Genomic DNA, 72089 nt, shown 5'->3' on the forward strand with positions numbered 1-72089 from the left:
GATCACTCATGACAACATGATTACCTGGAAGGGTGAAGAGGATCTTCTTAATGATGCCAAATCAATCGTTTTCATGGATTGATATAACTGCACCTCAAAGATTTCAAGTGGATTATATAATGATTAATAACATGACTTGGAGGGCTAATATTAATTATTATTGTGTCAGTACCAATAATGATAAGATGAATGCCACCATCTCTCACGCTTTCTGGGTTTTTGGGGCCACATCTAGAGATTTATTTCCATTAGCTATCTACAACTCTTGAGTTTCTAGTTTGAGCTGTGAAATCATGGGAGGTAACAGGCGTCGCTACGAGCCCAATAATTGTAAAGAATGGAAACAAAAGGAGGAAATTTGGAGTATCTTGCAGAAGGGTGGGCTAACGAAGTACATGGAAAGACTCCATGGGAGGGATGCTAAAATCACTAAGTTTTTCACCAAAAATTGGAGGAAGGGCATCTTGAAAATGGGAGATCAAACTATCACCATTGACAAATACCTCATTGCTCAAGTGATGGGTCTCCAGAGGGAGGGAAGTAATTTCTACAGGGACAAAAAGCTTAGAAAGGAGGCCATCAAGCGATACCCTGAAACTACTAAGGAGAAGAAGCACCTAGTTAATCTTAGCAAGACCTACTACCCTCCTAGGGCCTTTGCTAAGCCTTGGAGGGAGGTTTTGTTTGCAATCATGCGCTACATCACTCTAGATGGCAGATTTACCAAAGTCTACAGCTACCATTTCGTGTTGCTCAACCACTTCAGGTATGAAGACAAAGTTAACATGCCCTATTTCCTGATTTGCTCGATGAATGCCACTATCAAAACCCATAGAGAGAACCCTAAGGTAGACATTGCTATGCACCAAGGTCTAATGGTTCTAATCTATGATCATATTAAAGCAAATCAAATCGCCCGCCCACAACTTTCTATCTTTGAATTTGAGGAGGAAGGGTCAGACTCTGAATTTTCTATGGGTGAGGATTTTGCCGGTGATTCGAAAAGTGAGACTGAGGAGAGCCTGGAGGACTTTGAGGTAGAATTGGGTAATAAAATAAAACAAGAGAGTAGTAAGCCGTCCTCTTCCAAGGGCAAGAAAAAAAACAAAGAGAAGGTCTTCCAGATTCACTCTTCCTCGGAGGAGGAGGTCTCTGAGGACTTTGAAAATGATGACTCTCCATCCCCTCGGAAGAAGAAACCTAAATCTTCTTTTCAGAAAAGGCAGGGCAATTCTGAGCTAGAGACGGAGGACAAAGAGCAGAGCAAGGATTCAGATGCAGACCAAAAAGTTGAGGAGGAGATTACAGGGGATGGTTTCAACTAAAGTGTTGGTGGTGATGCTGAACAGAATACAGGTGGTGAAGACCCCAAAATTGATCAGGCCAAGGTTGGTGAAAAAATCTCCCCTTCTAACCCTTCTGTTGAGAGTTTGAAGGGGTTTGTGGACACCCTCAACTGGCTCATAAACAATCACAAGAAAGCTATGGAGGAAAACAAGAACCTGAGTCATAGGATTCAAATTTTGGAGACTATTAACATCGGTGAAGGTAAATCCATGGTTGAGCATGTTGATGATTTGGGAAAGACTATTGCCAGACTTGAAGAGATTAGGGATGCCTTCAATCCAAGGTTTGAGCAAGTGGAGAAGGCCCTGGAGGAAATAAAAAACAATGACATTGTTAGGGACCAAAGAATGGTGGATGCTAAAAATAGACTCAACAAAATCGATACCTGTCTTAGAAGCATTGATAAACAAAGTTATAATATTCTGAAGGCCTCAGCTGACAACATCAAAATCCTGGTTAGTAAGCTCGAGAATGAGAAGGGATCCCTAGAGCAGGAACCTAACATGGAGGGCATGGAAGGTGTGCAAGGCCCAAGAACGAGGACCAGAGGCAAGAAGAGGGAGAAAAAGCCAAACAAGGAAATCAAAGAGCTCAAAGTTGCTTCGGTGAATTATGACCTGTTGGTCATCAAGGTTGCTGAACTTCTTAAGTCTCTATAGGTGTTGCTAGCTGTCTAGGTCTTTATTTCTAGTTTTTTTCTGCTTTGTTGTTCCTAGTTTTTTGGGTTCCATTCGGGTTGCTAGCTATCTTGCCAGTCTTTTGTATGTTTTCTTTATGCTGGTCTAGTTGTGTAATACCTTAAAAATGGTCATCTAAACCATGGGCCCCTAATCTCGACAACATCACCAAGGTCCTAACCAAAGGCAATTAAATCAACCTTGAGCACATTATTAATTCTTTAATCATCAAATATCACATGGCAAATCAATTACTCAATATTAATTAAATATTCATTTAATTAATCGAATCATTTCCAACAATATCATTTTGATCAATTATCCTATTTTAATTTATTAAATATCCTTGCATATTTAATTAATTAATAAAATTGTCATTTAATCATGCAAAAGGAATTAATTTATTACAAAAGAGGAATTAATTACAAAACAAGAGTTGAATTGAAATTAAACAAAAAGAATTGAATTGAGAGAGAAATCAAACTTGAGATATTATTTCTTTTTCTAAATTTTGAACTTGAAATTAGAAAAGCAATTTAATTGAATTATTGAATTATTCTCTAAAATTGGAACTCAAAGCTTTTCAGAAAAAGAAGTTCAGTTGCATTGAAAAGACTCTTTTCTTGAATAAATAAAAGAATTATCTATTTTTATCACAAATGCATGGAATTAATTTATTATTATTTCCAATGCAACTTGGACTTCTAATTTGAATGTATTTCAATTAAACTATAATTGGAATCTATCTCAAGGTTAACTAAACCTGATTTCTCAATTATTTTCAATTAATTCTAAATTGAGATTTTCTCTTGGCAATTCTCTATAAATTCATTCTTCAACTCTCATTCCAATTTACCCCAGAGATTTTTGAGAACACGCTTGGAGATTATTATCATGCTAATTTCGCTCTCAAGTCATTGAAGATTATTGTGCTTTTTAGATTATTTGCATCCATTTTACATCCATTATTGCTTGAATTGATTGTTTGTTTGAATTATTCATCCATCTTGCATCCATATAGTTAATATCGTATAGATTAAATCCTTCGTCTTGGTGTAGCCTAGTCACTGGTATTGCTTATCACAATCTGAGAGCAATCTTATACTCGCATCTTTTAGAAGGAAATTAGTCGCTTTGTTATGGTTTTTTTACTTATTGATTATTGATTATTAACCATGCATATAATGACTTAATTGAAGTGTTGTGCTTGCAGCTTACAAACCACTTTTTCACACACACATCTCTGGCACCCACTGTCGGGCAAAAGACTACATTTTTTGGCCTCTAAGACTGACTGCTTGTTTTTTTTGTTATTTTGTAGATTTCGGATTTATCGCACGACAATTCCCACAGGCTAAAACGACAAACTGCAGGTGTCATATGAATTGGAATCCCGTCTCGTACGAGTTGGGATCCTGTATTGTATGAGTTTTTATACTGTTGTATGACTCTGTATTTTCTGGTAAAAAATTAAAAAAAAAGAGGCAAATTTTCATGATTTTTTGATTATTCTGACGATTGAACCTGACTGTTTATCTATCTATCTTAGAATTTTTCACAACCTAATCAGTTTTTGCAGAACGCTTGTCAAAGAATATGCTTGTCACACAAAGACAATATGACTACTGATTCACTGTCTTTGCAGGTTGCCTAAGGAGAATCGAGTAAACATCGTGTATTCTTTAAATTCATTTTTTAGGAACCTAACTTGCTATCTGGTTAAAGAACAAATCTGTCTTTTGTCTTTTTAGAAGATTCTGAGAGGTAGGAGAGTATGCTCTTGTCTTTTTCTAGACAATTAGAAATCTAGACCCTTGAGGCTTTTTCTTTGTTTGAGATTTGTACATCTTTAGCAGGCCTTCCCTCCCGAGGGGTTGAAAAACTCTTAAAGCCATTACGATTGGTGTGAGGGGAATGACCTAAGTGGGAATGGCTAGACGCCAAGTACTCCAACCCACTATGAAATAAATGTGATTTGATGAAAATCAAGTCAACGACAGTGCTCAGGAATAGCTCTCCTTCGTACCTTCAGGTATATTAAACCTTGGTTTTCAAGGCTGGGAGACCTCTTAATTGAATTTATACCTCAACGCGCTAAATGAATCCCTGACTAAATCCAATTCAAAATTAGAAGCTACCCGGTTCATCTCCGAAAGGGGGATAATCTTTGTGCAAGAGAGATAGTAACTCTCCCAAGATACTTGTCATTTCGTGCCCCCATTAGCATTTGGAGTCGGATAATACGATGTTGAGAATCCATTGTGTGAGACTCAATGGCCATATTTTGATTAGCTATTGGGTGTGTACCTGAGTCTACAAGCAAAGGTTTTCTATCCTCACCAAATTCCTTAGGGTTTGCATGTTGTGATTGGAGTCACTAAACATACTACTTGTTTTCTGTGTTTTCATCCCTGAAACAAAAACTAAAATACCAAAAATTGGAGAAGACAAGAAACAACTCAGTGATTCGAAACTCTGTCCATGTCAGAAACTAGTCCATCCTAAGTTGAAACTCTGTCTGTGTTAGAAACTTGTCCATCTTAAGTCAAAACTTTGTCTATGTTAGAAACTAGTCCGTCCTAAGTTGTAACTCTGTCTGTGTCAGAAACTAGTCCATCCTAAGTCAAAACTCTGTCCATGTCAGAAACTTGTCCATCTTAAGTCGAAACTCTGTCTGTGTTAGAAACTTGTCCATCTTAAGTCGAAACTCTATCTGTGTTAGAAACTTGTCCATTTTAAGTCAAAATTCTATATCCTGGTCCAAAATCAGCCCATCTCAGAATTGGTCATACTCAGTTATCATACTCAGCAATTGAAAAAACTCAGAATTTCTGTCCTGTGAACAGTCGTACAAGTCTGATAATTTATCGTGCTACATTTGATCCTGTGTCATATGAGTCTTCTGATTTGTCATCCTATATCTGATCCTGTGTCGTATGAGTCATTTTAAACTATTGTTTGGTTTTGTATCCTGTGTCATACGAAACATAACTACTCTAAGTCTTTTGTCATCCTACACATACCCATCTGTTGTATGGTATGAGACAACAATTCGTATGAAACAAAACTTTTGTTGTCTTGTAACTGCTAAATTATCATCTGGGACGTACGAGTATCTGGTTTTATCGGAACTGAACAATCAAACTTGCCTAAAAATAGCTTACAATGAACATAATATTGGTTATCAATTTTCCTGAGCATAAATAGATCAAGACAGTGTACCTCTGCCATTTGTGTTGCACGATTTGGTTGATCATCTTTCAGCTAGTTCAATCAACTACCTATCAAATTTTAGTCACTTAGATAACGTCTTATACAGGATAGATCATTCTTGAAACCATACCGAATCTTACACTATGCTTAGAATCAACTTAGATAAACGTCTTATACATGATAGATCATTCCTGAAATCAGACTGAATCTTTATTGTTTCTCCCAAACAATACATTAACCGAACAACTAGCTCTGAAATTGATCTTGACCTCTGCATCACAAACAACTTTAGGTCGCACTAATCCATAAAAAAGCCTACACAAACCAAGAGTTCTAGTAATAAAGAAGCCAAAGGAAAAGGAATACCCTTTTCATACACCGACAATCCATTTTACAAAAAGGATCCACTCACTGACATACTGTCGTCATCAGGTGAACCAATTTTTGATGAGCCTAAATCTCCCACTATATATGAGATGAAACACAATGATGGAAACAAGGACGATATTAACATTCCCAAAAATGATAATGATTCCTCATCATCAAGTGAGGCTGATGAAGACACTAAACCTCTAGAAAAAGAAATCCTTGACTGTCAAAAGGACAAAGACTTTAGAAAAATGATGAAAGCTATCATGACTCGAGAGAACGAAGACTATTTCTTAGAACTACCAAAACAAGGTGCTAAACTTCCTACTGGATATGATGTTCAGACACTCATTACTAAAAAGAAAGAATCACCTATACTCATGGTACACAAACAATTACTAGCCTTACAGATGGAAGTCACATAACTGAAGAATAAGGACACATCCCCAAAACAATATTCTCTGGAAACAATATGTCCCTTTCCATTTGACAAGAATATATACATGCCTCCATTTCCCTCACAAGTGGAGATCCCAAAATTTGATAAGTATGATGGTACCTCAGATCCCCAAGATCATGCTAGAGAGTTTTGTGCTGCCTGTATGGAGTTCATGCACGATCAAACTTACCTCATGCGCCTCTTCCCAAGGAGTTTAGGGGGTCAAGCAATGGAATGGTTCTCAAGTCTACCCAAAGGAATAAAAATGTTTGAAGAAATAATCCAACTATTTTTACAACAGTACTCATACAACATTCAACATCATGTGACTATGATCGATCTTTATAATACTCAACAAAAAATAGGGGAACTTCTTCTTACTTTCCTCCAACACAGGAGAAAGATGTTCTCTAGGTATCCATGACCTATCCCAGACTCTGAGAAAATGGATATATTGGTCAATAACTTGGTCCCCGAACTGAAATATAGTATACAAATGCAAGTACACCCATCATTTAACAAAATGGTAGATAATTTCATTTGAATGGAAGATGTGCTCATAAAGAAGGTGGATATCACACCTTGGAAAGAAACACAACCAGGATCTAGCTCTAAAGAGAAGAACAAGTATTGGAAGTTTGACAAAGACAATAACAAGAATGTTGTTGATGATGGAGTAGTAGAAACTATCAAAACCAACTCAAAATCCACAATATTCAACTTGGCTAGTGGTACCAAGCACTTAAAGCCGCTGAGGCTGCAATAGAAAATGCGCCAAAGAAAGCAAAGGAATGGTTCAAAGAAAAGCCTTGGCTTTCCAAACCTAAGCGTGATTTTACTCCTCTTGAAGAATCATATGAATCCACTTTCAAAACTCTATTGGCAAACAACTTGATAACACTACCAAATAAATCCAGACCATATGATCCATATGTTAAACCAAGATGGTGGAGAGAAAATGAATATTGTGACTTCCATAAGAATAAAGGTCATAACATAAACAATTGCATGAAGCTAAAACATGAGATTCAAGATCTCATAGATGCTGGTAAAGTTGTTGTTGGGAATCACTTGACTAATGCAGATCATAAAGCATTTAAAGACCCTTTGCCTGTTTACAAAAAAGGTGATTCTTCAAAGACCAAAGGAGGTGGCAAGGTAAATTATACTTATGTCAGTCAGGACAACATTATCAACATGATTGAGCCTTCCCACTCAAAATATTGCAATGTGATTATAGTCCAAGATAAACCAAATGAATCACGCTATGCAAGAGCTCTGACACATTCTCAGAAGAAAGTCACTCTCCAAGGAGCTAGTTCTTCCAATCTAGCTCAAGCAACATTGAACTCACCAGCCCAATCAAACAAACAAAAAGAATCAACCTTGGACAAATTTAAAAGGCTAACTTCATCATCATCTTCTAGATATAGTGTCGTTGAATAGTTGAAAAGGACAAATGCTCAAATCTCAATCTTTGAATTGCTAAAACTCTCATCTACTCACAAAGAAATCCTAGACAAAGCATTGCTCACTACCAATGTTCCAAAAGATTTAGACCTTGATCGGTTTCAGTCTATGGTGGGTCATCTGACTTCACCTCACTATCTGACCGTCTCTGAAGAAGATGACAACTCACTAAATCATCCACATAACCAGCCATTGCATATTGAAGCCATGATCCACAAACACAGAGTCAAATGTGTTTTGATAGATGGAGGCGCGAGGTTGAATATCTGTACTTACAGTCTGCTTACACAACTAGGATTCTCTGAAAATGTCATTGATCCTGGCAAGAAAATAACAATAAAAGCCTATGATGAAGAAGAAAGGACTTCTAAAGGTCTGGTGTCATTACCAATCAGAGTGGCACCAGTAGAGAGAGATGTCCTTTTCCAGGTTCTTGATATTCCATTGTCATATAATATATTACTGGGCAGGTCGTAGATTCATGAAATGAAGGCAATATCATCAATGCTTAAAGTTTCCTTATGATAGAGCTGAAGTCAGTATTCTTGCTGATACAAATGTTGTCTATAATGCATTGACAAAAGGTGCAGATAATTTTGTACCTCATAATAGGGAAACCTCTCCAAATGCAAATCCAAAAGCACTAATGAAAGACTTAGAAAAGAGATTGAAGATTAGAAATACCAGCATGGATGGCTACAAGATAGAACTGGTACATTCATTAGTTTCTCTCCCTCCATCACCAAAATAGTTGGGAAAACCATCAGAGGCTATGAGAACACAAACTTCAGCTCTGAATACCATATATGATGGTCTCTTTGTACAGTCTTCTACCTCCTTGGTGAATGAAATAGAAGAAGATGATGTTCTTAACTAGCTCTTTAAGGAAGATAGTCAAAATGAGGAGGTACGACATTGTGAGATTTCCTCAAACCAATATGGTCCTGGATACAAAATGATTCAACGCATGGGGTACTCAGGTACTAGTCCTCTGGGTAAACAAAAGGAAGGTATTACTGAACCAATTCAACTACAAACCAAATCGACAAATGATAAGGATGGACTGGGTTACGATCCGAAAAAGACATCAGACCAAAAACATGTTTCTAAGTCTAAGTGAGAAAAAAGAATATCACCTTTAACATTACAGGAAGTAGACACTCAACAAACAAAAGCAGAGTGTAGAAAAGAGAAAGAGGAATCAACAGTCAAGAAAGAAGAAATAGTCAGTGCTCAAGCTTCGATGGTATCAGCTATAATAATACAGGAAGTTGAGGTCCTTGAGGATATAAGAGATGAAGTAATAAGAATCAAAGAATTGTTTGCACCACTAAAAGTTCCAGTCACATATACTGGCAGACAACAAGTAGACGATTTAGAGACTGATTCAAATGAGTATGAATGGGGTCCTGACCACCTCTCAGACACATCCACTATAGAAACTCCAGAAGAGTCTAGTGATGTCATAGATAATACTCAAGAGTTGATGCACATAAAACTAGAGAAAGAAATACAAGAAATTAGATAAAAGAGACAAGCAAATTATGAATAAGGACTGAAAGAAGGAAGAATACCAAAAAGCTTCTCATCTATGTACCCCTATCCTAAAACATAACAAATCAAGTATAGCACTACACAAGAAGAGTTGGAAGCTACAAAACAAGAACTATTTATCAGTCTAGAAGAAGCTGAATGGAGTAGAAGACAACAAAGCACATAAACATCAAGATCATGTCAACAGGTGTGTCAGATACAAGTGAAAAATGAACCACAACATGAAGGAACTTGCAACATTAAAGATGTTGGTATTGATACCATACATATGCTTACTAAATCACCTGAAGAAGACTCAGAAACTTCATCCTATGACTTTGACGACTCTGATGATAGTCTTATTCAAGATGATATCTATTCAACCTCAAATTCTAAATCATTTGATACAAACAATGAAAATCTGTCTAGTGGTCTTATTGCTTTTAAACCACGATATGACGTCCAGTCTAGCATAGTGAACGATGTTACAAGTATGTCTATCGGATTAGATCAACTGAATATTAACATGAACTTTAATAATCATGATCTGACTCTTCTTGGTCTGGAGACACTTACGCAAGGTATCATTCTGGAACTTGACTTTTCGATCCGCGACTGTGATAACAATACCGTGAACTCTCTTGAACCTATCCAAGATTTATCCTTAGTACATCTCGAATTGATTGACTGTACTTTACAAAACCAGCCCATGAATATACCTACTTTTGCCAATGACTATACGTTAGCCTATTATCTCAATGCGGTTGAACCTATAAACTCTTCCACTAGTGAACAGAGTGAAAATATGATTGAAGCGGCTATCAAGTATCTTAGTTGCAAAAACAAGAAAAATAAAAATAAAAGATCTGATGGCGAAAACCACATTGTGGCAGTGTCAGAATCTAAAAAAGAGAAAATAAAGGACGTACCTAAAGGTGAAAACCTCTCTGAGGCGCCTGACGGTGAGATACTTGATATACTGCCAAGTCATTTCCAAGAAAGGTCCTCCATATTGGTTGAGCCAACTCAACCAGTGAACATTGGGAGTCAAGAGACACCACACATCATTCATGTAGCTCAATCACTATCGGCAGAAGAATTGAAGGAGTTCACTTAGCTATTCTTAGAAAAGAAAATAAACTTTGCATGGACGTACTCTGATATGCCAGGCTTGGATCCTGATCTCATTATGCACCATCTTTCAATTACACCAGGAGTAAAACCAGTTAAGCAAAAACTCCGTAAGATGCACCCGCATGTAGCACTATTAGTCAAGGCTGAACTAGAAAAACTGGTCAAAGCTGGATTCATTAGAGCTATAGATTATGCCGAATGGATTTCAAACATAGTACCTGTGTCAAAGGCAGACAAGTCTATCAGAGTTTGTACTAATTTTAGAGATCTTAACAAAGCATGTCCGAAGGATGACTTTCCATTACCAAATATTGATATGATAGTCGACATGACTGCTGGGTATGAAATGTACTCACTAATGCATAGATTCTCTGGATACAATCAAATCAAAATAGCTCTTGGAGATCAAGAAAAGACAACTTTCATCTATGCATGGGGAACCTTTTGCTAGAACGTCATGCCATTTGGGCTAAAAAATGCAGGAGCAACCTATCAAAGAGCAGTTACAACTATTTTTCATTATATGATGCATAAGAATATGGAAGATTATGTCAATGACACCTTAGTGAAGACTATGAAAAGATCAATGCATATTCAAGAGTTAGGTCCTATACTCGACATAATGGAAAAGTTCCAACTCCGATTAAATCCAAAGAAGTGTGTGTTCGGAGTGACATCTGGTAAACTACTTGGCTATATTATTTCAAAGAAGGGAATCGAGGTTGATCCTGAGAAGGTTCAAGCTATAATGGAAATGCCACCTCTGAAGAACATCAGTCAAATGAGAAGTCTACAGGGATGTCTCCAATCCATTAGAAGATTCATTTCTCAGCTAGCAGACAAAGCTCGACCTTTCACAAAGGTATTTAGAAAAGGAATAATATACAACTGGGATCAGTAGTGTGAACAACATCTTCAGCAGATAAAAGAGTACCTATCAAATCCACCGATATTGATGCCACCGATTCAGGGTAAACCATTAATCTTATATATATCAACAATTGATTCATCACTGGGGGCACTTCTGGCGCAACATGATGACAACAAAAAGGAATGAGCTATTTATTACATCAGTAGGACATTGGTGTCTTATGAAATGAACTACACTATAATAGAAAAAGCATGGTTGGCGTTAGTCTTTGCATCACAAAAACTGAGACACTACATGCTAGAAAATTCAATCAAGCTAGTGGCCAAAATAGATCCACTCAAGTATCTTCTTAATAAAGCAACACTTATAGGAAGATTGGCAAAATGGGTCATGATCCTTATAGAGTTTGACATTGAATATGTGGAACGCAAAGCCATAAAAGGATAGGTAATTGCTGAACAACTTGCTGAAGCTCTGCTTGAAAACACTCAACTGCTACACATAAAGTTTCCAGATGAATCTATAATGCACCTTACTCAACAACCTTGGAAAATGTTCTTTGATGGGCCCTTTACTCAAAATGGTTCAGGTGCCAGCATATTATTCATTACTCCTTAGAAGTATTCAATCCCAAAGTCTTATAAGATTCTATTCCCTTATACAAACAACATTGCAGAATATGAAGCTTTGGTGAATGTGATAAAACTAGCTATTGAATGGAAGGTTGAAGAATTGTATATCTATGGAGATTCTCAGCTGGTGGTTAATCAAATCAATGATACATATCAGACTCGAGATGAGAAACTGATGCCTTACAAGAGAATGGTTGATGATCTTAAGAAGTATTTTGCTTTTGTATCATTCCAACAGATTCCTAGATTTACAAGCAGAGCGGCAGATGCTATGGCTACCTTGACATCTATACCTGAGCTATAGGAGTCCAATTTTCGCTTTGATTTCCTGGTGGAAGAGTTATATTACCCTGCTTATGATTCTCCTAAGACCCAAATAGTCTATTCTATTATTGGACATGACTCATCCCGATACAACCACATCTATTCCTATCTAGAAGACCAAATTATCCCTGGAAATTTTACCCGAAATGAGACAAGAAACTTAACTCAAAACACTTCACGGTATGTTATCATAGCTAATGATTTATTTAGACGAGGTTTGAACGGTACATTGCTTAGATGTCTAGAAATTGAAGAATCTAACGTGCATTATCAGAAGTCCATAAAGGTATTTGTGGATCTCATTCGAATGGCCTTACTTTAGCTCAGAAACTACTACGGGTTGGATACTATTGGCCAGACATGGAAAAAGATGCCATCCAATTTGCTAAGACTTGTGAGAAATGTCAGCTTCATGGAAATCTCATACATGCCCCGTCAAGGGACCTCATACCATTTATAACACACTAGCCTTTTCAGTAATGGGCCTTTGATCTCATTGGTCAGATATATCCTGCTTCATCCAATAGACATAAATTCATCATAACTACCATTGAGTATTTCACCAAGTGGGTAGAGGTGGTTTCGCTCATCAAAGCAATTGGTAAACAAGTCATCTTGTTCATCCTGAACTATATCATCTGCAGGTATGGGATACCTTCGTCCATCGTGACTGATAATGGAGGACAATTTAAGAATAAATATCTGGATGAGCTTTGTGAGAAATTCAAAATAAAGCAACACTGGTCATTGGTATACTACCCTCAAGGTAATGGACAAGCTAAGGTGTCTAACAAAAACTATTGACTATCTTGCATAGAACAATGAACAAATCTGGGAAGGATTGACATCTGCAGCTCAGTCCTGAACTATGGGCTTACAGAACAAGTATCAGAACACCTACTGGGGCTACACCTTTCTCTTTGGTGTTTGGGTCCGAAGCAGTACTACCTATTGAAGTAGAAATACCATCTCTAAGAGTCTCTTTGCAAGGTCTTGTTACAGATGAAGATCATAGAATATCTAGATTGCAAGAACTCGAATTGCTGGATGAGTGTTGGCAAGTGGCGTTTGATCATCTCAGAGTATATCAGAAGAGAATGTCCGAAGGATATAACAAGAAAGTTAGACAAAGAGAATTTTAGGTTGGTGACCTAGTTTTGAGAGAAAATCCAAAAAATCAACAATTTCGCGATAATAAAGGGAAGTTTGAACCCAATTGGCTGGGTCCCTACATTGTTACTGCAGTATTCGGCTCTGGTGCCTATCAACTCTCAAACTCGAAAGGAGAATAGCTCCGTGAACCGATTAACACCATCCACTTGAAGAAATTCTTCACTTAGCATTCTCTATGCCACCAACTTGTACAACTAGAAAAAGTCTTTAAAAAAATAAAAAAAATGGAAAAATAAAAAAAATACAAAAAAAAAAAGAAAAATCATTAAAAGAAAAAAAGAAAAAAATATAAAGAGAGAAAATGCCCTGGTGAAAACCTGGTAAACAGGCATCTTGGTAAAAAAAATAAATTGAATCTCTGCCAAGCAAGTGAAAACCTGGCAAATAGGCGCCTCTTGTACTCAAGCGCTCCATCTATCAACGCAACGTTGGCATTTCCTGCTTTCATGCATCTTTTGCTTTTGCTTGTACATATTTTCAGTCACTTTTGTGACATACTGGTTCGTTGAAACCCTCATGACTTGAAACTGATCAGCATCCTAGTCTTTAGGTTACTTGACAGAGCAATTTACATATCCTAAGTGGGTCAAACAAGTCATCTTTCTGTCAGTGAAACCTAGTCATCCACTCTGAGTCAGTCACCTGTCTCCTAACTACCAAAGAGTTTTTATCACTGAGTAAACAAGCAAAACAACATAACAGAAAACAATCACTAAACAATTTGAGCTATGAATGAAAATTTTCTTTGTGTGCTATCTTTTATATTCATTTTCGATTATTATCCCTCTGAGTAACTTGAGGAAGTCTATTGTGACTAAGAGGAGCAAGGATTGGGGGCATAATATTTTCTTTGTTTTCTGCTTGTAGGAATGATCCCAATGATCTAGAAACATATAAATTAGCTGGGTGTCTATGATAAGAGCCTTCACAATAAGGTGAAATTGCCTCACATACATCGACTTCGCTTATTTGTATGCTACAGGGAGGTCCATATCATTTCTTTGTCTGTTTTGAGGGAATTTCTTTATGATGCAATTCGGGTTCCTATGAAATCTGTCCAAGGATATGAACAAAAAAAGGGTCATTGCGGAAAAAGTAATAAATATTGCACATTAGAAAAGAAAGGAACTCTAACCTGCCTGTTGTGTTTGTTATGCTCAGTGATGAATCTTAAGTATTTTAAATCCAGTGACTAGGTTTAGGATGCATTTTGCATATCATTCTGAATTTTTGTGAATTTAGAGTGATTTTGGTATGATAATAATCTCTTTATCTTCTGAATGAGAGCTAAAAGCATCATCATTTCTTACGCTAAGTGGTCTATTTATCATCATTTCTTCGATCGAGTACTTGTGTTTTGAGATGTTAGCTGCATACATAACATTTAATATAGCTTCATACATTTCATTATTACTCATTTGTATTCATCTTATTGCATAGAAAAATGAAAACATTACATTACTCATATTACTCATTACACATTCATTTATTTGCATATGAAAAGAACCAAAAATAGACATCTATAATCATTTGCATTACATACATTCATATTGAAAAGAAATGCATACATATAGAATAAAGCCTATAAAAGACATCTCATAAACAAATCAACACAAGTATGATGAATTCAAATTGGATCTCATATATATATCATTTCAAGTATAAGAGTACAAAATGATGTCGAATGACATATACAAACTCCCATCGAAGCAAGAATCGTATAGGCTAAAAAAAATGGGTGTGTCTACAAAAAAATATCTGAGCTACAAAAATAAATAATCTAGCTATCACCCTCTCCCTCATCTCTTGGTGGAGGAGGAGGAGCCTAATTCCTGGGATCCTGACGAGGTGACAAGCTCCCTCTGATCGTGCCATATACTATGAGTAGGGTATCACCTGCTGTGCAACAAGAACTGCGACACTATATGCTGCCGCATAGTAGGTTGCCCTACTACTGGAGAAGGACCTCCTGTCGTAAAGCCTTTATCTCTACTCTCGACTCTACCATCAATGATGCGATCTGGCGATCACGCTCGACCCTCACCTTGGCAAGCTGTCGGTCTCGCTCCGCCAGCTGAGTCTGAGCCATTGTCAACTATGACTGCAGCTCTGCAAGACGTACTCTCATCGACCGCTCTGCATCAGTCCCCTACTCTCTCAGAGGCTCTCCACCCCCATCTCCACCTGTAGGTACACCCTTCTCATCCCGCCACTGCCGGACCTGTCTTGGAGCTTTTCACTCCTCCTCAGTCCCACCCAATCTCACTCCTACATGCCCTAGGGATCCGCCCTCACCCCTCTACTATCCAACATTAGCTGGCACCCTGTTGCTGCTAGCACCAGGATCACTAGCACTTCGCTGTGGAGCCTCAGCTCTCTGTGCCTGTCCCTACCTGTGGCCCTGTCCCTGTCCCTGTGCCAGTGCAGGGGCATCATCCTCAACATCCTCAATATGAGGAGCCTGCTTTGTTGGATCTGTGAATCGAGGGAACGAATGCTACTGAAACCAATCTATATACTAGGGCAATACCCCCTCATCCACCACATCATCCATATAATCCCACCTTAGGTGATGTAAACTAGTCAGCTCCTGCATCACCAAAGCATAGTACAACTGTGGAGACCATCCCTGTCTCTCCTCATCTGCGTAACACACATACGTTGTAAACTCCTACGAGATCCCCTGAGGCCGGCCATACTACCTCATTACCCGTGATACAACGAACCACTCCATAATGGTCTGTGATCTCCCAATAAGAGGATGTGTGATAAAAAGGTCCCTGCGAACCATCCGCCAGTCATCCCATGACTCTAAGCCTCTGTATGATCTCCATAGAATGGCTATCAGGTCATCTAGCTGTCATCTCCAAAAATCTGTCTTGCCCGGATGGGGCTGCATAATGTATCCAACATACCTATATATAATCGGCTACCCGAGCTCTCTACTATCATCTACTATGGGCTGACAAACGGGAAGGTGCTCCCAAGCCCACACCTGCAAAATATATACACCAGCGGCCATGCTCTACCCATCTCTATACACAATCTCATGCATCTCTCGATACATGTGGGCCAATAAACACAAACCCCAACCAAGTCTCTGAGGGGTCTCTATCAATCTCTCTAGCATCCGACCCCATCCGCAGTGGAAACCCTGCTGCCCTCTGTCTGGCATCAGAAAACAACCTATGAATCCTGCTAGAACACATGGTAGAGGAAACTCCTCGCTGTACCTTCTCATCAATATGTCCCAATTAATGGAACGAGTCAAAATGTCAGGATCACTGAAGACATGTCTCACTGCCTGTAATCCTGGAAGGTGCCCTGAATCATAATCCACCTTATCCCCAACAAAAGGGATACAGAGGATCCTATATACATCCTCAGGAGTGATAGTCAACTCCCCCACCAACAGATGAAACGTGTTATGCTCTGAATGGAAACGCTCTAACAATGCCGTGAGCATTCCGTGATTCACATAGATATCAGGTAATCTCAATAGCTGAGTCAAGCCGCACAAGTCAATATGAGCCTGCTCAACCTCAGATAAATGTCAAACTAATGTCATAGTAGGAGGATAAACGCATCTAAACAACATAGGAGGTAATCGAACCTACAAAAACCCAACAACGAAGCATCAAAAAACATTCCAAATGAGCCTACAAGAGAAGTAAAACATCACGTAAATCCAACTAAGTCAAATGCAAAATCAAAATTTCACGTTTGGACCTTCAAAAATGCTCACTATCTCCTGAACGACAAAACTTAGAGAGACAGAATCTCGTACGAGTCAGGAGTGGCTTTCGCATGACAAAACAACCCCAAACGACATACTATTGGCTTTCACACGACAAAATGGTCTTTTAACAGACCTGTCGTACGATACGAGGGTGTGTCCTGAATGACAATTCTAATGAACCTAAATGACAAAAGAAATTTTACCAGTTACTCATACAAGACAGAGTCCTGTCTCGCATGATAAAATGTGAAACCCGACCCCACACATGCGAAAAACTTGAAAAATGAGCAAAAAAAATTCAAAATTGAAAACATAAAGAGGCTTAAGATCGATCACTTACCGTTGGCTCATAGTTTTGGGGTCGATTATGACATCTCTGGCGCTCGAATCGATGCTGATGAGTAGGGACCACCATTTTCTTCGCAGAAGGCTTTTTTGAATTTTCAAACTTGCAGGGTTAAAATGATTTGAAAATGACACTTTCTCCCATATATAGCTAAAAACCTAATTTTTCAACTTGCTCCAATGGACATGAAAATTGTACCCTTAGCTAATTTGACCGTTCTGATTCCCTTTTCGGGATCGAAATCAAAATTTGATATCATTTTGCTAGTCAATTTCACAATTTGGACCGCTTAGCGCTCTTTTCATCAAATACTCATTCTTTCTTCCAATTGCGCTCAATTTCGACGCTGAATATCAATTTCAATTCTACACATCAACATTACGATCAACTCTGCACTTAACTCATCAATCAACGTTGAATTTTTCAAATATTCCTCTGAATCAATTTATGCTCAAATGACTTATTTTCGCAACACAATTGCCTATGATCAAGTACCCTCACTATCTTTCGATTTCGCTCCCGAGGGGGCATACTCACGACCTTATGACCTCACATCTCACAAATCGAGAATTTTTTTCAAATCTTCTTCAAAAGTTGAGTAAAATCTTTTCAACTAAAGAAAATCAATTCTTATTTGCTAAGGGGCATCTCAGCTTCATCGCTTCACATCAAGTTGAGATCTCTCGATCATCTGAATCGAATCAATCGCTAGGGGCATATCAGTTTCATCGCTTCAAATCAAGTTGATATTTGTCTTTCATCTGAATCAATCTCTTAACGTTAATCAGTTTCATCACTTCAAATCAAACTGATTATTCGTTTAAACTCAATCAAAAGTTTAAAGAGTATTCTTTGATCACACTCAATTTAAGTAGGTGTTCAGTATTTGTTTCTTGATCAAGCAGAACAGTTTATCTTCATCGTATCTTGATCATTCAAGTTCAAGATCAATTTTTATCATCACTCACTGCATCTAAGTTCAATCAAGTTCTAGATCAGTAAGATCCGCTTCTTGATCAATCAAGTTCAAGTTCGGTATCTTTGTTTCTATCATTCCTCAACTCAATAAATTTCGGGAATGGTATCACTTTAATCAAACTTCATTCAACTTTGTTGCTTCGAATCAAGCTAAACACCTTGCTCTTCATCTAGTTCGTGATCATTCAAGTTAAAAAACTGACGTCTCCTAGATATCACACATTCTTTGAACCAACGCGCTGCTTGCACATTAATTCAAAGAGGGGCAAATGTAATACCCTAAAAATGGTCATCTAAACCATGGGCCCCTAATCTCGACAACATCACCAAGGTCCTAACCAAAGGAAATTAAGTCAACCTTGAGCACATTATTAATTCTTTAATCATCAAATATCACATGGCAAATCAATTACTCAATATTAATTAAATATTCATTTAATTAATCGAATCATTTCCAAGAACATGATTTTGATCAATTATCCTATTTTAATTTATTAAATATCCTTGCATATTTAATTAATTAATAAAATTGCCATTTAATCATACAAAAGGAATTAATTTATTACAAAAGAGGAATTAATTACAAAACAAGATTTGAATTGAAATTAAACAAAAAGAATTGAATTGAGAGAAATCAAACTTGAGATATTATTTCTTTTTCTAAATTTAGAACTTGAATTCAGAAAAGCAATTTTATTGAATTATTGAATTATTCTCTAAAATTGGAACTCAAAGCTTTTCAGAAAAAGAAGTTCAGTTGCATTGAAAAGACTCTTTTCTTGAATAAATAAAAGAATTATCTATTTTTATCACAAATGCATGGAATTAATTTATTATTATTTCCAATGCAACTTGGACTTCTAATTTGAATGCATTTCAATTAAACTATAATTGGAATCTATCTCAAGGTTAACTAAACTTGATTTCTCAATTATTTTCAATTAATTCTAAATTGAACTTTTCTCTTGGTAATTCTCTATAAATTCATTCTTCAGCTCTCATTCCAATTTACCCCAGAGATTTTTGAGAACACACTTGATGATTATTATCACGCTAATTTCACTCTAGAGTCATTGAAGATTATTGTGCTTTTTAGATTATTTGCATCCATTTTACATCCATTATTGCTTGAATTGATTGTTTGCTTGAATTATTCATCCATCTTGCATCCATATAGTTAATATCATATAGATTAAATCCTTCATCTTGGTGTAGTCTAGTCACTGGTATTGCTTATAACAATCTGAGAGCAATCTTATACTCGCATCTTTTAGAAGGCAATTAGTCGCTTTGTTATGGTTTTTTTACTTATTGATTATTGATTATTAACCATGCATATAATGACTTAATTGAAGTGTTGTTCTTGCAGCTTACAGACCACTTTTTCACACACACAAGTTTATCTTTGTTGATCTATCTTTTGATCTTTATGTAAAAGGTCTCAGGTCCTTAAAACCTGTTTTTCTAATTAATCAGAACAATCATCGCTAAATCTTAAAATGATCGTCTGATTCAATCTTTGTGCTCAAGTCATTATCATCACCAACAATTGCCTAAAATCATGTACCCTCGCTATCTTTCGATTTCGCTCCTGAGGTGGCATACTCATGACCTCACATCTCCAATGCCGAGAAAATTTTCAGATCTTCATCAAGAGTCGAGCGAAAATCTTTTCAACTAAAGAAAATCAAACAAATTCTTATCACTAGGGGCATCTCAGCTTCATCGCTTCATATCAAGTTGAGATCTCTCGGTCATCTGGATCGAATCAATCGCTAGGGGAATATCAGTTTCATCGCTTTAAATTAAGCTGATATTTGTCTTCATCTGAATCAGTCTCTTAACGTTAATTAGTTTCATCACTTTTCATCAAGATGATTATTAGTTTAAATTCAATCAAAAGTTTAAAGAGTATCTTTGATCACACGCTCAATCTAAGCAAGTGTTCAGTTTTATCACATTAAATCAAGCTGGACAGTTTATCTTTGCTCATTGTGTCTTGATCCATCAAGTTCAAGGTTAGTTTTATCTTCGCTCACTGTGTCTAGTTCAATCAAGTTCTAGATCAGTAAGATCTGCTTCTTGATCAATCAAGTTCAAGTTCGGTATCTTTGCTCTTCATCAGTCCTAGTTCAATCAAGTTCGGGATCAGTTTCGCTTTAATCAACTCTGTTCAGCTTCATCGCTTCAAATCAAGCTAAACACCTTGGTCTTGATCTGGTTTGTGATCAATCAAGTTGAGGATTGGTATCTCCTTGACATCAACATGTTCTTTGAACCAACGTGCTGCTCGCACATTAATTCAAAGAGGGGAAAATGTAATACCCTAAAAATGGTCATCTAAACCATGGGCCCCTAATCTCGACAACATCACCAAGGTCCTAACCAAAGGCAATTAAATCAACTTTGAGCACACAATTAATTAATTCTTCAATCAACAAATGTCACATGGCAAGTGAATTATTCTATATTAATTAAATATTTATTTAATTAATTGAATCATTCAAAGAAAATCATTTTGATCAATTATCCTATTTAATTTATCAAATATCCTAGCATATTTAATTAATTAATAAATTTTCCATTAATAATAAAAAAGGAATTAATTTATTACAAAAGAGGAATTAATCACAAAGGAAGAGTTAGATTGAAAATAAAATAAAAGAATTGAATTGAGAGATAAATCAAACTTGAGATATAATTTCTTCTTCTAAATTGAGATAACTTGAAATCAGAAAAGCAATTAAAATGAATTATTAATATTCTCTAAATTGGAACTCAAAGCTTTTGAGAAAAGAAGTTCATTTGCATTGAAAATACTTTTTTCTTGAATAAATCAAAGAAATAGGCATGAAATTACCTATTTTCGAACCGATGACCATCGCATTACAAGTGCGACACTCTAAGCTCATCTCAAGTGCATGGAATTAATTGAATTTTATCTCCAATGCAAACGTAAACTTATAATCTGAATGCATTTCAATCAAGCTATAATTAGAATCTATCTTAAGGTTAACTGAATCTGATCTTTTAATTATTTCAATTATCCTAAATTGTGCCTTTTCTTGAATAATCTCAATCACTCGTTGCTAATCGATCTTGACCGTTGGTCTCTCTTGTGATTCTCTATAAATTCAGCCTTCATCTCTCATTCAAAACACCTTGGAGATTTATTGTTATTATACAGTTTTTGCTCTGGAGTGATTGAAGATATTGTGCTTTCTTTTTGAGATTATTGCATCTTAGTTTAGATTTTTGCATATTTAGTTCAATTATGATTGCTTGAATTCATATAGCTTATTATTCATCCATCTAGCATAATCTTGCATCCATTTAGCTTAATATCATGTTCATATAGATTAAATCCTTCATCTTGGTGTAGTCTAGTCACTAGTATTGCTTATACAAATTTGAGAGCAAGTCTATACTTGCATCTTTTAGTAGGAAATTGGTCGATTTGTTATGGTTTTATTATTCATGCTTATATATGTCTAACCATACATTTAATGACTTAATTGAAGTGTTGTGTCTTACAGCTTGCAAATACTTATTCCACTTTTTCACACATACACATTCCAGTCTTCATAGATGGAGATAATCTTTCAAAGCCTCTAGCTAATATGGGCTTCAAATTTCCTTTCATCTATACACTCAACTCAGGTTGAAGCAGTGGATTACGATCCAATTTTCAACCAGTGGCCCTTCGGTGCCATAAAAACTTCACCCAGACATGCCCACTCTAGAATCAACCTCAAACCAAAAGTCCACTCCTCATCCGCACATTCCTTTAGGACCCACTAAACATCCTCCTTGATTTCTAGTTCCAACCCCCATGCCACTAGTAGTGAAACAATATCAATATTAGTTCAATATTAGTGCCCTCTTCTCATAAATTCTTCTCCAATCAAGATGTGCAAAATTTTCACAAACAAAGGATCATCATGCTTGGAAATGCTTTGTAGTCTTATCCAATATTAGACCCAAAAACGCCAATTGCTACTTAGTAGTAACCAAGATAAAATTCACCTCCATCCTACAAATTTTGGTCACCAAACCTTTGCATGACACCTTACACCAATTTCAAATAGTTGTGGGATAAAAAAGGCCAAAATGCATTTAAAACAGAATGCCCATCCCATCACATTTAAACAACACAACTTTCCATTATGGTTATTGCAATTGGTAGCATACAACCCATCACTATTAATCAAGTTGGATCTATTAGAGATCCTACCAATAAAAGTTTGTTTTCTCCTCCATTAATAACAAGTCTCACTTTGACAACTTGTCTGCCACCATATTTCCATTTCTCAACACATAAGTAATTTTAAAATCCTTAAAGTTATTAAAATTTCTCTTATAATTTTAACATTTTTATTTAATTTCCACATTTGAATTTCACCCCTGATTATGACAATAATAACAATTAGAGAATCATCCTCCAAATCCAATTGTGAGACGAATAATTTATTGGCAATCTTGACTGCTAATAAATTCACTTGCATTTCGACTTCATTGTTTGTACCTTCCTTCAATCTTTTAGTTCCAATTGCCAAAATTTTTATGTTTCAATCTCTTGCCACAATGCCTACACCTAAACGGCCTAAATTCCCTCTTGATGCCCCATCAAAGTTGACTTTCACCTATCCTACATCTGATTTCATCCAACCAACAACTTCCTTCCCTTTGGTATCCAGATCAACCTCGAGAGACCCATTAATAGGCCAATGTTTATATTAATTATAATTATTAATATTTTTTTATTGAAGTGAGAGTTATAGTTAATATTGCATTTAAATATAATCAAAAGAATATAATTTAAAAAAAACAATAATTTAAAATTATAATAATTAAGAATTACAACAAATATTTTTATTACAATACTATAAAGGCAAGTACTCGCCACTACGTGGCACTTGTTTCTATTAGTTTTTTAAAATAGATAAATATAAATAATCGAAATGTAATTGTGTGTCATAGAAGTGGTTTTTAATAATACAATATTTTGGCAAACAAATATTATGCTAAATTATTAAATATAAAGTTAGAATTCAATTAGAGGGTTCTTGTGAGCAAACAAGGATTTTAACTTGAATAGGAAAGGGGATGGACGTAGTTTTTATAAAGGAGTGGAGACTTATGCAAAATCCTTTTGATTTGTAAATATAAGAATGTTGGATATTTTTTGCACAATGTTACACAAAGAACATTTATTTTCTAATTGTTTGTTATGGTATTGATAAATGTGGGTTTTGAAAGGTCTCAAACTCCTGTATAATTAATTAGTCAACATGAAAATAGAACAAGTAATATAAGATATGGGGATAACCAAACAACTGATTAAAACAAAGAGATATAATTGGAGCCAAGCTACCATGAACAACCATAAATAAAGATAAAAACCAACATGGATCCTTGGGATCAAAGTCAAATAATGTCAAACTCAACCTTATTCAATCTCCTATCCCTTCACTATAGTATGAGAATTAGATAGATTTGGGAAGATTTTTTTTAAACCCTTTTACAAAAGTTCAAAAAGTACCATCTATTAGCATAGCAAGAGCAATGGAATTTTGAGATAGAGTGACCGAGCATCGAAAAACCTCCACATGAGTAGATAAGTAGACTCAAAGTTGAAGGAATAATAGGTTGATTAATTGGAGTAGGTGGTTAAGACTTTCCAATAGGAGTCATGTGGTAGTAGGGGTGGGACGTGTTAGTTTGTTCTCCCCAATCTCATTGTCACTATGTAGGTTCTCAAGTTGCAAATAAAAAAGGGGTTAGTTTGTACTCCCCAACCTTGTTGTCACTATGCAGGTTCTCAAGTTGCAAATGAAACCCACATTATATATATTGTTAGTTAGGGAGGCTTATTTTGGTTCTAAATTCACCTATATTGTGTTGTTGATTTGAAGTCTTTTGTGTGCACTCTATTAATGTGTATAAATCTTTTGAGTTTCTTTAGAGTTAGGTATTGCAAAATATTTGGTCACTCAATTGACTAGTGGATGGGTATTATAGTTTGTTCTAAGCACAATAATTTTTTGGTGGGGTCATTGGCGACCATCTTGAGTTAGACTACTTATGTTTTTTAATTGTCATGTTTAAGCATTACTTATTGTAGTGTCCTAAATTATACTCATTTAATTATGGAGTGCGATTTCACACTTTCCTACCACTCATTTTAGTGTTTCTAACTCCTCTATGCATCATAGGACCTTTTATAACATTAAATTAATATTTAACTCAAAAATATGAAACCTTTCTTGATTTAAAACATCATCAAACTCTAATTTGGGTCCTAATTTTAGGTGTGCCCTTTATATTTATCATTTAAATTTTATATGACTATCCAATTTTAAATTTAAAAACACTTTTCCCCACACTTAAATATCATAACCATGTTATCTTGCAACCCTAAAAACATAGTTTCAGGAGGATAATATGTTAGTCTTGGCTTTTCCAAATCTATCCCTAATGCAAAACCATAATTATTTTAAGTTGTTCTTTTATCAATTTAAAGTTAAAATTTCATATATAAGCAAGTTACTTTCCTCAATTATGATATGCAAGTTGGAGATATCCTTATGATGTAAATTATTGCCTTATGTGAAGTTCTAGATCTATAATTTTTATTCAAGGATAAATAAACAATGTCAAGTCTTCATTCACATTGATTCATCATGATGGAAGCTTCAAGGGATGTTGGAGGATGATAGGGAGTCATCAACTGATGATTGGCTTGTACCTCTCCCTAAGATGTTGGGTATGATTTCATGTTATTCTCACATTTTTGTAATTAAGCTTCAGATCTAAGTTTTATTACTAAGTTATGTGATTCATGCATTCTTGAGTTCATTCATGTTTCACATTTGATTTATTTTATTTTGAGTATACACTAATACACTTGAGTAGGACTCTAGCTTACATTTATGCATCTTAGCTTGTTACAATCTTAGAAACACTTAAGATTTAGAGCACACATGCTATTTTTAGATTCAACATGGCTATTTGTGGAGGTGGAAATCACCAAAATAGGGGCTTGATTGAGGTAAACCCCTATATAGCCACAACCACATCTTCACTTTGTTTTGTAGCTTTAGCTACAGGTTCGTGTTAAAGACTGATGACAAGAAAGTGCCTACGACTCAAAGATAGAGAACATCTATAAATTTCATTTAAAAACACTTGGACTAGGGTTCCTAGCACCTCTGTCCACCAGGACTAGGGTTCATAGCAACCTAGTCCTCCTATCTCAAACTTAGATTTAACAAGAAAGAAGTATTCAGTCTCAGAGTTCTAGATCTAGTCTCAGTGCTTAGTGATTCATCAGTCAGACCAGGGCACCTAGCCATAATGTCCACCTAGTTTCAGCTCTGCTTTTAGGTATAGGTACATTTTTGAGTCTTTATTTAATTATGTATCTATTCTATATTTTCAGTTTTTGTATTAGACAGTTTCATTGGTTTTTATGTTCATTTGAATGCATGCTTAGGACCTAGTTAGTTTACATTTTGAATCAAACAAACAATTTTTTAGAGCAACAAAGGAATAGAACCCAAAGGTTGCTTAGCTCTTTTTGGATAAGAGTTGGTCAAGCATATTCCCTACTTTAGTGGTTTGTATTCCAATGTTTAATGATAAAGGGTTTAGCCTTAATTGAGTTGATCCCTTTTACCACAAAAACATTTTGGTGAATTTGACATGCTTGAATCATTTTCTAATTTGAATGTTCATTTTCCTATTTCATTTCATAAAAGAAAAAAAAAATCTTTTTCTTTTGTCTTTCATTGTGTGTGTTTATATTACATTTACATTTTGAATGATTTGTTTCATAAGATTACAACATTTCATCGAAATAGTTAGCACAAGGTTTTTCCTAGATTAGAAAACCAATTCCTCTCTCGAAGAATGTGATTCAACAATGTCAGATCTCTTTTTGCAAGACTTCCATGCCTTCAATGAGCCATATAGTAGTGATGACTTTGATATGTTAGATGGAGCCCTTGATGAATTCATCTTTATTTGATCATCCTCTACAACTCCTAAACCATCCTTTTACCCAAAATTGATCAACATGATGCATGTGACTAGTTAAAAAAAAAACCCGAGAAGCTTAAGGTTGTTGTGCATATTTGTTATATTGTCCCTCACCTGAAAATAAATCGGTGATTGTTGTTAAAGGTGGTAGAAATCCTTTTGATTATGCAAACCAAATCAATCAATGAGATAAGACGAATCAATAAAGTTACAATGTGGTTTCCCACACATACAACACAAGAAACAATAGGCAATTAAATCCTATGCAAATTGTTCCTTCTTCTCTTCCTGCTTCTCAAACAATGCTTCCTCTGGCACCTTGTATCACTCAACATCTTGGTAAGGAGTGTGATTTTGTTGAATGACTTCATGCCACTCCTACCAATATATCCCTTTGGGAGATAATTCAAACTTAACCTTTATACCATGGAATACTTCAAGAAGCCTTGAAGAGTATAGATATTCAACCTTCTGTGAGACCTAACAATATAAATTTTTTGTTGGAATGTGATGCCATGAAAATGGGATTAGTGGACAATAAAGAAATCATGTTAGTAAACTTTCAACCATAATCATAACATGAAAATGAATCCATTTCAAATGCATATCAAGAAAGATTAGTAACAAAGCAAATAGGAAAATAAAGAATTAGACAACTCTAATACTCCTCCCCTATGCTTCATGATGTTGGCTCTTCCTTGTTCCTCTCCTATCCAACTCTCAAATGAGTGTAGCTCTCAAATTTTAGCACTATCCATGGATGCCATATGAAGATTCAAGATGGTTGTAAATGAAAAACAAATTCTTATGCAAGTGTAAAAGGTTTGCTATGAGAAAGCTCCTAATTAATGTCTATGTGAATTTCACTATAATAACAATTCTCTAATGCTCTCTTCCTTCTTCTTTTTTGCTTGGGGAATGAGGTCCTTTTATAGGGAAAAATGTTGATTGAATGGCTAAGATTGAGTGGGCTTGTGAAGGGTCATGATGATGGCTTTGGGATCCATGTGACAAGTGTCAACATGAGATGGCTTGAGAGGAGAGAGAAGGAGAATTTAATGTCTGAGGAGACATGAGGGCTAGCCAAGGAGGGTTTGGTTAGGCTTAAGTTAGTGGAGAAAGCTTTTACCCAATGGATAAACTCTTGTGCAAGAGTTAATGGAGATAACCATGGTCAAAGCAATGAATGCTTGAAGAGACCCATGAGTTAAATGAGGGTTGAGTTAGAGAGAAAGTCTCTAACCATGTGGGGAGGTTGAGTTAACCATTAATGGTTATGTAAGAGCCATATAGGCTTTGAAAGACTTTGGGGGTTAACTTGTTGAAAAATTAAAGCCTTTAATGCATTTCAAAGACTTTGAGGCATTTTTGAGAAGTGACCTTTGTTTGGGAATGTGCAAATGATTAGAGAGGGGGATTAGGCTAATTAGAAGGGGTTAGAAGAGTCTATAAGGGGTTTAGAAGAATCTAGAAGGGGGTTTAGAAGAATCTAGAAGGGGGTTAGTGAGCAAATGGGTGAGGATAAAAGGGGATTTTAATTAAAATAAAATTCATTTATTTTAACTAAAATTGTGCAACTTCCATTTGTAGGAGAATGCAAGTGGGAGTGTTTTTATAGATTTAAATAAATATTTATTTATTTAAATGTGAGAGAGATTAATTAAACAAATATGCTTTATTCATTTAATTAATTGTCAGAACAGGGTTAAATGAATAAAATAAAATAAATTGAATAATTTATTTAATTAATAGGAGAAGAGGTTTAAGATGAATTATTTAAATATTAAATTAATTAATTGTTGATCGATGGTTAAATAATCAAATAAATACTAAAAGTATTCATTTAATTAAGTTGACAGATTTGGGTGTTTACATTTCCCCTCTTTGAGATGGTGTGGTTTATCACATCGTTTCAAAGAAAAATAAGCATAGTACATGCCCTAGTATGCACCAAGTTGGTGGTTAGGTATGCCCCCTCGAGAGATGGGACAAAGTTTCAGAAAATTGGGCGATCTCTCAAAAAATAAAAATAAATTAGGGGACAGTAGAGTAGATGAATTTAGAGGAAATGGCAAGAGAATGGAGGAAAATGGGGTTAAAACAGCGAAAGAGAAAGCCTCGGAAGTATGCAGGGGTCACGATGGTCACAAGGTGATGCAGTGGTAGGCTATATATAGGCGAGAAGGGGTAAAACAATCCTCATTTGTATATGTGGCCATAGCAATCTAGAGCCTCTGATAGTGACCTGCGCAACAGTTTAGGAGAGCGAAAATGATGTTTCCCATTGCCGATCATCGATTGGAGTGCATGCAGAGGTACCAACGGTCAACGAAGTATGGTCCCCCGGTAAGTCTAGTTCTGACTTTTGCCTTTTGAGTTCATTTAGTGCATTTAATAGCTAGGGGAAAATATCGGATGACAAAGGCACTAAAACAATGTTTTAGCACTTCTATCATCTAAATTAGCACATCTGTACTGCAATGGCGTGTTTGTGAAGTGGTTTTAGCACTATTGCCAATATAGCGCTTTGGGATAGTAGGTATAGCGCTATTGTTTTTGTAGTTTTAGCACTTTTGTCTGGTTGAATGAATGAGGTTAGTATAGCACATGTGTCACGCAATGTAGTGCTTTTGATTTTGGTGATCGCTTTTGTAGATAAAAAATAATGCGGTTGATCAGGGTAGCACGTTTGTATGTTGGAAATAGCATTGTTGATTGTGTTATGGCGTGTTTGTCAATGTTGTAGCGCTTTTGTCTATAAGTGTAGAAGGATTTATGTTGGTTGCCCCAAGTTGAATGTCAAATGGATAGTTGATAGCAACGTTTTCTTTTGGCATGCGTAACAGTGACCTGTGAGACTTAGTGAACCTGTTGAGACTAGGCAAGTGATGTAAATGCCTGTTGGTAGTCTAGGTTCAATGGTGAGTTGAGTGACCTGATGAGACTTAGATACTTTGAAAAATCATCCGATGAATTCGAGGTAAGAGTCAATGTTGCATAGAAAATATTGTTGATAGTGTTTGTGTGATTTGTGGTTTTTGTAGGAGGATCACCTAGGGGTCTTGCAGATGTGTGAGAGGCATCTGGCCACATAGCGCCTGCGAGATTAGTTGACAAATTTGGAGATAGACTATATATGTATAGTAGGTTTATAGGATATGATGCACCTACCCGTGATTCAGACGAATCACGGATTACTGACATCGTTTGCCGAGCGATGGCATAGCAACAAATGCTCCTTTCATTTGGCGATGTGAGAGATGACTGTGATATTGGAGGATGTCTGGAGGATATTGCATATCCCGACTATTGGGGAGCTTGTGATGTATGACAGGACACTAGGCGAGGTGACACTACGATGAGTATTCTCGTATCCAGATTTAGAGGTGTTTAATGGATCAATTCCATGGGAGGACGTAGTGGATTCATATGAGGCATTATCAGTAGTGGTATCGGGCATTGTGGGAGGGCTATTATGTTCGGATCAGAGGTCACATGGGTTTCTAGTGGGCTGGGGGTAGGTGATTGAGCAGATGATCAATGAGGGCACCCGATATGTATGGGGACCATGTGTGTTGGCACATTTATACAGGGATTTTCATGATGTTGTGTACCATGAGATTTCATCACTGGGAGTAGGGATTACCTTGCTTCATATCTGGACATGGGAGCACTTGTCGATATCAAGACCAGTGTGTCTAAGGTTTAGGGCGATTGACCAACCCTATGTATATATGTATGGAGGTATGATGACACAACCCCAACTGGGGAAGTTGGAGTATTGGCGGCGTGCATTGGATGAGTTAGATACATTAATATGGCACCCCTACCAGGAGTGTGAGAAGTGGGAGGATGATGTAGAGGTGATGCCATATGTGTTCATAGGGAGATTCCTCATTGGACAGATATCACATGTGGTAGAGAGGCATTTTCCAGGGTGGGTGATGAGATAGTTTGGGCATATATAGGGGTTGCTTTGAGGTTCAGGTGAGTATGCCAGAGTAGTACGAGAGAGGTTCTAGTGGGGGCCAGTATTATCCCACGAGTAGGCGGTAGCATATTTTTAGACATTACAGGCTAGGACATGGCCATACTGAGCAAAGGTTGCAGATGTGGGGGTGATAGAGGAGTATACATAGTATCAAGTCACTCCTCTCATTCCATGGATCTCAGATCCCGCAGAGCCCATGCCATCGTTTGAGGATGATAGAGCACCACGACAGGGGAGGAGGAGGAGATTAGGCAGGGGTGGCAGAGATGGTAGGGGAGTTGGAGGAGGTCGAGGTGGGAGAGGTGGATTTGGATGTGGAGCAGGTGGAGGAGGGTGGTTACAGAGGAGAGGCAGAGGTGGGAAGCCTTTACGATTGCCACAGGGTCGGCTGATATAGGGAGCAATGAGAGTAGGAGGGAGAGATGTTGGTGGTGGTGATGAGGCAATGGAGATGGGACATGGAGCCGTAGGTGGGGGAGAGGGTGGTGATGAGACAATGGAGATGGGAAGGGGAGTTGTAGGTGGGGGAGAGGGAGACCTATGAGATCTGGTGATATTACAGTTGTAGACTCGCCTGACGGCAGCCAATGCGCACATTCGAGAGTTAGAGGTACAACTGGAGGACATAGATGCAAAGATTGCAACTAGGGATGTCCAGCTCTTTGCATGAGGAGCTGAGTTGACTACAGTTGTACAATAGAGAGATGATGTAGTGGATAGAGTGAAGGAGCTACATGTTAGAGTGAAAGTTTTGGTGGGAGTGCAGGGACAGGGTCCGACCAAGGAGATGATGAGGGATATGTGGCGAGTAGGGGCAAAGATTGACTATTGGTGGGGATTATATGAGCATGTGGTACCGAGTAGTCAGCGAGTGATGAGATATTCCCAGATGCGGTGGGCGAGATTAGAGCGGTCTCAGAGGGGTCAGAGTAGTGGTAGTGTGATGGGTCCTCCTCGACGAGATGGTGAGGGTGGTGGGGGAGTGGCATCTGGTCAGAGTGCCATTTGAAGTACTTCTATGCATTGTTACATTTTTATTATACTGATACTTGGATGGCTCTTGGTAGCCGATATTTTGGACATCATTGTATTTTGATACATGTGTTCTTTTTTATGTGATATATGATGAGATCTCAGTTTTGTGGTGATGATATGATATGTATCTATGTGATGACATGATTGCTTTATGCAGGATGATGATATGATTTATGTCTAGATATATGATATGGATATGTTTGCTTTCTAGATGTACATTTTGATGATATGATTTCTATATGTATTATATGGATGATTTGCTAACACGTGGATGCAGGTTAATATATGTATGATGTTTTTGTAATGATATGAATGTGATAAAATGATGATGATTTGTGCTAAATGATGAGATTAGATAATGAATAATGATATTTGATAGATAATACTGTATATGTTGAAATGATGAGATAATGATATGGATGACATGAGTAAACTATGCATTTTTTATATGCACTTAATGAATCTAAATGAATGAAATGATATAAAAATGTCATGTATGTTTTTAAATGAATGTACTTTATGATTAAAATGCAACTAAACAAAGGATTGAATGCACTTAATGATTGAAATGCAACTAAATGAATAAATGAATGCACTTAATGAATAAATGAATGCACTTAAATGAATAAATGAATGTATTGAATGAATAAAATGCAACTAAATGAAGGAATGAATACACTTAATGATTCAAATGCAACTAAATGATAGTGAATGCACTTAATGATTGCAATGAAACTAAATGATAAAATGAATGCACTTAATGAATAAATAAATGCACTTAATGATTGAAATGAAACTAAATGATAAAATAAATGCACTTAATGAATAAATAAATGCACTTAATGATTGAAATGAAACTAAATGATAAAATGAATGCACTTAATGAATAAATAAATGCACTTAATGATTGAAATGAAACTAAATGATAATGCCATTCCTACATGATATATAAATGTCAAGTTGGTTGGAAAATGCAGACATGGAATGGAGATGTGAGGTGATGTATTAGAGAACTCCGTCGTGATTGTACCCAAGACAATACTTACATGCTTAGCTTTCTCATAGAAACCCGAATTAATTGCATGTAGACAACATATATGAACAATGCATGAGCAAATGAATGGGTGATATGCAACAGAATGCAATATAAACATATGAGATGAAATGGTGATCCATGGCTCATTCACAGTGCTTAATTTTCATCATTGAGCATGGTAATATCAATCTTGGCCGAGGTATCAAAAACCAAGGTTGAGCATTTCACCTGTAAGCAAACATCATAGACAAGGAAAGTTCCCCTCCATTTTGATTCATGTAAAAATGGTCGAGGTATACGCTGTAGTCAGTAAGCCATAGTGATCTGAGATTGTATTTTTGCATAGGACCACATAGCTTAGTGAACTTCCCATGCAGACACCATTAGTATATGCCCCAGAACTTCATTGGAACAATCCACAGATGGCAAACAAAGAAAAAGATATCAGGAACCATCCTAGCTACACTAATCACCTATGGATATCCTAGAGTAGCGTAGGTACCTGATATAAAGACAAAAAATTGACCACGTGCCTATCAGCCAAACAAAATTTTCTTGTCAAAGAAAATGTTACCATGTCTTGTTTATAAGGAAGGATGCATCCTTGTGAAGACGGTTGTGCACAAATGTGTGATTTGTTGGTTGATTTGATAGGTGATCATTGTTTAAGGAGCTTCAAAATGTTGTTTTTACATATATTGTGATGTTTATGTACAAGGAACAATTTACCTTGCAATGTTTTTGATTGATTTTGATGTTTTTGTCATGTCTTTGGATTTTTTGAATGTTGTGAATATTTTTGTGCTTTCTTCAGGATATTGTGCAAATGTTTTTGGTATTATTTGAGATTTTACGATTGTTTTTGGTATTATTTTAGGACATTTTTGAATGAGCAACTCAATGAATCATAAGAATGGAGAATCCCCTCCCATCGGTAGGTTAAGAACATTTCCCCCAGTTAAGTGTCGGTATGAATGCGAGACACGAGATACATGAAGTAATAACCTTGATTGTATATCAATAACAAGCCATGGTATAAATGATGTATGAGTGGATGCAATGTATGTGATTGCAACAAGTCTGAGAGACAATGGAGCTATAGCCTTTATGAATGGCACCTATTTGCTAGGTTTTCATCACCATACTTATCCAAGGCGCCACCAAAGTGGTTTTCACTATTTGGAAGAATGCTTTTTTTTTCTTTACTATTTTCTTGATTTTTTTGTATTTGGTGATATTGGATGAGCCTGATGCTCTGCACAACTTATGTATGAAATTTTTTGAGATGCATGTTGTTGAATGAACCTACTAGTGGTTCTCCTTCTAAAGTTGCTAATTGATATGCCCCAGACCCAAAGATGACGGTGATGACATATGGACCCAACCAATTGGATTCAAATTTGCCTGGTGCAGGAGCACCTAGGTCCCAATTTCCTTGTTTTTGCAAATTTTGGCTTGTACTGACCTTAGCCAATTAAGTGGCGAATAAGGACTCCAAGAGGGTCCAAGAGTGATTATTTTGGCAATATGGGTTTAGGTGGAGTTCATTTTATCTAGGTTTGCATTTTTGTGTAGTTAGTGTGTTTTGAGTAATTTTGGCCTTTTTGGTTGGTCAAAAGTGTCAAAAATTGACAAAAGCCTTAGAGGGGATTAAGTAAGCCTTATAAATGTTTACAATGTCATATGTGATGACTGGGTATAGGTCTCTTAGGTTGGAGAGATCAAAAGTGTCAAAAACACAAAGTTGCAAAAGTTGCAAAAAGTTGTCATGACAATTTATGTCCTGAAGTTGGTTAGCAGTGGATTTAGGGATTGCTCAACACCATGGAAGGATTCAAAACATGTAAAAACTATATAAACCTCCTCCTACATGTTTTTGAAGGTTGGTGTACTTGGATTTTGAGAGCAATAATCAAAATACAAGATTTTGGACTGCACTTTTACATTGTTTTTGTCAATTTTGTATTCTTGTCAAAGCTTAATGGATTGAATCCATGAATCCAATGTTGGATTGAGATTCAATAGTGTTTTTCAGTGTAGGCTTTTCATTTTCAAGTATTGTAATTATTTTTTACTAATGTTGAAGTGATTTGATTCACAAATAGCTAGTTTTGGCTTGTAAATAGTCTTTTATTTGTAAATATGGTTGCCCCATGAATCCCACACGTGCTGCCATCATGGCTAGTTGGGGTATTTTTGGAAACCTTTTGTATAGTGTAAATATGTAGGTTCAAGTGTTGGATAATTGTTTGATCATGACTGGCACCTCTTCCTAGGCGAGTCCAAGAGCAACCCGGTTAGAGAAGAAGAAGTGAAGAAGTGTTGAATAATGCAGAGGTGAAAGACAAATCACCATTTCTGAATTTGGAGGAGTTCATGGATTTGGGATAGACTTGTATCAACAAGGAGGAGACTTGAAGAGTCCATCTCATAGCAAAACCTCTAATTGCCTACTCACTGCCGGTGTAAGCCCTTGAAAACCCTACAAACCCTCAATTTTAGGGTTCATACCTTGTATAGTCAGACCAAAGCCTAAAACCACAAAAATCTATTGGGAATGGGTATATCATTTAGGGAAAGCAAAACTTGTTTGGGGGTTCTTTGAGTCATTTTCCTCCAAGCCCTTAAAAACCGGTCTAGGATGCCTAATTGGCTTAATTCGTTGTAGCCCTTTTCCGGGCAAGATTGTGAAACCGGTAGGAAATCTTAAGGTTGCAAACTACCAAAGGACTCCATATGCATCAAAAACATGTTAAAAGACCCTAATACACCTCTACAACATCTCATGTCAATTGGGGGTGAATATGACAAGTTGAGGCTAAGAGGCTAAAATTGAGCACTAGAGAAGCACAGTGAATTGATAGGGTTCCTAACCAAAACACCTGAAGCAAACACCCTAAAAGGGAAAAAACTGAGCCCTAGAAGAGAGTGAGAGGGACTTGGAGGCCTAGAGAGAAACTAGGTTTGGTGAGTTGGTGGAATTGAGCAACATCAACTAAGGAAGTGTTGAGCAGGCTATGTAAACCCCATCAAATTGGTATCACAACCTACAAGATTTGGGCTAGTAAAGTTGATGTCCTTGTTGTCAGGAGAGTCAGTTGGAGACAACATGGTGACCAATTCTGCATTGGCAAGGAAAGTGGAAGACCAGGAGGATGAGAATAGGGCTTGAAGGAAAAGTTGGAAAGATTGGAAAGCAAGCTTGGTGATATTGAGACCAAGGCAGAAGAAGTGTATGTAAAAGTGGAAGGAGTAGAAGGAAAGGGTAAAGAAGTGGCAGAGGTAGACAAGATACCTGAAACTGATCCTATCTTAGAGAAAGAACCTTTCTTTTGCGCATTGAAGGCCTTGAGTGGCAAGTCACTGGAAGGATTGCCATTGTTCACTGGCAAGATGGAGGTAGAAGTGGTCCTAGAATGGATAGAAGGTATGGAGAATCACTTTGAGTTTGAATGTATAACTGAAGCCCATAGAGTTAGAGTAGCCAAGTCCAGGATGAGAGGCCCTACACTCACATGGTGGTAGTTTGTGCAAGATGAGAGGAAGAAAATGGGCAAAGCACCCATCTCTTCTTGGAAAGGGATGTTAGTTAAAATAAAAGAAGTTTATCTCCCTGATGACTATGAAGTGAAAATTCATAGGAAGAGGCAAAAATTAAGGTAGAAAGAACTTGATGTTAGTAGCTACACAAAAGAGTTTCACAAACTTAGCCTTAGATCTCATATGGTAGAAGAGGAGAGTCTCAAGGTTGCTAGGTACCTAAATGGCCTACGGTGGAACATCCAAGAAGAAATCAGTTTGATGATCCCAAAAATAGTCCACCAAACTTTTCAACTTGTTCTTAAGGTGGAGGAAAAACTGAAAAGGAGACATGACTCAAGCAACAATAGGGGTAGAGGAAAAGGAAAAGACAATAGAGGCCATAGAGGAGGCTTTGATGGAAGAAGTTCTGAACAAAGAACACAAGGAGAGTCTAAACTCACTAAACAACAAGATAGTGGTAGTAGTAGAGGAGGATTCAATAGAGGAAGGGGATCAAACAATGGTTCCATAAGAAGGTCTAGTAGCCAAGGTAGAGGTTCCTCATATTTTGCAACAATGAAATGTTATCATTGTAACCAACTTGGTCATCCAACATATAGGTGTCCAGAGAAGGGATTGTCATCACATGGTGGTGAAAGAAGAGTGAGATACCTCCAAGAAGAGTCTTCAAGCAACAAGACTTTATAAGTTGCCTTAGAGTCAGAAGTAGGTGACAACTTGATGATACAAAGAACTTTGATCAAAGAAACGGTCAGAGAAGAGCCTAGCCAAAGAAGGTCCTTGTTTTGGATCAAGTGCAAGATTTTGGATAAAGTGTGCAAGGTGATTATTGATTCAGGGTCTACAAACAACATTGTGTCAGAAGAGGCAGTGAGCAAGCTCAGATTAGAAAGGAATCCTCACAACAACCCTTATAGAGTCACTTGGTTAAACAAAGGACAACATGTTCTTGTTAATGAGAAAGCATGGGTGGATTTCACCATTGGAAGGTATAAGGACAAGGTGTTATGTGATGTTCTACCCATGGATGCATGCCATCTTCTCTTAGGAAGACCATGGCAATTTGATAGACAAGCTATCCATGATGGAGCCAAGAATACATATTCATTCAAGAAGGATGGAGTCACTTTCAAGATTCAGTCTATCCTTGAGGAAGGTGGAAAAAAGGCAGCAGGTCCTAATGTTCTTTTGGTGAGCAAAAACTAGTTCTTGAAGGCACTTGAGGAAGGTGAAGGCATAGGGTTTGCACTTATGGTGAAGCCCAATGAATAAGACAAGAAATAATAGCAAGATTTGCCCATAGAGGTGTAAGAATTGTTGAAGAAATTTAGGGGTATAGTAAGTGAAGGACAACCAACCACCTTACCTCCTAAAAGAACCATAAGCCATCAAATAGATTTCATTCCCGGAGCATCCTTGCCTAATAAGGCAACCTATAAAATGACTCAACAAAATGTTGAAATTGCCAAGAAAATCCAAGAGCTCTTAGACCAAGGCCTAATTACGAAGAGTATTAGCCCTTGTCCTGTCACTACCGTGTTGGTACCAAAAAAAGGTGGTACTTGGAGGTTGTGTATTGATTCTAGAGCCATAAATAGGATCACCATTAGATATAGGTTCCCTATTCCTAGAATAGAAGACCTAATGGATTGTTTAGGGGAAGCCAAGTACTTTACCAAGATTGAACTTAAGAGTGGCTATCATCAAATAAGAATCAAGGAGGGTGATGAATGGAAGATTGCATTTAAGACTACTGAAGGTCTTTATGAGTGGCTTGTAATGCCATTTGGCTTATCCAATGCTCCAAGCACCTTCATGTGACTCATGAATGAGGTGATGAAGGACTTCATAGGTAAATTTGTGGTAGTATATCTTGATGATATTCTCATTTTCAGTAAGGATAGAGCATCACATATGAGTCATTTGTAAGATGTATTACAAAGATTATATGATGAAAAGCTAACCACAAATTTGGAGAAATGCGAGTTTGTTAAGCAGGAATTGGTTTACCTTGGGTTTGTGTTATCTCAAGGAAACCTCAAGATGGACCCAAGAAAAGTTGAAGCCATTGTAATTTGGCCCACTCCTAGATCAGCAACAGAGGTGAGAAGCTTCCATGGATTAGCCCAATACTATAGGAAGTTTATTAGGTAGTTTAGTGCAATATGTGCCCCAACGCTAGAAACCATTAGAGGTGGTATGAAGGTCAAGTTTCAGTGGAATGAAGCAGCAAACAAAGGTTTTGAAACCTTGAAGCAGAAAATAGCTACCCAACCGGTACTAGTATTGCCTAGTTTTGAGAAACTATTTATTGTAGAGTGTCATGCCAACAATGTTGCATTAGGTGTTGTCCTAAGTCAAGAGGGAAAACCAGTAGCCTTCCATAGTGAGAAGTTAAGTGATGTCAAGAGAAAATACTCCTCTTATGATCTTGAGTTGTTTGCTTTGGTGCAAGCATTGAGAAAATGGAGACACTATCTCCTACCTAAAGAATTTTTGGTGTACACAGATAACCAAGCATGGAGTTTTCTGAATTCCCAAGACAAACTCAGTCACAAACACATGAAGTGGGTGAAGTATATGCAAGCCTATACTTTCACCATTAAGCACAAGAAAGGGCAGCAAAACCGAGTAGCTGATTCACTCAGTAGGAGGCTCTTGACAGTCCAAGAAATTTAGTTGAGAAGCATAGGTGTGGATAGTTTTAAGGATTTGTATGCAGAGGATGAAGATTTATCAAGTGCCTACCAAATATGCAAGGCGTATCAAAATCATTTCCATAGTGAATACTCAGATTTCACTTTGCAAAATGGGCTATTATTCAAAGGTGGACAACTTTGTGTGCCTAGAGGCTCAATGAAGGAAAATCTAATACAAGAGAAACACAATGGCAGCCTTAGTGGTCATTTTGGAGTCAATAAGACTCAAGAATTCATTCAGAGATACTATTATTGGCCAAAGATGAATCAAGATGTGAAGAGGTATGTGGAAACTTGCATAGTTTGTCAAAAAGCTAAGGGTACTTCAACAAATGAAGGTTTGTATCAACATCTTCCCATTCCAAGTAGACCTTGGGAATGCATTAGCATGGATTTTGTGGTAGGTTTTCCAAAGACTAAGCAAGGATATGGCAATATTTATGTCATTGTGGATAGATTAGCAAAATGGCTCACTTTGTGCCTTGTAAGACCACTCATGATGCATGCCATATAGCTCAGTTGCTCTTTAAGGAAATAGTAAGGATACATGGTTTACCATTGAGTATAGTTTTAGATAGGGACTCCAAATTTATGAGTCATTTTTGGAAAACATTATGGCAAAAGCTTGGTACAAACCTCTCTTTTGGATCAGCCTACCATCCTCAAACAGATGGGCAGACTGAGGTGGTAAATAGAAGTTTAGGAAATTTATTGAGGTACCTTACCAAGGAGTATGGGCAGACATGGGATCAAGTACTTGTTCAATCTGAATATGCATACAATGACACCATAAACAAGACTACCGGTAAGAGCCCTTTTGAAATAGTCTATGGAGTGCACCCAAGAGGCATTTTTGAGTTGAGAGATTTAGGAAGTGCATCAATCAAAAGTGGATATGCAGAGGACTTTTCTCAGTCCATGAAGGAGGTCCATGAATCAGTTAGGCAAGCTTTGAAGGAGAACACAAGCAAAATCAAACAAAAAGTTGATGAAAAGAGGAGAAATCTACAATTTCAAGTGGGAGATCTTGTTATGGTGCACTTGAACAAAGCAAGGCTACAACAAGGTGTGCCAAACAAGTTGCAGATGAGGAGGATAGGTCCATGTGCCATTTTAGCTAAGTATGGTGAAAATGCATATAAGGTGGATCTTCCTAGTGACATAGGCTTGTCACCAGTTTTTAATATAGTAGACTTAGTAGAAAACAAGGGACCAGTCCACAGTGTGGAATTCAGTCCTATAGAGGTTTTAGATGATATAAATAACCTTCAGTTATTGGCCAAGCCTAATCCCTATGCCAAGAAGGTGTTAAGTTCAAGAATTGCTAAGAAGACTAGGCATCAAGCCTATTGGGAACACCTCATTAAGTGGCAGGGAATGGATGTAGCTAAGGCTACATGGGTGATGGAGTCAGAGTTCTAGAAGCTTGGCATTGATCCATCAGTGATTCCTCAAGAGGTGACATGATCTCTTTGTGTTAGGGAGAATGGTGCAGGAGCACCTAGGTCCTAATTTCCTCGTTTTTGCAAATTTTGGCTTGTACTAACCTTAGCCAAGTCAGTGGTGATAAGGACTCTAGGAGGGTCCAAGAGTGAGTATTTTGGCAATATGGGTTTAGGTGGAGTTCATTTTATCTAGGTTTTCATTTTTGTGTAGTTAGTGTGTTTTGAGTAGTTTTGACCTTTTTGGTTGGTCAAAAGTGTCAAAAATTGACAAAATCCTTAGAGGGGGTTAAGTAAGCCTTAGAAATGTTGATGAATAGGTATAGGTCTCTTAGGTTGGAAAGATCAAAAGTGTCAAAAACACAAAGTTGCAAAAGTTGCAAAAAGTTGTCATGACAACTTTTGAAAGTTGTCATGACAATTTTTGTCCTGAAGTTGGTTAGCGGTGGATTTAGGGATTTCTCAACACCATGGAAGAATTCCACATGTGGAAAAACTATATAAACCTCCTCCTACACATTTTTCAAGGTTGGTGTACTTGGATTTTAAGAGCAATAATCAAAATACAAGATTTTGGATTGCACTTTTACATAGTTTTTGTCAATTTTGCATTCTTGTGAAAGCTTAATGGATTGAATCCATGAATCCAATGTTGGATTGAGATTAAATAGTGTGTTTTAGGGCAGGCTTTTCATTTTCAAGCATTGTAATTAGTTTTTACTACTATGGAAGTGATTTGATCACAAATATCCAGTTTTGGCTTGTAAATAGTCTTTTCTTTGTAAATATGGTTGCCCCATGAATCCCACTCGTGCTACCATCACGGCTAGTTGGGGTATGGTTGGCAACCTTCTGTATAGTTTAAATATGTAGGTTCAAGTGTTGGATAAGTGTTTGAACATGACTGGCACCTCTTCCTAGGTGAGTCTAGGAGCAACCCGGTTAGAGAAGAAGAGGTGAAGAAGTGTTGAATAATGCAGAGGTGAAAGACAAAGCACCATTTCTAAAGTTGGAGGAGTTCATGGAGTTGGGAAAAACTTTTATCAATAAGGAGGAGCCTTGAAGGGTCCATCTCATAGCAAAACATCTAATTGCCTACTTACTGTTGGTGTAAGCCCTTGAAAACCCTACAAACTCTCAATTTTAGGGTTCATACCTTGTACGGTTAGACCAGAGCCTAAAACCACAAAAATATATTGGGCATGGGTATATCATTGAGGGAAAGAAAAACTTTTTTGGGGGTTCTTTGAGTCATTTTCCTCCAAGCCCTAAAAAATCGGTCTAGGAGGCCTAATTAGGCCTAATTCCTTGTAGCCCTTTTCCGGGCAAGATTGAAACCGGTAGGAAATAGTAAGGTTGCAAACTACCAAAGAACTCCATATGCATCAAAAACATGTTAAAAGACCCTAATACACCTCTACAACATCTCATGTCAATTGGAGGTCAATATGACAAGTTGAGGCCAAGAGGCTAAAATTGAGCACTAGAGAAGCACAATGAATTGATAGGGTTCCTAACCAAAACGCCTGAAGCAAACACCCTAGAAGGGACAAAAACCAAGCCCTAGAAGAGAGTGAGAGGGACTTGGATTCCTAGAGAGAAAATAGGTTTGGTGAGTTGGTGGAATTGAGCAACATCAACTAAGGAAGTGTTGAACATGCTAGGTAAACCCCATCATTACCCCAGTGTTCTCTATTAGGTTGATTGCAAGGATTCTCTCTAAGAACAATATTTCCTATTTAAAATGTGCGAGGTTTGACCCTATGATTGTAGCTTCTTCTCATGCATTTCTGATAGGCTTTTAGGTAATTGTAGGCAGCTTGTCACTTTTCATCAAGCAATTCCAAGTCCTGAAGACTTGAGACTCGGTATTATTCATCATTTATTAGATTGTGCAAGGAGACCCGTAGAGATGGTAATTCAACCTCAATAGTCAAGATGGCTTCTTCTCCATAAACCAATGACTAGGGGGTTGTGTTTGTAGGGGTTCAAATGCTAGTTCAATATACTCATAGTGCCGGATTCAAATGAATGTGCCAATCACGACCAACATCATTGACTATCTTTTTGAGGATCCTCAATATATTCTTATTTGATGCTTGTGCTTGACCATTGCCTTGTGGGTAATATGGGGTGGAAAAATGGTGTTGGATATGAAACTTCTCTCACAATTCATAGACATCTTGATTTTTAAAAGGGAGCCCATTATCTGTGATGATGGACATGGGTACACCATACCGACAAATGATGTAATTAAGGATAAATGAAGTGATCTTCTTGCCCGTGACTTGGGTGAGTGGAACAAATTTGATCCACTTGGTGAAGTACTCTATGGTGGTAATGATAAATTTATGACCATTGGATGAAGATGGATGGATTTTACCCACAAGGTCAAGTCCCCACTAACAAAAGGGCCATGGTGTTGTGATAGGTTGTAATTCTTGCGCTGGGGCATGTATCAGATCGTTGTGAACTTGGCACTTCTTGCACTTTCTGACAAAGTAGTAGGATTCATTTTCCATGGAGGGCCAATAGTATCCTGCTCACATGATCTTTTTAGCCAATGAAGGGCCACTTGAATGAGCTCCACAGATACCTTGATGTACTTCTTCTAACATTGTGGTCACCTCACCTTGCTCTAGACATCGAAGGGGAGTACCATCGAGACCTCACCGGTACAGGGTTTCAACAATGATGGTGTATTGAGAGGATTGGCGTATGAAGGTTTTTTGTTGATTGCTGGATTGGTTAGGAGGAAGGATTTGATCATGTAAATAGGCATAAAATTCAGCATACCATGGGGCATCAAGACCGATGAGTTGATAGACCATCTCGGATTCCGGGATATCATAAGTGGGGATCCAAAGTTGTTCAACTAAGAACTCGTAGCATGTGGAGTTCTGTGGAAGATCAAGGAGAGAGGCTATTGTAGCCATTACATCTATAGCTCTATTTTGGTCTCGAGGAATCTTCTTAAAAGTGATAGCTATGAATAGTTCTTTGAAGCTATCAACCATTTTCTTGTAAGGAATGAGCTTATTGTCCTTAGTTTGGTATTCATCAGTGACCTGTTGGATTACCACTTGTGAATCACCATAGACGTGTAGCTCTTTTAAGTTCCACTGCACAACCATGCGTAGCCCTGTGATTAAGGCTTCATATTTTGCTATGTTGTTGGTGCATGGGAATGTAAGCTGATATAATTTTGGAATGCTATCACCTTGAGGTGTGATGAATAGAATACCAACCCCTAAACCATGTCTGGTGTATGAGCAATCAAAATATAACTTCCATTATCACATTGGCATAACTGTGAAAATCTCCTCATCTAGAAAATTGGAAATGGGAGGATGGTCTCCTGTGAGCGGTGCTTCAACTAGCTGTTTTGCAATAACTTGTCCTTTGATGGCTTTGCGTTCCACATATTCTATGTCAAATTCACTGAGGAGCATAACCCACTTTTCCAAATGACCAATGAGTGTTGCTTTACTGAGTAGATACTTGAGTGGATCTATCTTGGTAATGAGTTGTATCTTTGTGTGTCAACATGTAGTGCCTTAATTAGGTGGTTGCCAAAATTACCACTAGACAAATTCATTCAATAGGGGTATAATTGAGTTCATACCCTACCAATGTTTTGGAAATGTAGTATATTGCACATTCTTTGCCTTCTGCATTATGTTGTGCGAGTAAGATGCCTAAGGCCGTAGCTGTAGCTGATATGTATAACAATAAGGGCATGTCTAGAGATGGTGGCATCCATAATGGTGGCATCATTAGGTAGTCCTTTAATTACTGGAATGATTGCTGACAATTCTCTTCCCATTTTAAATGAACATTCTTGTGAAGCAAATTTGTGAAGGGATGACATTTGTCAGCCAATTGTGCAATGAACCGCCGAATTGATTGTAGCCTTCCTTGTAATTTTCTTAGTTGACTAATGTTCCTAGGAGGTGGCATCTCCATAATTGCCTTGACCTTTGTAGGATCAACCTTAATTCCTTTGTTTGAAACAATATATCCCAGAAGCTTCCCGGAGGTTACCCCAAAGACACACTTCTTTGGATTTAAGCGTACATTATATTGCTCCAGTCTGTTGAAGATTTTGTTAAGTAAAATGAGGTGACCCTCTCTGGTTAATGCTTTAGCTAGTAAATCATCCACATAGTCTTCCATCAGTGTATGCATCATATCATGGAAGATAGTAGTCATTGCCCTTTGATATGTGGCACCAACATTCTTGAGACCGAATGACATTACATTCCAACAGTAAGTACCCCATAGGCATGTAGAAGTTGTTTTGTGTTGATCCTCTGGAGCAATCTTTATCTGGTTGTATCATGAAAATCCATCCATGAGTGAGAGCATTGCATGTCTTGCTGCGAGGTCCATGATCATATCAATGTTTGGAAGAGGGACATCATCCTTAGGACATGCTTTGTTTAGATCTCTAAAATTTGTACAAATATGAATGCCCCATCGGTTTTTCCACTAGTACCAGGCTAGAGATCCATTTTGCATAGTCAATGGGTCTTATGAAACCCACATCTAATAGCTTTTTGAGTTCAACTTTTACTAATAGTGCAATCTGAGGATGCATCTTTCTAAGCTTTTGTTTTACTGGTCTCGTTCCTTCTGCTACTATTAAGTGATGCATCACTAGCTCTCGATCGAGTCTTGACATGTCTGCATAGGACCACGCAAAATTGATTTGTTTCTTGCGAAAGAACTCCGTGAAATCATGATCTTCTATTGGAGTCAGTGATTCTTCTAGATGTAGTATCTGTGAATTTTTAGGTGTCCCCAGATTAAGCTCCTTTGTTTCTTCGATGAGAATAGACGATCTCTCATGACTAGTGCTAAAGGGGAGAATGTCACACCTTCCATCCTCAGGCGCTTTAGAGAGGTTTTCACCATTGGATACGTCCTTTGTTTTTACTCTTTTTGTTTCCACAAGTGCCATAGTGTAGTATTCACTTGAGGATCATGTTTTAATTGTAATATTTTTGCGACTGAAAGGTGTGGCATTCTCTCCAATGTAAGTCATGCTATTAAGTTTGATAGCATACCCAACTTTGTGATCCCTTCTTGGTATGTCATCTTGTAATTCTAGAAAGTCTATGATTACGTCATCATTTTTGAATGTGTCAAGGTGTGGAGGGTCTTGCGGGTTCCACTCAATGAGTTCGGGGTGAATAGTTGGCATTGCTTCATTGATCAGGCTAAGTTCATAGGATGCATCGGTTATGGTAAATATGGAGGAGACAAGGTCATCGTCAGTACTATCCTCTTCGTAACCAAGCTTGGGAGGTGACCTATTTGAAGTGTCCTCATTAACTGGGTCCCAAAAGGCCTTAATAAATGCATCTCCTTCAGCTTTCTTAACCTCAAAAGTGTCCCCATAAGATGATTGTGAAGTGGGAATCCATCTCAGAATCACTCTATAGAACTCTGTCACTATGTGTTATAGGGATGTTTGCTGATGTGAAAGGTTTGTCGATAGCTGCTGCAGTAGTTTTATCAGACAGGGTTGTTGATGTTGCTTGGGTGTCTGAGGTAGATAAGAGTCCTATCCGAGGACTGAAAGTTTGGCGGGCAATACAACTCCTTTTCTTACTTGCAGCAAACTGAGGAGTATCTTCATAACTTGAAAATTTAGACCTGGGAGGTTGATTGACAATAGATACTATCATGCTTCTAGAATGGGTGATCTTTGAAGTGGTCTTCTTATCTTTGCCTAGAATCCTGAGCTTAGAAGAGCTGCCTGAACCAGGGTTGAATCCAAGTCTAGATGTATCCTGAGGTTGTAACAATGGTTGCAATGGCTCTTGTACACCTTTCTTGTGGAATCCCAATTAACTATGGCCATCATAACCCATCTTTTACATTAGGGTAAAACCTTTACCATACCTTTCTGTTCGGATCCTAACTTGTTGTCTAGCTATGTCATAAGGTTCTTTGTAGATCCGCTCCGCCTGGGATGAAGCCACCAAATGTAGTAGTATGGGATGAAATAAGTGGTTTGAGTGACTACTGTGGTTTTCCATAAGTCCTAGGTGAGAGGGGTAGTTGGACAACATAGAAAAGCTGACTAATATTATACTCTTCTAGGCCTTCATCTTGTACTTTCATTTTCAGCTTTCCTTGTTTGGGTGTAGGGATCGATGGATTGGTGAGGTTTGCTGGGTGAATGTAAGATGATGAGGCAGTGGATTCTCTATTGTTAGGAACTGTGATATCAGGTTGATTCCTTATATGGTTGCAAAAAGCAAATGGGTTAACATCACCAAGGATAGTCATCTCTACTCCGTTATATGGGAACTTGATGCATTGATGGTAAGTAGAGGGTACTGCTTGCATGACATGAATCCATGGTCTACCTAATAGGAGATTGTATGGAAGAAGGAGATCTAGGACTTGACAAACCACATTCTTCACCATGGGTCCTACCCTGACTGGTAGAGTGACACACCCTTTAGAGGAGTGTTCTACATCATCATAGGCCTTGATGGTAATCCTATTTCTGGCATCTATTGCATGTTCTGCATATCCCAAGGCATTGATTAAGTGTAATGTGAAAATGTTAAGGCCAAATCCATTGTCAATCGAGACTCGCTTGATTTTGTGTTTATGTATGAATCCCTCAATATGGGGAGGGGTGTTGTGCGATTGTTGAAAAGATGCATCATCATTCTCCTCAAAAGTGAGACATGGTGATTATTTGAGACTCCCAACCATGGCTTGAAATTGATCTGTATTGAGGTCGGGTGGAACTAACACTTCTTGGAGAGCTTGATGGTTTTATATGAGGGGGATATACGCAAAATCTCTACTATGGAGATAAGTGCTGGCGTCTTATCTAATTGCTCCATAAGGTTATAACGTTTGGGCACATATGCCGCTTTTGATGGTGCACGTAGTAAGACAAGCTTGCTACGATGGGTAACAACATTGTATGTAGGATCCTTGCCTTGGATGGTAAGGGTAGCAAATTGTTCATTGGCATCATAAAGATTATTAATAGTATAGGTATAGGCTACGTGTGTATAATCCATCGTGTTATCTTGATTCTTACCTTGATGGGAGGAACCTCCTTTTTCATATGATGGGAGTGGATTTTTGAACATAGTATGATCAGTATTGGAAGTTTTTACTTTGTGACCATGCACTTCTATGTCACCTTGATCAATGAGGTCTTGAATGGTATCCTTTAATCGATGACAACTATTTGTTTTGTGCCCTCCTCCTTTATGAAATTCACAATAATCATTATCTCTCCACTAGGAAGGTTTGACTTATGGTTCATAGTGTGATGTTTTAGGTAATGTGATAAGATCAAAAGAGATGAGTTGGCGTAAAATATTTTCCAGAGATTCCCCCAAGGGTGTGTAGGTGAGATTGGATTTGTAAGTCGGGTATCTATTTTTAGGTTCCTCGTGTTGTGTGTTTGAAGGTTGATTTCTTGGATTGGTTTGAGGATTACCTTGATTGGTAGTGGGGTTGTTGCGATTATCTGCAACCCCTATAATTTTGACTATGGGTTGAGCGATTTTGATAGTTCGTGTATCTACAACACCATCATTAACAATGTTTTTATTTTTAGCCCAAAACTTTGGTTTGTCACTATTGTAGGCTGGTCTTGGACCCTCCTTGTTGTCATTGTATATTTTGACAAGTCCCTTTTTGATAAGGTCTTTCTCTATTTTAAGTCCTTGAGCTATGACGTCTTTGAAAGTGTCGACACATTTTATGTCTAAGTAAAATTCCATTTCCTCAAATAAGTTTGAAATAAAAATTTCAACTAATTGCTCTTTGGGAATGGGAAAGGAACGTCTACTAGAAAGGTGTCTCCATCTTTGTAGGAATGTTAAGAATAACTCACCATTCTTTTGTTTGGTATTACATAGATCAACCATGGAGACATCTTGTTCTATGTTATGCGCATGATGGGTGATAGATTTTTGTACAAGGTCCTCAAAGGTCCTAATCCCACCTGGTAGGCATGAGAACCATTGCATGGCTGAGCCTCCCAAACTTTGGGGAAAGAGGCACATTAAATATGTGTCCTCATATGCAACCTCTAAGTAGGCAGAGAAAAATTCTCGCACATGATCTCTAGGGTCTCCCTTTCCCTTGTATTTATCAAACTTTGGAGTTTCGAAGGTGCGTGGGAAAGGAGGCATGTATATATTTCTATCGAACGGATATGAGCAGATATCCTCAAGAGCATATTTCTTGTGTGTCTTTCCTGAATGCACTTGTTGGGTGAGATCTTGCATCTATTGTCTTAACATATCCATTTCTATAAGAGGAGGGGGGATGTTGCCGTGTTGATAGTTATCATCATAGTTACGTGTATTCCTTGCCTCCCTTTCACTATGATTTGTCTCTTGTCGATGGCTATGTTGAGCTTGTTCTAGTATATCTTTAAGTTGTGATACATCAAAGTCAACAGGAAGTTTGGATCATTCTTGAGCAAGTTTTAGAAAATAGGCATCAACACTTCCCTTGAGAATTTCTTTAAAAAGTCTATTAAATCTGGGGTTTCTAAGTGCATCTTCTATTTGTGCTTGTGTAGGGGTCTCTGGGTCTCCTCTTCTGGAAAATGGGTTAACATTCGCTTCTTCTTCTTCCCATATTTCATTTTCATTTCGTCGATGACTCTGAGACCTAGTCCTAGCCATGTTTGAAGCACGCTTTTGTGGGTGAAAAAGTGTGTGGTTGAGAATGAGATGAATGGAAAAGTGTGTGTGATCCCTTTTTATGGTTCCAAGATTTTTATGATGATGATAACGAGTTGAAGTGTTTGTGGATGTTTGATCTCCTACACTAAAGGTTGGGTATCAACAAAGTCCTCTTTAGAATTGCTTGTTTTGATGTCTTAATATTTGTGAGATGAGGTGTAGCAAGGTTTGTGTTGTTACAAATGTAAGCTACCTAGTAATGAGAAGATGCATTCATGGACTAGTTTTAACCTATCTAGATGTTTAGTAATGCCCCTTTTAGGATGTTTGATCCTAGATATAGAGACACACTAGAGAGTAATTTTGTTGGTATGATAAGCAATATCTAAAAGGACTAAGGACAAGACCTCTTTGTGTTGAGAGTTGAGTGAATTTGCGATGTGTTTTTGGAATGAGTGTGAACTTTGGAATTTTCTACTAAGGGACTATGAATTTGTTTGGAAATGATTTTGAAATGAGAAAGATGGAAGAAAATGTAAGAGGATTATGTGAATTTAGGAATCTCTAGTAAGTGATTGCGGGTTGTGGAATGTATGATGGAGGAATGCGTTGACTATGATTGTGATGATATGATAGAGCCCTTCTTTGAAAGAAAGCTTGTGATGCAAGTGGTTCTAATTCAAAGTCATCAGTAAAACCATGACGAAAATCATGATATCGATGGATGAAAGTGCGATGTTTCAACAACAACTTACGATTTTTGTATAAGAAACTTATCATTTTTTAGATTTTCTTTTCACTTTGCTTAGTGCAGGAGCACCTATGCACCGAGAGGTTCTAGGAGGTTAAAAGTTATAACATGAGAAATTTAATTACATTTGAGTCATTCATTATGTATTAAATTCATTTGAGTCCAATTGAATCCAATGTAAGGCTATGGAAAGCCAAATTTGTAAAAGTTGTTCACCTAGGTCCTCATAAGGTCAACATTGGTCAATAGGGTCAAAGTAGGAAAAATTTCCCAAGGAAGGGTAAAAATGATGTAATATGTTTTCTTTAGTCCCTTGTGAAGTTTCAAGAATGTGTATGCAAAGTTTTGAGGTCATTTGGGTTAAAATGCAAAAAATGTCAAAAAGTTGCAAAGAGCAACATTGCAAAAAGTTGCAAAAATTGATGTAAAAGGTTTCCATTTGGTCCTAAAGGGGTAGTTAATCAGTTATAGGGGGAAGATATTATATATTTCATGTAATGGTCAAATTTCAGTCATGGTGATCAAGCTGGAGGAGAGGATTTAGAGGTAACATCATTTGTACCTCTGGCTGTCACCCATACTGCAAGTTTATGGTGTCAGTCATGAAGGTTTTGTGCATCCAAATGGAAAGGATCTTCATGTACTAAGAAAGGAGATTGAGGAAGAAAAATGACCACCAACAAATCAATTTTGTAATGTATTTTATTGGGGAAATAATAAAAGTTTGTTGTTTTGAATTCATTCGTTGACAGTTATTGGTTGCACGCATATTTCTTGCTGCTATTTGACATTTCCTTGTATGTAAATGGATTGAAAACTCCTAATTAACAATTGAAATACAAATAACAGTGAGTTAGCTTCCTTTAAGAACCAATTTTATCATGTTCCATAGATTGTGGTAAGAGTTCTATTAGCTATTTCAAAATCTGATTAGAAACCCTCTATAACCGAGTTGAATGCAAGGGTTTGAAGATATCTTAAGATACAACCATTCAAAAATTTCCATATTATGGAATCTAATAGTAAACTCAACAACCTTTCATATGAATTTGGTTTTAAGGTTATTGATTTTGTAAATCACGAGATATTTGATGCCCTAGGCGGACTGGGCATGCACATTTCTTGTTTTTCTATATCAGTCAAAACAGTCTCGGTGCAGAGGTCATAAAAATTTATTTAACCATTGGATTTTCGTGTATTTTGGATATGATTTGTTAAACCTAGTTATCTACATCTTCACTGGAGGGATTTTCCATATCATGTCTTTAATGAAAGTTTTCAATAATAGAGTGTAGTACTGTCAAAACTATCATAGCTAGGACAGTCATAAAGAATGGAAACTCTTGTTTGTTTTGGTTTGGATTTTTGACTCATGAATCATCTAGGAAGTTGGTAAATGATCTTCACTGCTGTGGAGAGTACTGAGGTTGATATAATGATATATGTTTGAGGTTTTGGAGGACTATGGCATTGTTATGTTGTTGATCATACTATTGGAAGTTGACATTACTGCAAGCAATCGAAGGATCATGAAGATGTTATGGAGGATTAATGGACCTTGAGTTTGTGTGAAGACAATAAAATAAGGACAAAAAAAAGTGAAGGATGTGAGATTAAAGGAAAGAGTGGAGGATTCTTGCAAGATAAGAGGTAATGGTTTTTGTGATTGATTGGCAGTGTGGCCAAATAGGTTTTGATGCCTAACTCTTGTAATGGAATCAAGTTGTAAATGTGACCTCGAATTAAGTGTATAAGAGTATGTTGTTAATATTGATAATGTGGATTCTCATTAAGTTGAAAGATGTTGGATTTTGTCTTGAATGGATTAAGGACTGATTGGGCATTGGATGAGTTGGTTTTGTGAGATGAGTTTAATATTATTAGATGCCTCACACCTAACAAAGTTTCAGGTTGAATGGGTCAATGAGCACCCTAGAATTGGAACCCTGTGGTTGTTTTGGGGTTCTTGGTTGGGTTTCCATGATGCTCTGCATCATTGCTTCTTTTTGGTTTTTCTATAAATTGACTTTTTGACGTATTTGAGAGATTTACAAACACAAAGCATGGGTAGCCTTTTGCAAGAATGTGTGAAGTTGTTTTGTTGAGATTGTTGTTGGGGTGTAACTTGTTTCAATTGTTTGAATCTTTTGACAAGAAAATACGTCAAGCACACAAGCACATATTCTTGCCCTTTTCAATAATGGCACAAAAGGTGTGGGTAATCAACCCAATCATGAACTTTTTGACCCTCATAAATGTATGTATGTTCATAGGCATAAAGTCAACCCAAATTTGCAGTAGTATGAAACAAGATGAAGACAAAGCAAACACTTTTTATCCCTAAGGTAATGGCCAATTGCGATATTTTCAGCCCACAACTTGATATTTCTTCGACTTTGGTACTACATAGCTTATGTATCCTATCGTAGCGAGCAAGGATGTGATATACTAAGTCTTGCGTGAGCATAACAAATAGGTGATCCCTATGATGGGGGAGTCACCACTTTCATCAAGCTACAAGTAGCCTTTCAAAAAGCCCTATTTCTACTCAAGGAAATATGTATGGTGAGTATCTTGGGAGCAAAACAATCTATGCTCTTGCACTGAACTTTTCACAAATATCCTCAATCAATAGAACGGGTGGGCTTCTAAAATAAGAGGTGTCTAGTAATATTCAATGTCTTTGGACATAAATTCATTCTGCAGTGACTCACTTAAGAGCCTTGTAACTCATGGTGGGGCCCATATGTCCTTTCGGCAAGTTACACTGTAGGAACAACTACACCCTAGGCTACAACTTTCACTCTGACCTGATTTCTATAGTGGCTCAAAGGATTTACCGTGCAAGGTCATCCCAAGAGTGATGTGTCTCTTGGCAGGCCTCTCTTAAAAATAGAAAATTTAGAGTGTTACTAACACATTTCTCTTGCACCTAGGACCATGAGAGACAAGGGAGAGGATAGTGTGTGTTAGAATTATGACCACTCTATAAATTTGCACAAGCGTGTCAAACACAAAAGACACTTGTTCTTTTTAACCCTTTTATTGCAATGTGATCTATTTGCTATTTGGAGATGTTGCTCCAACAGATATGGTGTTCTTTTTAACCAAGATAAAAGTTGTTTTGACACTTGACAAACTTTTTGGAAAGCAAAAACCTGGTCAACAAAAATAAAATTGTGTAGACTTTGTGGCAAAAAAGGTAGATGTGGGGTTCTTTTTATGCACCAAATTGAAAATGAAGTGGATTTTAAGTGCACCAAAAGAGAATGAAGTTTATTTTAATCCTTTTGCTTGAAAACAAGAAAGATTAAGTTTGTTTTAAGCACCAAAGTGAAAGTGAAATTTATTTTAGTTGCACCAAAAGACCTTGAGGTTCATTTTAATCCCTTTGTTTGAAAAAAACAAGAAAGATTAAGTTTGTTTTTAGCATCAAAGTGAAAGTGAAATTTATTTTTAGTTGCATCAAAAGACCATGAGGTTTATTTTAATCCTTTTGTTTAAAAAAACATGAAAGATTAATTTTAAACTAAAAGGCTGAAAAGTGTTTCTAATTTAACTCCCCCAAACTTCCAACAAATTGTTAGACCTGGAAAAAAAACCACTGAAAAGGTTAGGCAAGATGGTGGGATTGACAAGCCTAATTTTTTTTATACAAAAGCGCTAATCTGCTAGAATGCAAAAGCGTTAACAAAACTCAAAATCACTATAACTAACAAAATGAGTGCCAGATCACACTAAATGTGCTATAATAGAGAACATAAGCGACAATATACTCAAAAGTGCTATAATAAACACCAAAAGCGCTAATATAAAACAAAAGCGCTACAACTCAGAGAAACTAGAGGTGTTAATTCAGGATGAAAGTGCTAGTGCACGTGATGAAAGTGCTAAAACGCTATCCTGTACATGAAATTCCTTCAATTTCAAAAAAGTTTAGAAATAAAAATCAGCACGTTGCATGTTCAATTCATGTCAGGTTCACCAAATGATGCCATGAAAATGAGATTAGTGGACAATAAAGAAATCCTGTTAGTAAACTTTTAACCATAAGCATAACATGAAAATGAATCCATTTCAAAAGCATATCAAGAAAGATTAGTAACAAAGCAAATAGGAAAATAAAGAACTAGACAACTCTAATACTCCCCCCCTATGCTTGATGATGTTGGCTCTTCCTTGTTCCTCTTCTCTCCAAGTCCCAAATGAGTCTAGCTCTCAGCTTTTAGCACTATCCATGGATGCCATATGAAGATTCAAGATGGTTGTAAATGAAAAACAAATGCTTAAACAAGTGTAAAAGGTTTGCTATGAGAAAGCTCCTAATTAATGTCTATGTGAATTTCACTATAATAACAATTCTCTAATGCTCTCTTCCTTCTTTTTTTTTGCTTGGGGAATGAGGTCCTTTTATAGAGAAAAATGTTGATTGAATGGCTAAGATTGAGTGGGCTTGTGAAGGGTCAAGATTGATGGTTTTGGGATCCATGTGATGGCTTTCAACCCAATCCCATGATGGCAAGTGTCAACATGAGATGGCTTGAGAGGAGAGAGAAGGAGCATTTAATGTCTGAGGAGACATAAGGGTTACCCAAGGAGAGTTTTGTTAGGCTTGAGTTAGTGGATAAATCTTTTATCCAATGGATAAACTCTTGTGCAGGAGTTAATGGAGATAACCATGGTCAAAGTAATTGATGCTTGAAGAGACCCATGAGTTAAATGAGGGTTGAGTTAGAGAGAAAGTCTGTAACCATGTGGGGAGGTTGAGTTAACCGTTAATGGTTATGTAAGAGCCATAAAGGCTTTGAAAGACATTGGGGGTTAACTTACTGAAAAATTAAAGCCTTTAATGCATTTCAAAGACTTTGAGGCATTTTTTAGAAGTGACCTTTGTTTGGGAATGTGCAAATGATTAGAGAGGGGGATTAGGCTAATTAGAAGGGGTTATAAGAGTCTATAAGGAGTTTAGAAGAATCTATAAGTGGGTTTAGAAGAATCTGGAAGGGGGTTAGAGAGCAAATGGGTGAGGATAAAAGGGGATTTTAATTAAATTAAAATTTATTTATTTCAACTAAAATTGTGCAACTTGTATTTGTAGGAGAATGCAAGTGGGAGGGTTTTCAGAGATTTAAATAAATATTTATTTATTTAAATATGAGAGAGATTAATTAAACAAATATGTTTTATTCATTTAATTAATTGTCAGAACATTGTTAAATGAATTAAATTAAATAAATTGAATAATTTATTTAATTAATAGGAGAAGAGGTTTAAGATGAATTAATTAAATATTAAATTAATTAATTGCTGATCAAGGGTTAAATAATCAAATACTAAGTATTTATTTAATTAAGTGGACATATTTGGGTGTCTACAAAATCTATGCATTCAACTAAGACATATATTATGTTCTGTCAGCATGAGTTGCCTTCTGTAGAAATTCAAAACCAATATCATCCTCTTATGATTATTGTCTTTATTAACAAAAATGTTATAAGATGAACTTTAGTGGATAATGTATCAGGTCTTAATGTACATAGTATTGACTTGTTGCAAAAAATTAATGTGGATACAAGTCTCTTATTCAACCTAATTCCACCTAATTCTCTTTCTATTTGTGGCTTTGATAATGTTGGTAGATAGACGTTAGGTATAATAAGATAACCTATTTGAGGTAGGTCATGTCATTTTACCTACACCTATCCCTGATACCCTCACCTATAACCTCATTCTAGGGAGGTCTTGGATTTGTTTTATGCAAGCGGTTCCTTCAACTCTTCATTGCAATCTTAAGTTTGTTTATGAAAAATCAGATGTCTACTTTGGAAACTGATAAAAACTTACAAAGTTGTTTTCAAACTAAACCGGGATCTCAATCTCCTTTAAATTCTTTGATTCCTTCCCCAATTCAAATAGACACACAATCTCCTCTAAGTGAAGATACCCCTTCACCCGAAGAGGTACTCTTACAAGATGATTGGGGGTCATAAGACTTCACACCATCCTTTGTGGGCAAGTATAAAGTCTCTCCAATAGAACCTAAGACCAAAGAGGATGACATGGTGGTATCTACAAAAGATTCAACTTCTTCTAAGAAACCTAATAACAATTTTGTGGTTGCTTCTACTTCAAATAATTCTTCTAGAAGTTCTCCTTAAACACTTCTAGTTTTTCTTCTTATGACATTGAGTCATATGAGGCCCCACCATTTCTGTCGAAAATGGCATCTCTTTATGGTCTTGGTTTCCTTACCTTTGCTAACAATGGACATAGAGGCAATGGTTGTGGTGCAAATGAACAAGGGATAAAATTTCCTTTAGAAAACTACACATAAGAAGCTTTGTTTGGACTTGGATATAATCCTTCAAAGCCCACCAAAGAATCTCATAGACCATCTCTCAATGTGAATATTATATCTTCTTCTAAAACTCTTTCTTTGTTCAATCCTCACTTAATTGATGTTGATTAATATTCTAGCATACCTTCATTTGACATCTTTTCAAGGTATGATTCCTTAGCTGAATTCTTGGGAGTTTATGATAATCTTCCCTAATATCATCATAATCATGTAGATTTCCCTATCAAGTCTAAATCTTGAAGCATTCTTTGGGAAATATGATGAATTGCCAAGGGGAACCATGGAGATGGGTCAAGGACTTCCTTAGCCAATGGGTGTTCCTCAACAAAATAATATTCTCATAGGAGATGTACTATTGATGTCAAAATGGATCCTCATAATGATGAGAAAGTGATTAAAATTGGAAAATGCCTAGAATTAGATGAACAATGTGATCATTCTTCTCTCTTACATGATTTCCCTGAACTATTTTCTTGGAATTATTTAGAAATTCTTGACATTGATCCTAAAATTGTGTTGTTACATTATATATATATATATATATATATATATATATATATAGGTTAATAGAGGAATTCAGCTAAAAATATTAGAAGGAAATTGTAGATGTTTAGAGGCCTAAGGAGATAAGAGGTTTTGGGATTTCATTTCACGAGAAGGAAGAAGAAAACCAAATGAGGGTATATCGACTTATTCACAGGTTTGTCACAAGAATAAGATGGATGATATTTGTTTTATTTATTTTCATATTTTGAATTGATCAATAATCTTCCATTCATTTGCAGGTCTGAATTTATTACTCTCTCCCATTTTCAGACTTGTTGTATGAACCGATTATCGATTTTTGCTGGTAAGAAAATAAATGTAGAAACCACTTACCAATTTCATGCAAACAATTTTTGTGGCTTTAGAAATAGGTGACATAAATGGTAAGATAAGCATTATCAAACCCCATGACTGTGTGTTCGAACAATTTAAAAGATATCGATTAGGAATTATCATAAACGAGATGTTATTCTATATACTAACTTAATATGGTTATTTGTAAGAATAAGTCTTAAATTTTAATATAACATAGGCATCTTTTATATTCTCTACAAGCAGCACTACTTTTATGTAAGTAGTGATAATAATTAGAAGGAATCATTATTGGAATGTATATGTAATTGATATATTGCATCATTGATATTTATCAACTAATTATAAATCAAGGAGACCCTACTTATAATTAGTTATCATATATAAATCATATCCCTTTAGGTAACAAGTGATAGGGAGGCTACCTAGTTTGCCATCAATTAGGTTTCTTTGATGGTTTTCTTCTATCCCTTACTGGATTCTATGTCTACCCCTCTAGACTTGTAAGGGCTTCCCTACCATTTGTTTTCTTATCTCACATTCCTCAAGCTCACAAAGTAATCTTGTTCACTAAATCCTTGAAGGGTGAAGGACACACACATTCTTTCTCTCTTTGCAAAACCACCCATCTTGTTTGGTTTAGAAAACTTTCCCCCTTTGGTTACACAATGTCTCGATTTTAGGCTTGTAGCCTTCTGGATCTTCTTCCAGTTCTCAGTAGTTTCCTTCCCCTGCAAGTTATCTCCTTCAAAACTACTGATACCTAGCCAGACTATCACCAAGCTTTCCTAGGCTCAGTATGCAGAAATGGCCATGGCCATTTCCTGGTTTCCTCTTACTGCTACTCTACTCTTACTGTACATTTTTGGCTCTTCTTGAAGAACTCCAATGGCTGTGTGGTCCCACGGTGGAGGTTCAAGACAAAGCCATATTTACATTGTGAATTCAAAACAAAGAAACGAACAACAAAAAGGAATCTTTAATTACATAACTGTAATGAAACTTAACAAAAACAAGACAATACAACACTCAATGATAGAAAACTAGAAAACTGACTTGTATATATTTCTCTTGTGTTTCTTGTAGTATCCAACCAATCCAATGCCTTACAATTAGTCTTTTATAGCTCATCCATCCATTGTGAAACACATATGGTTACAAATTGGAGAAAATAGTTTCATAACGGGTCATCGGCGTAGCCTTAGAACCTGGCTTCCGATGCCCATTGGTGATTTGCAAAGTTCGCACTTTTCCATCGGGTGATCGGGGTAACCAAAACACACCTTCACCGATGGCCGATAACCATGTCCACCACTTGCACTTTTCCATCGAGCGTCGGGATAGCAAGAAATCCCTTCGTTTGATGGCCGATGCTTTCCTTCGCTTCCTGGGCATTTCCATCGGGTCATCAGGACCCCTCCAAACATTTTGGCCTGATGGCCGATGCCATCTTCCTCCACTTTGTGATGTTCCATCGGGTAGCATTACATTGCGCTTTTCCGATTGTTGATGTCTCTAATGTCTACCTCCTCCGCTTGTACCTTGTCATCAGGTTGTTGGGGTAACACTGAAGCATTCCTTTTGATGGCCGATGACTTACTCCGGCCCATCCACTTTTCTATCCGACGTCTGCGTAAGTGAGAACCTTGCCTGCTGATACCTGATACAACCGCTCCATGCCTATGCTTCCTCATCGGGTCATCGAGGTAGCTTAAAACTACTCGCCCTGATACCCGCTAACAATACTCTGAAGCGCTCTGCTCCCAATGCTTGCTCATCGGGTCATTGAAACTGCTCCCTCCGATATCCGATGACTCCACTCCATACTCTAGCGACCTCATTGGGGTAAGTCTTTCCGATCAGGGTAGGTCTTGCCGATAAGGAAAATCTCAAAAATTGCCATAAACAACCAAACAATTGGACTTAGAGCCAATCCTTATGTATGTACATGACCACTGGAAGGTCTCAAAAGCCAAAAATGGTTAAGGGAATTCCAACCCTTAGGTGCTCTTGCACCATACTCCCCCAAAAACAAAGAAGTCAAGTGACTACGCGTGACAACAAGGAGAGATCAATTCCCGACTTGACAAAGTCTGATGTAGAGACCTAGGTCGCCTCAGAATCACGTTTATGCATCCATTTGACCAAGTGTTCCATGTAGACCTGTTGTCTAGTCTTCTTGAGAATGCGGGAATCCAACACTTTCTCAGCCTGAGGCATGTAAGAAGAAAGTAATGGTAGGTTGACAAGTGATTGTTGAACATCAAAAACTTGCGCATCCTCCTTGGGAAGTTCCCCTTGTAGGTAACCAAATCTACAACATTGAAAATGGGAGACAAAGCAATATCAGATGGAAAATCAATCTTATAGGCATTAGAGCCATACTTGGCTAAAAATTTACATGGGCATATTCTCCTCATTTGTAGCTTGCTGGGAACCCCTTTTTGAAGTTGAGCCTTGTTCAAATGTATCATCACCAAATCTCCAACTGAAAATTGTACATCTCTCCGTGTGGTATCAACTCTGGCTTTAACTTTTTGTGAAGAATCTTGGAGAGATTGCCTGACTTGCTCATGAACCTCCATCATAGATTGAGTGACATCATTAGCTTGACCACTTCTGGGTGACAGATTACCAAGATCTCGTAATTCCTTGACACCTTGTGGGTGCATACCATACACTATCTCAAAAGCACTCTTCCCAGTAGACCTATTGAAACTATCATTGTATGCAAACTTTGCCTGTTGAAGAGTTTGATCCCAATTCCATACTCTTTTGTCAAGTGCCTTAAAAGGTTTCCAAGTGTCTTATTGACCACCTCTGTTTGACCATCTGTTTGGGGATGATAGGTTGAACCAAAAGACAAATTAGTTCCCAATCTTTTCCAAAGAGTTTTCCAAAAATGTCCAAGGAATTTGACATCTCTATTTGAAATAATACTATCCGACAAACCATGAATTCTTATAATCTCTTGAAAAAAAAGTGTGCAATGTGACTAGCATCATGAGTAGTTTTACAAGGAACAAAATGTGCCATTTTACTAAATCTGTCAACAACAACAAAAATGCTATCACAACCAAGCTTAGTTTTATGTAATCCAACCACAAAATCCATACTTACACATTGCCATGGCCTTGTAGGAATAGGTAATGGCTGATAAAGACCAGTATTAGTAGTTGTACCTTTAGCTTTCTAACAAACCATACACTGCTCAACATGCCTTCTGATATCCCTCTGCATTTTGGGCCAATGGTAGAACCTTTGAACAAGTTCCAATATCTTATTAAGGCCAAAATGACCACTGAAACATCCATTGTGTTTTTCTTGGATCAAATTTTTCCTCATAGATCCTTTAGGAACACACAGTTGTCCACCTTTAAACAAAAAACCATTATGCAAAGTAAAGTCAGCATATTCACTATGAAAGTGATTTTGAAATTCTTGACAAACCTTGTAAATGGCTGCAAAATCTTCATCATTGGGGTACAAATCCTTAAAGTAATCAACTCCAATACTTCGAATATGCAGTTCTTGCACTATTAGTAGCCTTCTACTCAAAGCATCTGCTACTTTATTACACTGTCCTTTTTTACGCTTAATAGAAAAAGTATATGACTGAAAATACTCAACCCATTTAACATGCTTATGACTCAACTTATCTTGTGAATTCAGAAAACTTAAAGCTTGATTATCTGTGTAAACAACAAACTCCTTAGGTAACAAGTAGTGCCTCCACTTCCTAAGAGCTTGGACAAGAGCATACAACTTGAGATCATAGGACAAATGCTTCTTCTTGGCATCATTGAGCTTCTCACTAAAGAAAGCTACAGGTCTATTCTCTTGACTCAAAACATCACCAACTGCTATATTACTTGCATCACATTCAATTGTGAACAACTTATCAAAAATAGGAAGAATGAGTACTAGTTGTGTAGCTACCTTTTGTTTCAAAAGTTCAAACCCTTTGTTAGTTGCATTGGTCACTAAAACTTAGTCTTAACTCCTCCTTTGATGGTATCCAACATGGGTGCACAAATCTCACTAAACCCTCTGATAAAATTCCTGTAGAACTGTGCCAAACCATGAAAAATTCTTACTTCACTTGTTGTCTTTAGTGTTGGCCAATTTGTGATGGCTTCCACCTTTGATGAGTCCATCTTCAAATTTCCTCCTAAAACTACAAATCCAAGATAGACAAGTTCTTGCTTCATAAACTCACACTTCTCCAAGTTTATTATTAGTTGCTCATCATACAATTTTTGCAATACAATTTACTAAGATGCTCTAGATGTTCCTCTTTAATTCTACTGAAAATCAAGATATCATCTAGGTATACAACAACAAATTTACCAATAAAATATTTCAACACTTCATTCATGAGTCTCATGAATGTACTGGGAGCATTACTAAGACCGAATGGCATAACAAGCCACTCATAAAGTCCTTCATTGGTTTTGAAGGCTGTTTTCCATTCATCACCTTCCTTTATCCTGATCTGGTGGTATCCACTCTTGAGATCAATCTTAGTGAAATACTTTGCACCTCCCAAGCAATCCATCAAGTCTTCAATTATTGGGATAGGAAATCTGTATCTGATAGTGATTCTATTTATGGCTCTTGAATTTGTGCATAGCCTCCATGTTCCTCCTTTCTTGGGTGCTAACACTATAGGTACGACACAAGGACTTATGCTCTTCTTTATCAACCCTTGGTCCAACAATTCTTGGACTTGTCTAGCCACTTCCTTGTTCTGTTAGGGAGTCATCTTGTAGGCTAATTTGTTAGGTAAAGATGCTCCTAGAATGAAATTAATCTGATGGCTTATGGCTCTAATAGGAGGTAGGGTTGCTGGTGCTCCATCACTTATGATCGCATTGAAGTTGTCTAGTATCTGCTACACTTCATGAGGTATTTGAACCTTCTTTTCTTGCTTTGCTTCCTTTGGTTTCACTATAAGAGAAAACCCCACTCCTTCTCCTTCTTTGAGAGTGTTAATGAACTCTTTTTCACCTACCAGTAACGCATTTGGGCCTTTAGTTTTTTTGCCCTCTGCTTCATCACTTAGGGACTGGATATGGTCGGTAACTCCTTCCTTCTGAAAAGAAATAGAGTTCTTCTCTCCATTGTGAATGGCCTTTCTGTCAAACTGCCATGGTCTACCAAGAAGTATATGGCAAGCATCCATAGAAAGGATGTCACACAAGACTTTATCCTTATAACTACCTATGTTGAACTTAACCCATGTTTGTTCATTCACTAGCACATGCTGCTCCTTGTTGAGCCAAGTGACCCTATATGGATTACTATGTGGGATTGTTTTTAACTTCAATTTACTTACTGCTTCCTCTGACATAATGTTGTCAGTTGATCCTGACTCTATCACCACTCTACAAACCTTACCAAGGACCTTGCATTTGATTCTAAACAAAGCACTTCTTTGAGTTGGTTCTTCTTTGATTGGTTCCTTAATCATGACTCTTCTCATCATTAAATTTTCTCCATCTTCAAGAGCTAATCTCACATCTTGTGTCTTGCTGATTTTTGCATCTTCTTGTGCATATGTCACTCTTCTTTCACTTTCTTGTGATGAAGAAGATTTCTCTGGACATCTATAGGCAGGGTGACCCAACTTTTGGCAATTGTAACACTTCATGGTGGAGAAGTAGGACCCTCTTCCCAGTCCACTAGATCTAACTCTTCCTGGATTGCTAGATGATCCCCTTCCTCTATAGCTTCTCTTGCTATGTGAATCCTCACTTTGTTCTATAAGTTTGGACTCTCCTTGGGACCTTTGATTTGTTCCTCTTCCACCAAAACTTCCTCTTTGGCCTCTACCATCTTTTCCTCTACCTCTTCCTTTGTTGCTTTTTTCTTGCTTCTTTTTACTCTTTTCCTCCACCTTCAGTGCCAATTGATAGCACTTATGCATGGTGTTAGGACATAACAAACTCAACTCCTCTTGAATATTCCATCTCAAGCCATTCAAGTATCTGGCTACCTTGATGCTCTCATCCTCTACCACCTTGGATCTCAGGCACAACTTCTGAAATTCTTCAGTATAGCTGCTCACATCCAAGTCTCTTTGTCTCAAGTTTTGTCTCCTCTTGTGCAACTACATTTCATAATCTTTATGGATGTATGCCTCTTTCACCTTGGCTAACATTCCTTTCCAACTAGTTATTTGGTTCCTACCCTCTTTTTGCCTTTCTTCTTGGACAAATTTTCACCAAGTCAAGGCTTCCCCTCTCAATCTAGACTTGGAAACCTTCACCTTTTGTGCCTCAATAATTCCATCACATTCAAAGTGATTCTCCAATCCCTCTATCCATTCCAGGACTACTTCAGGTTCCATTTTTCCATAAAGAAATGGCACTCCTTCTAAAGATTTTCCTCCTAAGGCTTTGATTGCTTTCAGGAAAGGTTCTTTAGGTAGAACATGGTCTGGTGCAGGTATCCTATCCTCTTCTACTGATTCTTTTCCCTTCCCTTCATTTACCTGGATTGTCACTTTCTCAGTTTTATCCTCAACTGTGTCTAGTTTGCTCTCCAATTGTAACAATCTTTCTTTCAGGAGCCTATTTTCTTCGTCTTGGTCTTCTACCTTCTTTGCTAACTCTGCATTAGTCACCATTTTGATACTATTTTCTCCTATAGATTCAGTTCCTGACATCAACAACTTTCTTCCCAAGTCTAAAATTGCTCTGATACCAATATGATAGGGAGGCTACCTAGTTTGGCATCAATTAGATTTCTTTGATGGTTTGCTTCTATCCCTTACCGGGTTCCAAGTCTACCCCTGTAGACTTCTAAGGGCTTCCCTACCATTTGTTTCCTTATCTCACCTTCCTCAAGCTCACAAAGTAAGCTTGTTCACTAAATCCTTGCAGGGTGAAGGACACACACATTCTTTCTCTCTTTGCAAAACCACCCATCTTGTTTGGTTTAGCAAACTTTCCCCCTTTGGTTACACAATGTCTCGATTTCAGGCTTGTAGCCTTCTGGATCTTCTTCCAGTTCTTAACAGTTTCCTTCCCCTACAAGTTATCTCCTTCAAAGTTACTGATACCTAGCCGGACTATCACCAAGCTCGCCTTGGCTCAGTATGCAGAAATGGCAATGGCCATTTCCTGGTTTCCTCTTACTGCTACTCTACTCTTACTATACATTTTTGGCTCTTCTTGAAGAACTCCAATTGCCATGTGGATCCCATAGTGGAGGTTCAAGACAGAGCCATATTTACATTGTGAATTCAAAACAAAGAAACGAACAACAAAAAGGATGCTTTAATTACATAACTGTAATGAAACTTAACAAAAACAAAACAATACAACACTGAGCGATAGAAAACCAGAAAACATACTTGTATGTATTTCTCTTGTGTTTCCTATAGTATCCAACCAATACAACACCTTGCAATTAGTCTTTTATAGCTCATCCATCCATCGTGAAACACAGACGGTTACAAACTAGAGAAAATAGTTTCATAACGGGTCATCGACGTAGCCTTAGAACCTGGCTTCCAATGCCCGTTGGTGACTTGCAAAGTTCACACTTTTCCATCGGTTGATTGATGTAACCAAAACACACCTTTGCCGATGGCTGATAACCATGTCCACCACTCCCACTTTTCCATTGGGTGTCAAGATAGCAATAAATCCCTTCATCCGATGGCCGATACTTTCCTCCGCTTCCTGGGCATTTCCATCGGGTCATCGGGACCCCTCCAAACATGTTGGTCCAATGGCTGATGCCATCTTCCTCCACTTTGTGATGTTCCATCGGGTAGCATTACATTGTGCTTTTCCAATGGCCGATGTATCTAATGTCTACCTCCTCTGCTTGTGCCTTGTCATCGGGTCATTGGGGTAACACTGAAGCGTTGCTTCCGATGGCCGATGACTTACTCTGATCCGTCCACTTTTCTATCGGGCGTCGGCGTAGGTGAGAAGCTTGCCTGCCAATACCTGATACAACCGCTCCACGCCTATGCTTCCTCATCGGGTCATCGGGGTAGCTTAAAACTACTCGCCCCGATACCCGCTAACAATACTCCAAAGCGCTCCGCTCCTAATGCTTGCTCATCGGGTCATCGGGGTAATGTGAAACTGCTCCCTCCGATATCCGATGACTCCACTCCATACTCTAGCGACCTCATTGGGGTAGGTCTTTCCAATTGGGGTAGTTCTCACCGATAAGAAAAATCTCAAAAAGTGCTATAAACAACCAAACAATTGGACTTAGAGCCAGTCTTTATGTATGTACATGACCACTGGAAGGTCTCAAAAGCCAAAATTGGTTAAGAGCATTCCAACCCTTAGGTGCTTCTGCACCACCAAGACTTGAAATATATAATCTTCATTATGTAGCTTCTTAGCTTCTTCAAAATGAGTTAGGATAGTGAAAATAATATGAAAATGAACCCAACCAAGGATAACGACAATGATATAGAAATGAACCCAAACTAAGGATAATGACAATGATATGGAAATGAAACTAAACTTATGGCTATGACAAATATGCATATCTAAGATGAAACCTATGCATGGTTGAGATAGTTTTGATTTCCCATGTGAGGTTGCAACATTTTACATTGTTTGAAGTTATTGGATAGGTTTTGATTTTTGGGACGTTTGAAGAAAAGTTTTTTTGACTTTTTTTATTTTTTGGAATGGCAATGTTTATCATGAATAGTCATAGAAGGCAAAGTAGATAGAAATGGATGTTTGATTGCTTGATTATGAAACAAGATCAAATTAATGACTGAAAGGGGCCTAGATTAGCCTAGATTTAACATCACTAGTTTTGACAAATTAAAGCACTTGGAAGAATGTACAATATAGGATGGAAAGAGGATACTACTCACTAAGGCCCTTTGCTATAAAAGAAATACCTTAGACAAAGTGGATATGCAAAGGTTTGGTGACAGTAACTCCCCACCACGACATGGGCACATCAAATCTCATTCCTTAAAGGTTTGAAAACCTTTTGAACCAAGGAATTTCATACTTCACAATGAAGGGTACATGAAGGGTTAATTTTGAGATACGATCCACATTCCTTGAATTAGTAACTATGCGATTTGGGATTTCTACAACAATTCTCTCGTAGTAATTCTTTAAGGAAGAAAGTTGAGATCCGAATTTGATGAAGCGAGCTACTTAAAGGTTTAAAAACCCTTATCAAAAGATCTGAATTCAAATTGCACTCCGGCCACAAGCAACCTTTTGGCAAAGCCTTTTATATAGCAGTCCAAGGAGAAATACTGCTCAAAAATCACTATGAGGTGATGAAATCCCCAAAGCTATTATAGTTTTTCAAATACACTATGGGGTGATGAAATCCCCATAGATATTTGACTAATAAAAGAAAAAGTGGGTGTTGTTAGTACCTTTCTCTTACACCAAGGATCTTGAAGGCAAGGGGAGAGGATACTCAATACAACTTTGGGTCCACCCTACAAAAGAATCAAGTGCTCCAAACATAGAAAACAAATGTTCATTCCTTTAACAAAATCAGATGTGAGCTAATCTAAGAAAAACAAACACAATTGTTTGGGATTTATAATTCTTCGACAAATGTCTTGCACCAAATATGTTAGTAGTCTGATTTGTTTTATTCTTTGTCCCACGAGTGCGAAGGAGCTGCACAAATTCATTACTAACGTAAATAACCTTTATGCTAATATAGAATCAAAAAAATTACATTTGAATGATGACAAATTTTTTTTTTTTTTTCAGACAACTACACAGTTCTAAGGGTCAACTGCGTAGTTCTAAGAGTCAATTATTTAGTTATGAGGGTCAAATGCACAAAACCAGGTCCCAAATACATAGAAACAAGGCTCAATTATGCAAAATTAGGTCCCAAATGCGTAGAAAGAAGACCCAACTATGAAGAAAGAGTCCCCAACTACATAGAAATAGAGGTCAAGTAAACAATTCTAGGTCTCAACTACACATGTCTAGTTTTTGAAAGTATAAAAGATGAAGATCTACTGTTGGATACCTACATGCAATAAAAAACTCACAAAAACATCAAATTTGGACACATTTCATGTCGGTTTCACCAAATGTAGATGAGGAAATTGGGAAAATAAACATGCATGAATGTAAAATTAAGCTAATCACAAACTCAACAAACATACAAATTAAACCTAACCTAACCAATAAAATTATCGAAATGAAACATAATCAAAATTTAAATCAAACAATCCACTCATATGCTTCTTCAATAAAACTCCACCGCTTCTCCTTTCGTCTCCAATATTGATATGTTGCTCTCTACATGTGAAGTGCACAAACGAAGAAAGCAAGGGTGATAGCAAGATTACTAGAAGCATGATTACAAATTATGCTAAAATGGATTGATAATTGATTCGATAGAGTAACAATGTTAAAATTCTAGATTGACAATTAACAGAGTAACAATGCTAAAAAGTGGATTACTAACTAATTTCATAGAATAACAATGCAAAAAATCTAGATGATCGAATGAGAAAAGAGGCTACTTTTATAGAAACCCGAATTTCAATAGATGACTAGGATTGAAAGGATTTTTGGTTAATTGGACGGACCTGATTGAGCGTAGGTTAAAATGAAGATGATGGAGATAAAATGGAAAAGATGGAAGAAAGTTGATTTTCAAATATGCATATCTCATTTTCAAATTTAAAATTAAGATAAATGAGATATTGCCAAAAAGATTGATTTTTGAAAGCCAATTAAAACAAGGAAAGATATTAGTTGAGCTAAATTTGAAAATTAGGAGGATATTATAAAGATATAATAATTAAAATTTATTAAATATCTCCTCACAAAAGCCGATAAATGTAAATTAATAAATAAATTTTTATTAATGTCTCTATTTTGGAGAAAGATAAATATGATAAATTAATAAATATAATTTATTAATTTATTGCTCATAATTATGAATTAGTTAATTAAATAAAATGAATTTATTTAATTAATGGAAAAAGGGGATAAATAAATAAATTATTAAATTTATTTATTTATGACTTAGAAGAATTGTTAGTAACAGGGGGTTTAATTAATTAATTAAACCTAGGAGGCCAAATTAGTCAAATCTAATTTATTTAGGTCAAATCAGGTCAAAATGGGAAGAATTGGGAAGAAGTGGAGAGTGTAAAGGGGAAAATTTGATTTAGCGATTTGCAACATAGAAGGGAGATACCACTATTTAATCAATTTTCACTTAGGACCTTTACATTCAAAAGAGGGTTAGAATCCACTAGATTCAGTCACAAATCAGATAAGGATTGAATACTAAATGGAGTGAATTGGTTTTGATTTCCTCTTTTGTGAGTTGAAATGTTGAAGTAGGTAAAAGTGCTAAAAAATGAAGGTAAAACTGAGAAAAAAGTGAGCTACAAATGCGAGATTTTCACATGCTTCGAGATCTAAGCAGTATAAGTCAAGTAAGATCTGATCCTCAAAAAAGATCCTAAAAAGTTGAGACCATGGCGCATCACAATGATCCTTCCCACTTTTCAAAAGCCAAAGCAGGATAATTTGTCTCTATGAATGAAGCTTATTCTGAGGAGTACAACTCTGTACATGTTTCTTGCACACAGAAAGAAGGGGAAATAGGTTGGGAATAGGGGCTTGCCTAAGTCAAACCCTGGTTTGGAATCAACCTTGAATGAAATATTGCAAATATTTGAAATAAAATGATGGAAAGGTATACCTTAGATCTGCAATGAATGGTAATGATGTTTTTCTTCTTGAATGTAATCACATATGTTGTATTAAATGACATGAACATGACAAAACCCTAACACACACTCATGCTTGCAAATGAATGATGTAATATTGCTCCATAATTGATAGATGAAGAATATGTTGCCTTGAAGACCTCTAGAAATGCTTGACGATGAATACTTTCAATGCTTGAACACTTGATTGCTTGAATGTAGTGCTCTCAATTTCATTATATATTCAAAATGAGAGGGGAAGACCTCCTTATATACTTTCCTGTTGTCAATTATGCTAATTTTTTGGCATAGGTTGACATGGAGGAAGGTTTCTTGCTCATTTTCAAGATAGGGCAAAGGGTTTAAAATGGGCCCCAATTAGGGAGTTCCATGGCATGGCACCATGGTCCTCACTAGGACCAAGGCACCACGCCTTCGTCCTACCCCATATTTGGGCCATGGTTAAGGTGCAATTCAAGGTGGAAATGATATTGATGCCAATTTTTCATGGTAGAGACATAAATGGGTCCCAATTAAGCATGAGGATGAGAACACTAAGGTGAGGGCCCCAAATGTGGTCAAAATTACCAAGGGTGCAATTTTAGGACGCTATAGAGAGAAAATGGGATGAAATAATATGAAATGATAAAAAATGAATAAATTAAAGGAGAGAAGAATGATGTAGCATTGATGCATGATGAAAATAGATGTTAAAATAGGAGACATAGGCGTTGACCATTTTTTAGTGCTTACAATCCTGCCTAATTTTTTATAGAAGTTTTGATTTCATCAAACACTTAAATGCCATTTTGTTTGACCTATACTTCATGGGTTGTTTCCCTACTTAGCTTGTGTTCAACATTGAATTGGGTTTTCATAGGTGGAAAGGGGAGAGAACTAAAGGGAGGAAATAGAGCACTAGTGGTCGCACTAGGAGGAAATAGTTTGAAAGACACCCATTTAAGGGCATTTTCTACTGTTGCAAACTTCTTCATCCACTTTGACTGTTGTATAGAAACATCACTTTTTATCCGATTTAATTGTCTCAATAAATTACCTAGAAGGCAGCAATAGGAAAATTTTACTATGAAAAACAACAAGCAAGAGACTTTTTCGATATGATTTTATTGCATGAGACATTACACTTTGGGTGGGTGCTTTCTAACATATAATGGTCTATCATCTTATTACTTATCTATTTGAGGCAATGCAATTATTTTATTCCATCTCAATCATAAGGAAAACATAGTAACATATCATGGTTTCCAAACATTCTAAGAAGACTCTAGTTACACATGAGTAGACAAGAGCACATAAGTGCACACATGATTGTATAAGAGCATAAAGGAGCATGCATCTATCCATTTTCTTATATGCATATGAACACCTATATGACACTAATGCATGGTTCTTCTACTATGATAACATGAGCAATGATATTATGCAAGATGATAAAATGCTATCATTCATGCGACAAGTAGTCTATATGTTTAATGTGCAAGTTAACTTTTAGTAAGTATTTCCTAAATAAAAACATAGATGTTCAATGCTTTCTTGGACATGCTGGATACTATAGGAGGTTCATTAATAACTTCACTAAAATTGTTGCACCTCTATTCACATTGCTTACAAAAGAGATAGAATTTGAGCAGATTGCAAGCTGCCATCAAGGCTTTGAATCACTTAAGTTCGCTCCCACAAAAGCACTATTACTTAGAAGACCTAGTTGGACTCTTCCTTTTCATATCCACACTGACACCTCTGACTTTGTAGTTAGAAGAGTCCTAGTTCAAGAGGAAGGTAATCTTGAATATGCAATTTACTATATTAGTAAAAATTTGTAAGGTACTAAGGTCAATTATATAGTTATAGAGAAAGAGATGTTTTCTATCATGTATGCCATAAATAAATTTAGACACTATATCATTGGATACCCTATTTTCATTCATACTAATCGTGCAACAATATGTTATTTAATGAACAAACCAATTGTAAGTGGACAATTTATCTGATGGCTACTCTTGTTACAAGAGTTTGACATCACCATTATTGTCAAGCCTCATAAGGCTAATGTGGTAGAAAATTTCCTTTCCAGGTTAACAAACTCAACAGATGATCCAATGGTAGATGATTCTTTTCTGGATGAACACCTTTATGCCTTGTCAATATATACCCCATGGTATATTAATATTACTAACTACATAGTTTCAGGTCAACACCTCCACATCTATCACCTAGGGAGAAAAAGTAGTTAGTCTACCAGAAATCTTCCTATTCTTGAATAGTTGGGTGCCTATTTTTACTGGGCCTAACAATGTTATACATAGAGGATGAGACATTTGATGTCTTTAAATCATGTCATGATGAACAATGTGGTGACCATTTTGCAACCAAAAGGATAGCTATCAAAATACTCAATGCAAGCTATTTTTGGTTTGCTAGACATAAGGATGTTGTCTAACATACAAGGAGATGTGATCACTATCAAAGGTTGCAAAGACCTACAAGAAGTGATGAAATGCCACTTTAGCCTCAATTAGCAACTGCACCATTTGACAAGTGGAGGATAGATTTTGTTGGACAAATTGAACCTGCATCTAATAATGTAATGCCCCTCCTGTTTTCTTTCTACATTTCATACTTCTGCATGTGGATTGGGTTTTTTGTTGTGGATTTTATCTCTTGAAGATTGGTTGTGGATGATTTTGTGGTGCTTGATCTTGCTTTGGACTCTTTATTATTGTAGTGTATGTGATCTTTCAAGTTATTATCTTATGCTTAATTATGTTACATGTTCACGATTATTCTTGACTAGTGATGTGTTGGATTGCTTCATGGTGATTTGATTGTGTTGCTATATTAAGATGCATGCTTTCTTCCTTGTGCCTAGTTATGAGAACCTTTGCATGACTGATTTGGATACTTGACTCATTGGGTTGTTGCTATGGCATGAGCTATACCTAATGTGTTTTGATGATTAAGGTATACCTATTTCATGATTTGGTATTATCTTGTGTGAAATGGTGATTTGAGTAATGATTAGAATGAGATGAATGATGTTAACTGGATTAGTTGATTAGAAGTAATAAATCATATCTTATGCTATTTTGATTTGATGAGATGTCATATTACTAATGATGTTATGATGTTGACCTAATTTGGGGAATATTTATATGCTCAGTATTGCAGTGGTATAATATTGATGATGTTATTTATGTAATTTGTAGACTAGAAATTTGCAATGCTAAGATCATCCTAGGATAATCACTGAATCCTCAAATCACAACCAATATCTAATCTACTCTATGAATAACATGACAAAGGGAGTAGCAAGTATAAACATCAAATCCTTAAGTATATCATTCTAAAACATTAAACAAGATGATCATGATATGAATTAAAGCATGGTTAGCAAAGAGGAATGAAATCAAGAGCAATGAAATCATGAACACGAAACTACTAATACCAAAACATCAATCAAAAACTCCCCTAAAGATCTCCATAGTCCTCAAGTCTCCTTCAAAATTTTGATAATATTTTGCCCTCAGAAATCTACAAGCATAAACATATGACAAAATAAGATCTCAAGTATGTTGATTAAAAATAAAATGGAAGCAAAGATTCAAATTTATAGATGTGGAGGGAATATGATCAACGATCAAGTTTGATGTCATCCCAGAAGGGATGGATGGTTGAG

At 36.9% G+C, this 72089-nt stretch overlaps 1 protein-coding gene across 1 annotated transcript; it reads left to right on the forward strand.

Moving 5' to 3' along the window:
- Window positions 1-1694: 1694 nt before the first annotated feature.
- On the forward strand, window positions 1695-30673 carry LOC131858415 (uncharacterized). Its single transcript, XM_059211649.1, has 2 exons — window positions 1695-1866; window positions 30459-30673. The coding sequence occupies exons 1-2, from the start codon at window positions 1695-1697 to the stop codon at window positions 30671-30673; spliced, it is 387 nt and encodes a 128-aa protein (XP_059067632.1).
- Window positions 30674-72089: the final 41416 nt, after the last annotated feature.

Source organism: Cryptomeria japonica, chromosome 9 (genome assembly GCF_030272615.1).
Source record: "Cryptomeria japonica chromosome 9, Sugi_1.0, whole genome shotgun sequence".
Lineage (NCBI taxonomy): Eukaryota > Viridiplantae > Streptophyta > Pinopsida > Cupressales > Cupressaceae > Cryptomeria > Cryptomeria japonica.

Bases quoted from the DNA above. Each gene is read 5' to 3' on its own strand.
- LOC131858415 (XM_059211649.1), top strand. From the start codon at position 1,695: ATGGTGGATGCTAAAAATAGACTCAACAAAATCGATACCTGTCTTAGA. The intron at 1,867-30,458 runs GTGTGCAAGGCC...CATGGATCTCAG, and splicing joins TAACATGGAGGGCATGGAAG to ATCCCGCAGAGCCCATGCCA.